Here is a 72089-nt window from a genome sequence, read left to right as displayed (position 1 = left end):
CTATGCCCAGATCCTGAGTTTAAGGTCCAGGACTGGCAACAAACAGACATACACAACAATCTAAAGCCGGTCACCCTCTTGTCCCCAACTGAATTAGACACAGTTCCCTGGGAAAGGGGCTGGGGAGCCACTGTCATCTTCACTCTGCCCATTCTGCCTGCATCACTGGATTCCGGCCATACTCCCATTCTTTCATGGTTCTTTCTGACCAATGGGATATAAGAATGGTGGTCACACCCCATTCCATGCTGCCTGATAGCACTGGGATTACTCTGTTGGTTGACAACACTACCAACAGTTGAGGAAGGTAGAGGTGGCTGAGTGGTCATCAAGACTCAAGCTGTAGGAGGAGAGGCCTTGCTCAGCCCTGCCACACACCTGCCCACGCCCCGGTCCCCTTCAGCATTCCGTGGCACTGCATTTCAAACCTAGCACTGCTTGCTTGGACCCATGGTACCTCTTGGAGTCCTCAGGTGATGGCACACCACAGGCAGGCTTGTGGCCCTGACCTGGTCAAGGCCCCCCTGTCTCTGCTCCAGGCCTGAGTATTTGCCATGCTACTGCCTTCGCTGCTCGAACCCACCAGGAGCTGCCTCCAACAGCTTCTCCCAGCAGCACATGTGAGTGGCCTCCTCCTGGGCCCATACCCTATGACCCCCACACCATGCCATTCCCCCCCCTTCCCGACTGGACCTCCGGCTCCCCTATGCCCTACAGTCTGACCAGAGCGCTGCAACAAATGTGCCCCAGGGGTGGGGGTGGGAGTGGGTGTTGACCAGGGGATCCCACGCCCATCCCTAGCTGCCAGTGTCCCAGGAAACAGGGAAATGCAGGGATGGGTGAGGAGGGGGCACCACAGAGACCCTGGCTTGGAGCAGTGGGAACCACACAGCCACGCATCTACACCCTTCCTCTTCCTGGTGGGAACCTGGTGGCTTTAGTCAGAGGTGGGGAGCAGCACCTCCACACCTGCCTTCTTGGGTCTTTTCCTTTTTTCTGAGGGCTGGGGGTGTTGGATGCAGAAAATAGGTCTCTCTTGCTGTGTGAGCCCTTGTCCTCTGTGCTCGGTCACCCTTTCACCTGAAGAGAGGGTCCCAGAAGAGCCCAGTAGGGAAGTGACAGTGCTGGGGGTCAGAGCAGAATGTGAATATCTGGGAGGAACACCCCCACAAACTCACATACACATACACCCAGCCTGTCCCTTCCCCCCAACTGTCAACAGTTCTCACAGAGTGATCACATTTCCCAGCTCTGCCAGCTTCTGCTGGTGCTCCCAGTCTATCTGGTCTCCTTGTCCTTCCCAAGAATCTGCCATGTGGCCCAGAAGCATGTAGGCTGGAAGTAGGGAGTAAGTCAATGTATGTAGCCTTTAGGACCCCATCCATTTCCCCAACACCACCCCCACCTGGGGTCAGACACCCCTCTGGGGTCACCATGACCCCCTGCTTGTTTCCTCTCCTGGCTCTGAGGAGCTGCTTGTCTCGGGACTCCTTCACCCAGCGTCCTGGACTAGGGTTTTGGTGAATGGGGAGTCAAGGGTCTGGCCCTGGAGAAAGGGATAGGCAGGGTGGTGCTGCATCATTAGAGTGGTGCTCCCCTTGGGTTGGAGCTCCTGATTCCTCCAAGGGAAGCCCCGTGCACTAGCTTGTACATTGTCCCAGATGAGGAACCAACAAACTCTGAAGAGGCACTACTCTGAGTCTGTTTGTGTGTGTATGTGTGTGTGTATGTGTGTGTGTTTGTGTGTGTGTCTGTGTGTGTCTGTGTGTGTCTGTGTCTGTGTGTGTGCATGAGAGAGAGAGGGAGAGAGAGATACCATCTTTCTCCTTGTATAACCTGACTGTGCTCAGGTGAGTGATCATTTGGAAAATTGCAGGTGCTGCATGGACGAGTCTTCTGTCACTGGTCTGGATTTGTGTGTGTGTGTGTAGAAGTGGGTTGTAATAAGGTGGCTGGGTCCTTTGGTAACTTGTGCCTGATACATTTGGGGGATGCATGGGCTTTGTGGCTGAGGTCTGGGGGCCTGGAAGTGTGAGACGCTTGAAGGAGACTCAGCAACATTAAATTATAAGACCAAGGGAACTGTGTGCCTTCGAGCTCTCTACTCCTTTGGGCCTGGTTGGTGGCAGCTGGAGCTTGGGAGGACCTGGGGATGGGGCCCACAGGGGTTGGCTTCCAAGGGGGACAGAGAGCATGGCCAGCACTTAGTAAGGAGGTGAGCCCTGCTGGTATGGAGTGCACCAGCATATGTCAGACTCCGGGTTTTCTCATCTTGACTTCTGATGGGTGAGGCCAAACCTATTTTAAATCTTTTGCTGTGATCTTCATATCTCAGCCTCCTGAGTAGCTAGGATTATATGCATGATCCTCTGGCACCGGGACTCTCGTTCTTTTTGGTGTATTAGGGTTGAACTCAAGGCCTTAGGCTTGCCAGTCAGGTCTTCTACCACGGTAGCCAAGCCTTTCTGTCTTGGGCATTTCCGAGATAGAGACTCACTCAATATGTGCTCAGGCTGGGCTGGATCATGGTCCTCCGATCTGTGACAGGCATGTGCCACGAGGCCTGGTCCTCCTTAGTTGGGATGGTAGACATATAGCGCCATGCTCAGTCATCCGTTTAGATGATTGTCCTAAACTTAGTTTACAGCAGCCGTAAAGCTCTGGGTTGGGCCTCCACCATTGTACCTCAGTCTCCTCCTGGGACAGTTGTGAGGAAACAAGGGATCAATATAGGGGGATCTCTGGAGCAGGGCCTGGCACAGAGGGAGCGGCTGTCAGATATGGTTCTTGGCAATTCTGGGAGCATATGACAGGAAGATAACTGGGAAAGGGCTCAGATGGGGCCTGTTATTAGTCGTGTGACATGTACAGGATTATGAAACAAAACATGGTTCTCTTTCATCCTTATCCTATTCCCATGAGGAAGGAGATCCTTCACTGTGTTCAGTTTTGTAGCTGGGGAAAATGAGGCACGGAGAAGATAGGTGACCAACTCATGTCCTCCAGTTGACAGAAAGCTCAGCCTGACTTCTCTGCCATGGTCCCTAGGAGAATGAGTGGTATTCAGTACACTTCTTGTGGTGGGAAGTCCACTTCTTGTCAGTCGTGGGGCTTGAACTCTGGGCCTGGGTGCTGTCTTTGATCTCCTCAGCTCAAGACTAGCACTCTACCACTTGAGCCACAGTGCCACTTCCAGTTTTCTGGTGGTTCTTTGGATATAAGAGTCTTATGGACGTTCCCGCCTGGGCTGGCTATGAACCATGTTCATCATATCTCAGCCTCTTAGTTAGGATTATAGTCCTGAACCACCGGCACCCGGCTTAATTGTAATTCTGGCTTTCTTTCTCTCTCTCTCTTTCTCTCAAAGGAACTGGTTGAATGGGTGCTGAAGAGGTGGCCCAGTGTCCCCATGTGGCTGGAACCTAAGGTGGCCCTCTCATTCTGGAGGTGGGCTGTGGGTCAGGAACTGTCTCACTCAGCCTGTTGAACCAGCCCCATGAGGTAAACCCCTCTGTGCCCTGGCTGGACCGTCCAGCCTTATTGTCCATCCAGCCTTATTGGACTTAGTATTGTTTTCTATGTCCTTTTCTAGCAACTGGCCAAAATTATGATGCATAGTTATGGAATGAAAATATAATACCATCTTAAGAAAGTCATTTAGAACTCTGGGAATGTGGCTTCATGGTACGGTGATTGCCTATCATGCATGAAAACCTGAGTTCAATTCCTCAGTACCACATAAACAGAAAAAGAAACACTGGAAGTGGTGCTGTGCCTCAAGTGGTAGAGTGCTAGCCATGAGAGAAAGAAAAAGCCCAGCAATAATTCCCTAGCCCTGAGTTTAAGCCCCAGGACTATAGTACTGGCAAAAAAAAAAAACCCAAAAACATAAAAAAATTTAGTTAGTAAATGCAAAATAAATAATCCATACTTGGAATATATATTGCTTCTTCCATACTAATACCTGACAATACTCCCTAATTCATGTACTTTACCTATATTAGGATACTGTGTTGAAAAAAAAGTTTTGTTCATTAAGTCACAGCAATTAATGCTAGGAATGTGCTTAGATGTCAGGTGAAGATTAATTCTGGAAATTCAAAGATTCCAGGCTTTTGAGTGGTCACTGCTAATCACAATGAGAAGGATAGTCTAAGTGAGATTTGGAAATCTTTTTGGTCAGTCATGGCACCAAAAAGGCAGAGGCAAATTATCAGTTGGGACAAGAGAAGGAATAATTCTAGATGGAAGGAACAAATGATAGTAACTAATGCATACCAGAAACCATTCTAGGGAACCATTTTTGGTTATTGAAGAACTAGTTATCAACCAGGCTTATTCTTCATTGCCTTTAGCATTCTAAATATCTTAGGCTAGTTCTTAATCTCTGTGTGATAAATGTATCTCCTCCTATGCTGTTTTTCCATACCTGATCTCTTTTGCTTTCTAAAAATCACAGTCTTTCCTGATACTAAATACACCTACACAGATGGCAAGGGGTTGCTAATGTAAGGGTCCCATAGCTCATGAGTCATTAATGTAACAAAATGGAATAGGAGGACTTATTTATTGCTACCTCAATTTTCTGAAAGCTGCCATGTCATCATTTGATTCAAATTTCCATTCTTTGTCTACATAGTGTCATTAAGTGCACTAAATGGAAATATGAGCTGGGTGCTGGTGGCTTAAGCCTGTAATCCTAGCTAATCAGGAGGTTGAGACCACAGGATTGTGGTTCAAAGCCAGCCTGCTCTGCAAAGTCCATGAGACTCTTATCTTCAATTAACAACCAGAACCTCAGAAGTGGTGACATAGCTAAAGTGGTAGAGCACTGAGCTTGAGCTGAATAGCTGAGGGACAGCACCCAGGATCAGAGTTCAAGCCCCAGGACCAACAAAAAGTGAAAATATGACTTTAAGTTTCCCCAAAAGGAAGGACAAGGTCAATAGTAATCTTCCAAAGCAGAAAAAAATAATACCAAAATAATACAGTGCACTTACTTTTGCTGAGTTATTTAAGTTATGGCTTCTTGGCTGGACATATTCTCTTCTTTTAAAAATTGTCAAATATTAGCTTTATAATAAACTTCATTTAGTATTTCTTGGTTCAAAACAGAAGTCTTGATACAGTTGATGTCACTTGGCTTTATTTTTTTGCCAGTCATGGTGCCTGAACTCTGGGCCTGGGCACTGTCCCTAAGCTCTTCAGCTCAAGGCTAGTGTTCTACCACGTGAGACACAGCACCACATCCAGCTTTTTCTGCTCTTGTGGTGCTGAGGAATCGAACCCAGGGCCTCATGCATTCAAGGCAAGCACTCTACTCCTGAGCCACCTTCTCAGCCCAAATCACTTGGTTTTCTTACTATCTCAGTTCAAAGCAAACCCAGGCAGGAGAGTCTGTCAACCTCTCATCTCTAATTAACCACCAAAAAGTCCAGAAGTGGAGGTTTGGCTCAAGCAGTAAAGTACTAGCTTTGGGGGCAGGTGGATAGGAAAGACATCTCTTCAGGGACATGGTCCAGCCTCTGAGATCAAGCCCCAGAATCAGCACAAACTGAACTAACAACCAAACAAACAAACAAAAAAAAAACAGGTATTTCTTTGGGACCCTCCTTAAAGGAGAACTGGTCTGAGAAGAGACTGCTTTTGCTGATTATACTCACTGAATCCTGCTTTTGTGGAATCCTTATTGCTATGGAGAACTCAGGACCAGACTAAAGGAATGGATAACTAAATCCTGCAACAAGAGAATCATCTCAGGAGTGAAATATCCATCCATAAAGCACTTTAAAATCTCCATGTCTTTTTTTCTTTGCAGTAGAACACTTTTAAAACAACGTTATTTCCTTTTGTTCTATGCTGGCCCTCAAATGGCACATTATTTCCTTTTGTAATATTCTCGACCAGAAGTTTACAAACAAGTTTTATATGAGTAAAATACACACTCGAAAAGTCAGGGACAGAGTTTACCTCAATCCTTGGATCCTTTTCTTGTACAGTAAAAAGGAAAGCACAAATTAACTTGAACTTTGTCATACCTTTACATTCAATTCCTCTCCTGGGATCAGTTTCCACCTTCAGTAATAGTTATTTCCCGTAACAATTTACGGTGCTGCTTGAGGTATAATGAATGTTTGCTGGCTTCATTGAAATAGCACAAGGACACCTTTGGTCATCATGTAGCAGTTTTTCAGAGACAACTTGGTAAAGAGAAAATATGAAATTTAAATTGCTTATAAATACATTATCCATGAGTACATTGAGTTCAAACATCATAAGTGCTCTGTAAATTAAGGTGAATTTTAAATGGGAAGAAGGTTCTCAGATAATTTTTTTGTGAGTGTATGTGCTGTGCATTATTTTCCAAGTGTACAAGAGTTAACAATAAGAGAAACAATAGCAATAATAGGAGAAAGAGAAGTTCTGTGTTTAAGGGTTCAATACAATATAGAAGACTCTACAAATAAGACAACATTGAAACAATGAAGCCAAGTTCAGTATGTAGATTTACAGAAGTGATATAGAGAAAGCATTTCTCCTAAGTGGAACATGAAGTATGAGGCCATTCCCTTTCTAAATCACACTTCAAATCATGCAAATTTGTAAAAAGTAGAATAGAAGAATGATTCTGGTTCCATGCAAGTCAGATATAAGCGAATGGACTTAATGGAAAAAAGTCCATCTTGAAAGAGAAGGGATTATACTAGCAATGAACCGGAGGCAAAGATCATATTTCTTTTTATTTCCTATATATATATTTACATATAAAAATATATAATATATAAATAAATATAGGTTTATAAATATATAAATAAATATATATAAAATGTATATAAAATATATATAAATAAATATATATTTATATATTATTTCCTATATATATAGGAATGTATATATTGTTGGTTGTGGCACTTGAACCCTGGGCGCTGTCCCTCTGCTATTCAGGTCAAAGCTAGTGCTCTACCACTTGAACCCCAGTGCCACTTCCAATTTTCTTGTAGTTAATTAGAGAAAAGTGTCTCCAGGACTTTCCTACCCGGGCTGGCTTTGAACCTCAATCCTCAGATCTCACCACCACCCAGCTTAAGATCACATTTCTAACAGTGTACATTCAGCATATGTAATGTGTATGTTCATCTATCTTTATATGAATTTTTTAGTTAAAAATCTGGGCTACAGGTTAGACTTCACACTCACAAAAAATGTTTGTAGTTTAAAAGTTGATACTCCTGGAAAAATAAAACTTAAGAATGTAAAGGAGTCTGGGAAGAGCAGTCTTTGAGACACTATCTATAATTAACCAGCCAAAGCTGCATTGGAAGAGCAGTTCAAGTGATGGAATACCACTCATGAGCAAATTGTTGAATAAGAGCTTGAGGCTTTTGCATACATACACACAAGCATACGCCTACACACAGAGGCACTTATATGTGCACACATGAATACACAAATGAAACAACTCTCAGAATATGTAGAAAAGTTAGAAAGCAATAGAAAATATGTCCTGAGTAAAACTAGAATCAAGTGATAAATTTTAACACTAAAAAGTCCTCAAGTGAACTTTCTTCAAAGAAGTTTGAGACTATTACATAGGTAGGGGCCAGAGATAATAAGAAAGTCAAGTAATCATTATTAAAGGGATCGGATCCATGGAGGAATGAATCAGAGACCCCTGCATGTGCATCTGAAAATGTTCATATCCTGTGTCAAATGTTAGAACATCTTTCAAAATTGTACATAAACAGTCTGAGCATTCAATGGATAAGATCATCAGAGAAGTTCAGAATTGCTAGTGTGTTTCTAGATTAAATAAACCAACAAACAATGGCAGGGCAATTTGATACAAGCCTGGAATTCTAGCACTCAGACTAAGACAGGAGATTAGAGAGTGGAATTACATAGTGATACCTTCCCTGGACCAGATAGTATAATTTTGTCTCAATAAAACAAACCAAATTACAAGAAAGGAATACGGAGTTCGAAGTTTGGGCTAATTTTGTCATTATGTTTTGAGAAGTCAAGTTTCCTATTGAAATGCAACTGATATATAATCCTCAGTTGTATTTAAATGATCTCCTAATTACAGAACATTCTTAGATGTAAAATAGCTCATGATTCCCATCCAAAATTTGAAAAAGTAAGTAAGCGTCATTCTGTTGGATGCCAAAGAAATGATGAAGGTTTACAAAACTTAAGCCTGGAGAAATAGCACAGTTTGTCTAATGTAGGACTTTGTGGACCTTGCAAAATTAGAATTCAGATTCAAAATAAATAGTTTGGTTTTTTTTGTAATTCTATATTTTATAGGATACTACAAAATTCTTTTTAAGTAGAGGTCTTAACTGACAAATTCACAAATGATTCTGGCATTCTATTTCCCTGGAATATTCTTTCAAGAGAGTTATAATTAGAACTTAGTTAATAGATAATTCCAACAGTTCATGTATAAAATGATAATGTGAATAATCTAGACAGAGTTGCCAACAAATGGATGATATTAATTTATAAATTTAGAAAAAGCATTTTTTGAGGATTTGGTATGACATGGTATGAAGAGAATAATTGTGTGACATCTTCCTTCTTCTACCTATATGTTACACAGGAAGCTATTTCCTTATGTGCCTCTGTATACAATGAGAAAAATGCTAGGTTTGGGTTCATTTTTATTTTATTTTTGTGGGAGGGGGTCCGGTCATGAGGCCTGAACTCTGGGCCTGGGTACTGTCCCTCAGCTCTCCAGCTCAAGGCTAGCGCTCTACCACTTGAGCCATAGTGCCACTTCTGGCTTTTTTTCTTTTTGCTAATGTGGTGCTGAGGAATTGAACCTAGGCCCTCATGCATGCAAGGCAAGCTCTCTACCACTGAGCCACCTTCTCAGCCCAATTTTTGTTTTTGTTTTATTGGTTTGACCTAGGGCTTGAAATCTGGGCCTAGACTCTGTCTCTGAGCTCAAGGCTCCTGCCCTACCACTTCAACCTCAGTGCCACTTGTGTCTAGCTTTTTCTGAGAAGTTTATTGGAGATAAGATTCTAAGGGACCTTCCTGCCTGGATGGGCTTTGAACCATAATCTTCTGATCTTAGTATCCTGAATATCTATGATAGTTAAAAAGTATAAATATAAATAATATTTGCAAGTGTTCTGATCTCAAGAATACCACTGGGGGAAAATTGATGCAACTGAGTTTATTGTGGTGTTCTTTGCAGAATAAGGGCATCACAATACCAGAGGTGTAGCATTTTTTCACAGTAGAGATAAGCTATTCATGATGTGAATTAAGGGAATTTTAAGGTGCAACTAACAAGTTGGAAACTGTTGGGCTAGGATGACTTTATGGCATAAAGCTTGGGATTGCTTACTCTTGAAGAATTATTACAGATGCTTCATAGTTTTATCCTCTACCAGAATGTGGCTATTTTTCTGTTGACTTCTCAATCTGTAACACCCCATTGGAAACTGCATCTATTGCAGAATTATATAACGTGAAAACAAGTACTGTTTTGAATCTCTCAGGTATGGAATGTTTAGAATTTGAAAATGAGTAGTTATTAGTCATAGGAATTTTGAAGAACACATGTATTCTGTCCTAACAACTTATTTAATTTTAAAAGTTATGGGTTTCCATAGAATTAAACTGTTTTCGATTTTATGTGTGTGAAAGCGCTAAATTTATTTTTTCCAAAATATGCAAGTATATTGTGAAAATATTGTCTAGTTGGATAATATTCAAGTTGACGACCTTCTGATAAAGGGTAATTAAATCAAATTAGATGCCAAATAGAATTGATTTTTAAAATTTTACTACATAAAGAATATTAACTATACCAATACAGTGAAATTTTATTTTATGCAGCTTATTTTTTAAATTTAATTTTATTGTCAAAATGATGTACAGTCGGGTTTCAGTAATTGTAAGGTAGTGAATACATAACTTTTCAAACTTGTTACTCCCTCCCTCACTTTTCTCACAGTTTTCCTTCAGCTCAGTACCCCTCATAAGTTGTAATATATATTCCCAACATATTGTCTTGTGAGTATTGCTAATGCATTGGTTTGCCCTTTGTCATTTGTGTCACCATTGTGATGTTCCTTTTCCCTTCCCTAATAAAGGTAAATGTATACAAAATACACAGGGTACCAAAATCAAATACAGCAAGGGATAAACCAAAGGGGAAAAACCAAAGAAAATAGAAATCACATAATACATAAAAAACAACAACCGCAAATAAAAATCTCTGATTCCATATTTTGGAGTTCATTTTGCTCAGCATCAGCTTATGTGGTCATATATACGCATAACGAAGCCACTGGAAAATAATAGTTGCATGGACACTATATCATGAAAACAACATGTTAACAGTTTTTGATGGTAAAGGTGGAATTAGGATTGATGAATTCGCGATTCTGATAAAGGAATTTCAAAAGTTTTAAAATTATGACATGTAATATTTTAATTGTTCAAACTTTTTAACAACATAGCCTATTAAGAAAATTTAAAATTTCCTGGGAAAATAGGGTTTCATGCAAAGAAATCCATGGAGACTTAGTGGAGAGGGAGCAATGTGAGTGAAGATGGCTCATTTTCACACTAAACAAACAAACCTCAGAAACCTTGCTGTAAATCCTGTAGCTTCCCTTGAAAATTGTCCTTACCCAGGAAATATACTCTCACTTTGTGAAACAAGGTTATAGTGCAATTTAATTCAAATTTCTTTAAAAAAAAAGACATCAAAATTTGTGAATTGACCTTTAATTACCAAACAGTAATTCTCTGAAAAAGATAATTTGGGTCAAAATATTTAGAGAGAAAGTGTCCTCCACAATGAAAAAAGGTATTGGGTTTACACTTTTCTGTTTGTAATACTTTCCACAATGTCTTTGCACGTGAAGCACTGAAACACAGAAAAAAAAATCTGATTGGATACTTCAAACCAGTGATTTCACATTTCTAAGTGGCTCACAAATATAATATCCTTATTAACATGAGATAGCTTATTACATAAGCCAAAAAGTTTTGGGTTCAGAAAAAAATTGAGCACATGAAAAAGGTAAGAAATCAGTGTTCTTAGAAGCCCTAGCTAAGCAAATTGGCTTTAGCAGTGGAGGGAGCCCAAAACTTTTTGATATAGATTGTAATATTTTTGCTACCTAAAGTGATTTTACAGAGCCTATTTGGCTCACTACAATGCAGAACTGATTGAATGAAGACATGAAAATAAATCCCACATCCAAACGAGGCAACTTCAAAGAGTTTTAAAGGAGAAACCATGAAGATGTAGCAGTGGGGGAGGCCTTATAGTCCTTCAGCTTCACTAGACTTGAAGCCAAGAAGCTGTGATTAATTGGAAATCAGGCAAGAGCTAAGATGAGGACATAGAAGTAGGACATAGAAGCATTGTCCTTTGTAACAGACACTGTCATCCAAGGTATGGATGATTTAACTTTATTCTCTTCCATACATCTTGTTGAGCAAATGCAAGACTAAGAGAAAAATAATCTATTGAAATAATTTTGCAAAGAATAACTTCACTGTTCCTGATATGGTATCTAAGGAGAGTCTTAAGAGAGAAGATAAAAGTGGAGTAATCTGTGGTTTCCTCTAAGCATCTTGTTAGCAAAATATATCTTTGAGGTTAGAAGTGATTGAACCAAAAAGTGGTGGAGTACTTATGTTTGTGCGCACTTTAAACACAAGAAGACTTTCTTTTTTTTGGGGGGTGGGGGGGTTCCGGTCGTGGGACCTGAACTCTGGGCTTGGGTGCTGTCCCTCAGCTCTTCAGCTCAAGGCTAGCGCTCTACCACTTGAGCCACAGCGCCACTTCCGGCTTTTTTTCTTTTTGCTTATGTGGTGCTGAGGAATCAAACTCAGGGTCTCAGGCATACAAGGCAAGCGCTCCACCACTGAGACACCTTCCTAGCCCGACACAAGAAGACTTTCAAGGTAAAAGAAAAAAGAAAAACGGATATCCAAATATTTATGATCACAGTTTCTTGGACTGATTTTTTTGGAGACAAAGTTTTACATTAGAGTTTGTCCTGATTAACATCAATGTTGGGTTTTTATGGCAAACAAATGCAGGGGTGAAGTTTAATGGACTCCATTGAACAAGTAAACAGCATGATAAAAAATGGCAAATAATATTTAGTGAATTACTTTCACCAATTACTTTTCCAGAACAAAGAAGGAAATATATAACTCAAAATCAACTGACTTAAAAGTATGAAGAAAGAGTAGTGAAGAGCGATGAAAGAAAACTTAGAGGATTGTTTTCTCTCCAGCGGAGTAATGGGTTCGTGATATTTTTCTCTTCCATTCTATCTTCACAAGCTATCAAGTGTGGCTCAGGACTGGAGTATCCAGTTCACTCAGAGAGAACTCACAGAAGGAAGATAACATTTGAAGCAGATATAGTTGGTTTATAACCTGAGACAATCTATTTAAATCTGTTCAAATTTCTCCCTTACCTCAAATGCCCTCTTTGAATAGTTTTGTTTGTTTTTCCCAAGACTGCCCTTCATTAACTGCTTAAAAATTTGAGAGGTCATATTCATACTTTCTAGAGATTGCTGTTTGGTTGTAATTTTTGTGTGTTTTTTTTCACTGAATTTCAAAAAGTTGTGCAAGTGTGTTACAATTAAATATGTCCATCTAATTGTCCAATGCTCATGGATCAGATTCACTCCTTCCATCATTGTCAACCAACTCCTTCTCCAAGATTTATTTCAGATTAACCACTTTCTTTATCACATGTGCACATTGATATTCTAGCTGTACTTGCCCCTTGTTCTATTTTTCATTCATTCTATGTATTTACTATTATTCCTCTCTGGTTTCAACTTCCTGATAGTCAACCTGTTAAACTGTCTGTTAAAAGTTTGAAAGGTTTATATACATTCCATGGAGTTTCAATCCTGCATATACTTGAACTTATGTCAGCTTATATTTCCATAATTCATTCATCTGCAATAATAATTTGAAAGACTGGAGGCGTGAAGCACCTAGACATGATTTAATTCTCATCCATTTGGAAGATTAATCTTTAGTCAACAAGAAAGTTTAAAAATGGTTTAGAATGTATTCCAAACTACCAATTTTTATAAATGGCTTTGTACAATGGTGTGTAATCATTTTATTTTACATGGGATAATATTTTCTTTTTTTTCTTTTTTTTGTATTTTTTTTTGGTCCAGTCGTGGGGCCTGAACTCTGGGCCTGGGCGCTGTCCCTCAGCTCTTCAGCTCAAGGCTAGCACTCTACCACTTGAGCCACAGCGCCACTTCCGGCTTTTTTTTTTTTTTGCTTATGTGGTTCTGAGGAATCGAACCCAGGGCCTCATGCATGCAAGGCAAGCACTCTACCACTGGGCCACCTTCCCAGCCCCCAATGGGATAATATTTTCTACTACATTTAAGTTTTGAAAAAAGAAAATTAAAATGTACTATTATAGAGGAATATGATAAAAATAGAAGACAGATTTTATGTTTGTCATATCTCTGATGAGTACCCATATTCAAGACTTACTATGTTAGACAGATAGGGAAAACATAAAATAACATATTATAAGGCAACTATTTGTGACTTTTTAAAATGTACCTTATTAAATGATGAAATTTACTTTATTAGCTAACGTTTGGGTTTGAAATATGGGAGGCTGATATATTTAACAAATTTTGGAAGGCATCTAATGAACAACACAATTGGTGAGTGGCACTATTTCTACAGTTTAATGAATGGTTGAACCTGATTGGCATTAGTGCTGGGTAAACAAATCAACTCTATTGTAACTCTATTGCCACTAAGTATCATCTATTTGTCAAATGTTACTTTGGCAAATGTGAATTTTTTTTGGAAGGTCGTGGGGCTTGAACTCTAGGCTTGGGCACTGTCCCTGCGCTTTTGAGCTCAAGGCGAGCACTCTACCACTTGAGCCACAATGCCACTTCTGATATTCGAGTGGTTTATTGGAGATAAGAGTCTAACGGACTTTCCTGCCCGGGCTGGGTTTGAACCGTGATCCTCAGAACTCAGCCTCCTGAGTATTTAGGATTATATGCGTGAGCCACTAGCACCTGGTTTGCGAATTTGATTTTTCAAAGAGTATTTGAAAAAGAATACACTTGGGGCTAGGAAGATGGTTCAGTGGTAGAACGCTTGCCTTGCATGCCTGAGGCCCTGGGTTCGATTCCTCAGCACCACATAAGCAAAATGAAAAAAACAAGCCGGAAGTGGTGCTGTGGCTCAAGTGGTAGAGCTCTAGCCTTGAGCTGAAGAGCTGAGGGACAGAGCCCAGGCCCAGAGTTCAGGCCCCACAACCGGACCCCCCCCCCCCAAAAAAAAAGAAATGTATAAAAAAAGAAAAAAAAAGAAAAAGAAAAGAAAACACTTTCAAGAGATTAAATATTTTGAGAATGACAACAGTTTTATACCACAGAACCAAGTTTTACTGAAGTACCAGTGTTTTTTTAATTGTGAAAATACTGTTCAGAGGGGTTAAAATTACATGGGCAAGGTAATGAGTACATTTCTTATCAAGCTTTGTTGCCTCCTCCTTTGTTTCCCCTTCCCATCCCTTGGCATCCTCCTCCTGCCCCCTTACCCGATCCTCCTCCCCCCCAGCACCAAAGTTGTAAAGTTTGTTTTTGACATGACAACTTGTACAACTCACAGTGTTATTAAGCACTAAGGATCTTCTCAATTAATGTTTTTTTCTGAATTACATTTGACTTCTAATTCAAGTTTTCCTGGCCTTGATAGACCAATTGTGGATCTATCCTTCCAGGAGCTATTTTTCTGGCCCACTTATGCTGGACTGAAATCTTTCATTAATCATTAGGAGAGGGGTATTAAAAATAATCTTGTAGAGACACAGCAGAGACACAGGGGGCCGCTTTCAGAACATCAGGTACAGGTTTGCAGAACAGCAGATCGCCAGGAACAGAGAAACCTACCAGCCGGGAGTCTCCACGAGGATCCCACCCCCACCCCTCACTCTCCACCCGAGCAGAGAGGCTCCATCCCGCCAAAGCCGCTCTGCATCGGCATCAGCAGAGTGACAAAAGGACCTGTCGGCAGACCACCCAGCCCGCCTGATCGCGATCACAACGATCCAGCACTCTCCACCCGAGCATAGAGGTTCCATCCCGCCAAAGCTGCTCGGCACCAGCAGCGCACCAAAGGGTCCTGTCTGCAGACCACCAGCCCGCCCGATCACGATCGCAACGACCTGGCGGGGTCACTGGGGCCCCAGAGGTACGGAGAAGAAGCTGCCTGAGCGTGGACACTCTTGACCCGACAGCTTCGACAGAGGCAGAGACAGAAAAGAATCACACAGAGCCACCACCGCCCAACCCAGCCCGGATTGCAACAACAACTGACGACCTACACCACACAGAAACAAAGAGCTCCAGGGTGAGTACCCCACAGGGGAAGTGTATCCCTCAAGGGAGACCAGAGCTGGAGGGAATCCCCAGACCCTGACCTAGACTCCCTACCCCTGCACCCGGACCACAGGAACAACTAAAACTGGGAACTGTTTGAGAGCTCCACCAGCCCGTGGAGCACACTCAGCTGGCCATTCTAGAGCAAGAGCGCCCCTGGAAGGGAGCTTAAATGCCCAAGCCAGGAACAGCGCCCCTGGGTCAAGACTACCAACAGTAGAAGAAATTTGAACTGTGTCCCCCAGGCTGTATAACCTAGGTGGTATACACATCAGCACAGGCCCAGCGAGTGTGCTCCAGGCCTAACGAGTGCACTCCAGGCTGCATAACCTAGGTGGTATACACATCAGCACAGGCCTAACAAGCGTGCTCCAGGCTGGGGCCGGAACCAGGCCCGAGGATCTGGCGCCTGAACAACACAACCAACTCCTCCCAATTGAAGTAAAAAGCTGAGCATACGCCTCAACAGAGGGGAGAAAACCAGGAAACAACACTCCCCCAGGAAGCACGCCTGTGACAACAAAAGACCTGGAGGCCCAGGACAAGAGAAGCCCAAACCCCACCAAAACTCCACCCATATAACCTAGACTGGGAATTGGGCAACACAGGCTGCCAGCACCTGATAGTAAGCAGGAGCTCAGACTGTTAAGGTGGCTCAGCAATAGAGTGATAGTCTTGGATGTATGAGGCCCTGGATCTGATTCCTCAGGATCACAAAAGCAAAAAGGGTCAGAAGTGGTGCTGTGGCTCAAACGGTAGGGTGCCAGCCTTGAGCTGAAAAGCTAAGGGACAGCACCCAAACCTAGAGTTCAAGCCCACAACCAGCCCAAAACAAACAAAAACACATCAGGAGCCCATAGCAGACTCCAGCATTTGGGAGAGTGCATCCAGAACATCTGTTCTTCACAAGAGCACCCGTAGGAGCAAACACAAGCAGTCTAGGCTGCTCAACCATTCGAAAGGTGGGAACTGCCAGCAATCTACCGCAGAGAGCTGAGAATCCTAAGTAAGTCAGAATAGCAGCTGGAAATAGGCTCCCAACAGAACCCAGATCAGGCACAGACTCTCTCTACCAATACAGAACCAGCAACCAAGCAAAGACAGACACACCAAAACAAAATTGAAGAGCAGTCTCCTGAACCTCCATGCGAAAATCACAGAGAAAAATCACAAGGTTTACTACCACCCAGGACAGCAAGCTCACCTCAAAAGCCAGCAGCCACACAGGGGAGAGCCCCAGTGGGAGCAAAACAGGAATGGAAGACAAAGGCTACTTCCAAGGGTTGCTGGAGGCAATGACTCAAGAAATAAAGCGAGAAATTGATCAGAAATTGAAAGAGCACAAGGATGAACTATCCAAAGAGATACAGGGTATCAAACAAGAGATGCATGCAAAAGTAGAAGCTGCACAAACCTCAGTAAGAAGTGAGATAAACGCCAAATTAGAGGTAATGCATACCTCATTGAGAGGTGAGATCAGTACTCTGAGAACCAACATTGAATCCATAAAGGGATCCATTTCCTCCATGCAAACCACAATAGAAGCCACTGTCAACAGAGTGAATGAAATGGAAGGTAGAGTGTCAGATACAGGAGACAGAATACACCAACTGGACCAAAAAGTGACAGATATGGAAAAATCACTCAAATTAAAAGAAAGGGATATTCAAGAGCAAGCAGATAATGCTAAAAAATTGAACCTTCGCATAATTGGAGTGGACGAAGGTGAGGAATTCCAGAGCAAGGGAATGCAACACCTATTTAACAATATAATCAATGAAAATTTTCCCCACCTCAAAAACGACCATCTTAACTACATCACAAAAGCTTATCGAACACCCAACAAGCAAGACCCCAGGAGAAACACTTCTAGACACATTATAGTAAAAATGATAGATCTGAATAATAAGGAAACAATCCTGCATGCAGCAAAAATGAAGAAGGAGCTATACTACAATGGGAAAAAAATAAGAATTACTGCAGATCTCTCCACACAAACAATGAATGCAAGAAAAGCCTGGGAAAGCACCATACGAGCCCTGAGAGCCAATAACTGCCAACCCAGACTGATCTACCCGGCAAAGCTAGCATTCACATTTGACGGAGAACTGAAAACTTTTAATAGCAAAGAAAAACTAAATGAATACATAAACATTAAGCCAGCATTACAAAGAATTCTAAGAGGGGGCACACAATCTGAAGAAAGCAGCCAGGAACTGGGGCCTGCCCCAAACAGGCGTTACTCAAAGTCTAACTGAGCAAGCACAGGAGGAAAGGAAAAAAGAAAAACTTAGGAAAACGGAATGGCAGGGACAACAATGCATCTCTCTATACTTTCTCTTAATATAAATGGGCTGAATTCGCCAATTAAAAGAAAACGAAATGAGGACTGGATCAGAAAACAAGACCCATCCATCTGTTGCCTTCAGGAGACCCACCTCTCAGCCAAACATACAAACAAACTCAGAGTGAAGGGGTGGAAAAGGATCTACCAATCAAACGCCCCCAGTAAGAAAGCAGGTGTAGCTATCCTGATATCTGACAAAATAAACTTTTCATTAAAATCAGTACAGAAAGACAAGGACGGACACTACATATTAATAAAGGGAACAATCCAAGAGGAGGATATAACCATCATCAACTTATATGCCCCAAATATTGGTGCACCCAGATATGTAAAACAAATGCTCTCAAACTTACAGAATAAAATAGATCCCAATACGATAATACTACGAGACTTTAACACACCACTCTCACCAAAGGACAGGTCTACCAACCAGAGGATTGGCAAAGAAGCTACCGAATTAAGAGAGGCCATACTTCAAGCGGAATTAACTGACATCTACCGAGTATTTCACCCTAAAACAACACAGTACACATTCTTCTCAGCAGCTCACGGAACTTTCTCCAAAATAGACCATATCATAGTTCATGCAAGGAACTTAAGCAAATACAAAGGGATCGACATAATCCCCTGTATCCTATCTGACCACAGTGGAATCAAGCTAGCTCTCAATAACAAAGCATACCGCAGAAATTTCTCCAATACATGGAAATTGAACAGCACACTCCTTAACAATGCCTGGATAACAGACGAGATCACAGAAGAAATAAAGCATTTCCTACAACTCAATGAAAATGAAAACACCTCACAAAGAAACATGTGGGACACAGCAAAAGCAGTCCTGAGGGGCAAATTTATTGCCCTCAGTGCCCACATCAAGAAAATGGAGACAGACCAAGTAAATAATCTCATGTTGCAATTAAAACAGCTAGAAAAACAGGAAAAAATGGGACCTAAAGCTACTAGAAGAAGCCAGATAACCAAATTAAAAGCAGAGATTAACCAATTAGAAAATCAGAAAACCATAACCAAAATAAACCAAACAAAAAGCTGGTTCTTTGAAAAAATAAACAAAATTGATGGCCCATTGGCTAGATTAATTTAAAAAAGAAGAGAGGAAACCCATATTAATAGGATTAGGGATGGCACGGGAAACATCACAACACGTACCCAAGATATCCAAACAATTCTAACAGACTACTTTCAAAAGCTATACTCTCTAAAGGAAGAAAATCGGGCAGAAATGGATGCATTTTTAGAGAAATACAAGTTGCCCAAACTGAGCAAAGAAGAAGTTAACCAATTAAATAAGCCAATATCCTATAATGAGATACAGGAAGCTATCAAAAGTCTTCCAACAAAAAAAAGCCCAGGACCAGATGGATTCACAGCAGAATTCTATAAGACCTTTAAACAAGAACTAATACCCATACTCCTCAAGCTCTTCAGAGAAACAGAGAAGGAAGGAGCTATCCCAAACTCATTCTACGAAGCCAATATCACACTCATCCCCAAACCAGGCAAAGACCCAACCAAAAAGGAGAATTACAGGCCAATCTCCTTGATGAACACAGATGCAAAGATCCTTAACAAGATTCTAGCTAACAGAATCCAGAAACACATAAAAAAAAATAATTCACTATGACCAGGTAGGCTTCATCCCAGAGACACAGGGATGGTTTAACATACGTAAGTCAATAAATGTAATCCAACATATCAACAGAGCCAAGGTCAAGAATCACATGATTATCGCTACAGATGCAGAAAAGGCCTTTGACAAAATTCAACATTAATTCATGCTAAAAGCTCTGGAGAAAATAGGAATAGAAGCAACATTTCTAAAAATAATAAAGCCATTTATGACAGACCAATAGCCAATATTATACTTAATTGGGAAAAGCTACAACCAATTCTCCTAAAATCAGGAACAAGGCAAGGATGCCCACTGTCTCCACTCCTCTTCAATATAGTCCTAGAACCCTTACCCAGGGCAATAAGGCAAGAAAAAGACATTAAAGGGATCCGCATAGGGAAAGAAGAAGTTAAACTATCCCTTTTTGCAGACGACATGATACTATACCTCCACGATCCCAAAAACTCCATCCCCAAACTCTTAGAAATCATAAATCACTTCGGCAAAATAGCAGGATACAAAATAAACCCACAAAAATCAGTTGCCTTCCTATACACTGATAATGTACAGGAAGAGAGGGAAATAAAGGGAGCAACCCCATTCACAATAACCTCCCAAAAAATATAATATTTAGGAATTAACCTAACCAAAGATGTAAAAGAACTATTTAATGAGAACTATAAAAAGTTAAAGAAAGAAATTTCAGAAGACACTAGGAAATGGAAAGACCTCCCATGCTCCTTAATATAGTAAAGATGGCAATACTTCCAAAACTAATATACAAATTCAACGCAATTCCTATTAAAATCCCAATGACGTACATCACTGAAATACAGAAAACAGTCCAAAAATTCATATGGAACAACAAAAGACCTAGAATAGCCAAAACAATTCTAGGGCATAAAGACAATATGGGAGGGCTATCCATGCCGAACTTCAAACTCTACTACAGAGCTATAATAACAAAGACAGCATGGTACTGGCACAAAAACAGACCTGAAGACCAATGGAACAGAATAGAAGATCCAGAAATAAATCCACAGGCCTACAGCCAGCTGATATTCGACAAAGGAGCCAAAGACATACAATGGGAGAAACACAGCCTCTTCAACCGCTGGTGCTGGGAAAACTGGGCAGCCACATGCAGAAAACTTAAAGTGGACCCCAACCTATCACCATGCACCAACATCAACTCAAAATGGATTAAAGACCTTAACATTAAACCTGAATCTCTGAAACTACTGCAGGACAGAGTAGGAGAGACACTTGAACTAATAGGCACACCAAGGAACTTCCTGAACAGAGTCCCAGGGTCACAACAAATTGGAGAGAGACTCGACAAATGGTACTACCTTAAAATAAAAAGCTTCTGCACAGATAAAGCTATCGCAACCAAGCTAGAAAGACAACCAACTAATTGGGAAAAAATATTTACCAGCAATATATCAGACAAGGGGTTAACATCCTGTATATACAGGGAACTCAAGAAACTAATCCCTCCCAAACCCAACAAACCAATTACTAAATGGGCAAGGGAACTAAAGAGGGACTTCTCAAATGAAGAAATAAAAATGGCAAAGAAACACATGAGGAAATGTTCATCATCCCTGGTGGTGAAGGAAATGCAAATAAAGACAACCCTGAGATACCACCTTACCCCAGTCAGAATGTCCCACATCCACAAATCAGCCAACGACAAATGCTGGAGGGGATGTGGAGAACGAGGAACGCTATTACACTGCTGGTGGGAATGTACACTCATACAACCACTTTGGAAAGCAGTCTGGAGTGTCCTTAGAAAGCTAAAGATTGACCTCCCTTACGACCCAGTCATACCACTTCTAGGCATCTACCCTGAACAACAGGAACCAATATACAAGGACACGTGCACCTCCATGTTTATTGCAGCACTGTTCACAATAGCTAGGATATGGAAACAACCTAGATGCCCCACCACAGATGAATGGATCCAAAAATTGTGGTATCTATACACAATGGAATATTATGCAGCCATTAGAAATGACAAAATAATGGCATTTGCAGGGAAATGGATGGAGCTAGAAGGAATCAATGTGAGCGAGGTAAGCCACGAACGAAGAGACAAACAGTACATGGTCTCCCTGATAAGTGGATGATGAATCCAAAATGTTAGGTGATATGACAAAACTAACAGGACTTAAGAAACAAAGAACTCCCACTCATCTGGTTGAACCACTACTAAATATCCCCATGCTGCTGATCACATATATGGTATATAACATATGAGCACCGTTATATATTACAGACTGTGATAGACAATTTGCTCCAGGAAAGTTAGAATGAACTTGTGACTTTAAATGTGCATCATTATTCCACAATACTGTGAATTTCCGGAAATTAAGTAATCACTTAATCACAATCAAAAAAAAAAAAAAAGAACCTTGGGGAAGGGAGGGAGGGAGGGGATGGTAGGGGGAAAACAATGGAGGGGGTAACAATGTTCAAGAGGAAGTGGAAGTGTACTCATTACCTCACTCATGTAACTGTAACCCTCTGTATAGTATCTTTACAATAAAAAATTAAAAAAAATAATCTTGTGACACTTTGTGATTTTGTTCACTCATATGGGCTAGTCATCTGTAAATTGAAAGTTTGAATTGCAGTACTTTCTCTTAGATTTTGTGATCTCATCCATCATTTTAAGTTGACTTACATTTCACTATTGCTTACTGCTAATTCCTGTTTCTCAAGGAATTGGGGCCCTGAAATATTATAGGAAATGAGAAATTGACATGACTCTTCAATTACTTTCTGTTGGCATGTTGCCTGGGCCTAGTTGAGAAGTCTTGACCCTGTTATCTGATGATGCAGGTAACTGGGACATAGGATCTTAGGACCCATACATCTTGCAGAAGAATAATATCTTTTATACATCATATCAGAAAAATTTGGGTATAATCAATATGAATGCTTCAGAAATGTGGAGAAAAATATTTTGGAACCAGTGAGTTAAAACAATAAACAGAGCAGCAGATTAAAATCCCTTATAGATTAGAGGAAAACATTTTTTTTTAACCATGTGAATTCAGAACAACAAGAACACTTAGAAGGTATAGCAAGTTTATAGTGAAGACATTACATTGATACTTTTTATATTCTAGTATGTATTCTAAACCTAATTATTTATATTCCAATTCTCTTTATTGGAATAAATAATTATCAATTTATTTGTCAAATTATCAATTAATTCTACTGAGTTTCACTGTGTGAAATAAGAAATCAGCACATATAAATATAAAATATATAACTATATGTAATATAATAAAAAGGGCACATGTTTTGCATTGTTCTGTTGTGGTTAGGATATCAAAGACAACTATGTTTTAAAGTATTATTGCATTATCTGTACCTCAGTGTTAGGTAGAGTTAGACCTAAAGCTTTACCATTTGTAGATTTACAGCCTGGAGGCAAGAGGAAACACTGTGATTAAAACATTACCAATTTAAGGCCTAATAATGAGGAGAAACATGGACTTCTCCTGGAGCTATGGAAATATTTGGTGATAGAAAGGCAGTAGTGTAAGTTCCTGCCTGGTTGGAAGGTAGACAGGCCATACATCAGGAAATCATGCATATGAAGAATTTTTTTTAATTTAATTTTATTTTATTTGTGAACATACTGTACAGAAGAGTTACAATTACATGGGCATGATAATGCGTACATTTCTTACCAAGCATTGCAGCCTCCTCCTTTGTTTACCCTTCACATACCTTCCCAGCCTCCCCCCTCCCCCCCAATCCCAATCCCAATCCTTCTCCTTCCCTCCCTTCCCTCCCCCCCCCCCGCATCGACGTTGTAAAGCTCGTTTTGGACGTGACAACTTGTACTTCTCATTGTTGCAACAGGTCCACCTGTATCCTTAAACAACTGGATTTTCCCCATCTCCTCCACAAGTTATACTGACATCAAATATAGTGAAAGCAGGGGTTATACTGTGGGGGAGGGACATACAAAGCAATCAAGAGATAATCTTATAAATGCATTAGAAACACATGCATAAAAGAAAAAAAACATTAAAATATATATCTAAGGGTTCATTTTCCTGACATCACATTATCTGACCTTTTCCACTTGACTCATACATCTACTAGATATTACAAACAAGGGAAACCATGGGAGCTATGTTTCTTTGGGCCTGGCTTACTTCACTTAATATAATTTTTTCCAAGTTTTTCCATTTCCTAAAAATTGGGGCAATGTCATTCTTTCTGATGGAGGCATAGAATTCCATTGTGTATATATACCACATTTTCTTGATCCATTCATCTACTGAGGGGCATCTGGGTTGGTTCCATATCTTAGCTATGGTAAATAATGTTGCAATAAACATAGTTGTGCTGGTAGCTTTAGTGTGGTCTTGTTTGTAAACATTTGGGTAAATGCCCAAAAGTGGGATTGCTGGGTCATAGGGGAGTTCTATGTGAAGTCTTTTGAGCAACCTCCATACTGCTTTCCAAAGTGGTTGAACAAGTTTACATTCCCACCAACAATGAAGTAAGGTTCCTTTCTGTCCCCATCCCCTCCAGCATCTGTTGCTGTTAGAGTTCTTGATTTTTGCCGTTCTCACTGGAGTGAGGTGATATCTCAATGTTGTTTTGATTTGCATTTCTTTTATGGCTAGGGATGTTGAACATTTCTTCATGTGTCTATTGGCCATCCTTCTTTCTTCTTCAGAGAAGTTTCTCTTTAAGTCTTTCGCCCACTTATTTATTGGGCAGTTGTTTCTTTGAGGATTTCTTATTGGGGGGTTTAATTTTTTGAGTTCCAAGTATATTTTAGATATGAGACCCTTGTCCGTTGGATGGCTAGTAAAGATGTTCTCCCAATCGGTGGGCTTTCTATTGATCTTGCTAGCTATGTCATTTGCCCTGCAGAAGCTCTGCAACTTTATGCAATCCCATTTGTCCAACCTTTCTTTGATTTGTTGTGTTTCCGGGTCTCTATTCAGAAAATTTCGGCCTGAGCCAAGGAGACCTAGGGTTTCTCCTATTCCATCCTGTAATGTTTTCAGAGTGTCTGCTTTGAGTTCAAGGTCTTTGATCCATTTGGAGTTGATTCTGGTGCAGGGTGATATATAAGGATCTAGCTTAAGTTTTCTACATGTAGTTACCCAATTTTGCCAGCACCATTTACTGAAGAGGTTGTCTTTCTTCCATTCTATTGTTTTAGCTCCCTTATCGAAGATTAGATGGCTATAGGTCTGTAGGTTCATTTCTGTGTTTTCAATTCTATTCCATTGGTCCTGAGGTCTGTTCTTATGCCAATACCAAGCTGTTTTGATTACTATGGCTTTATAGTAGAGTTTGAAGTTTGGTATTGATATTCCTCCAGCAGTGTTCTTTCCGTTGAGGAGCGTTTTTGCTATTCGGGGTCTTTTATTGTTCCATATGAATTTTTGGATTGCCTCTTCTATTTCCTTGAAGATTGAGGTTGGAATTTTGATAGGTATTGCGTTGAATATGTAGATAGCCTTGGGAAGTATTGCCATTTTCACGATGTTAATCTTTCCAAACCAGGAGCATGGGAGGTTTTGCCATTTTTTAAGTTCTGTGTTGATTTCCTTTTTCAAGATTTTAAAGTTTTCATCATAGAGGTCCTTCACTTCTTTAGTTAAGTTAATTCCTAGGTATTTTATTTTTTGTGGTGCTATTACAAATGGAGTTGCTTTCCTAATTTCAGCCACACTTTTCTCATTGTTGGCATACAGAAAAGCCATTGATTTTTGGGGGTTAATTTTATAACCTGCTATTTTGCCAAAGTTTTGAATCAGCTTGAGTAATTTGGGAGTGGAGTCTATGGGATTCTTTAAATACAAGATCATGTCATCTGCAAAGAGGGAGAGTTTTATTTCTTCTTTCCCTCTTTGGATCCCCTTTATGTCTGCATCTTTTCTTATTGCTGTAGCTAGGCATTCTAATACTAGATTGAAGAGAAGTGGAGAGAGTGGGCATCCTTGTCTTGTTCCTGAGTTAAGAGGAAATGGCTTTAGTTTTTCACCATTGAGTATAATGCTGGCTGTAGGTTTGTCATATACAGCCTTTATTGTATTGAGCAATGTTCCATGTATTCTTAGTTTTTCCAAAACCTTCATCATAAAGGGGTGTTGGATCTTGTCAAATGCTTTATATGAAGAAATTTTCACGTTGGCGTTAGCTACTTTTGAAATGGTAGGTATAATAAACACTTACATTTTGATAAAATACCTTCTAGTCTGACCAGTTCTGTCCGAACTGTTCATCTCTCTATGATCCCTTATAACTAAGATTAGTTTTGTTCTAGTAAGACAAACTATGCTGTCAGGGTAGGATATTTTGGTTGGTCTGTTCCTACGTGGAAGAAGGATAAAAGGTAGACATTTGTGCCAGTAAGACCTCATTTGGGAAAATTTCAGCTGCAGAAGTTTAGAAGTAGCTCTTAAGCAAGGCTTACTTTGAATCTATTAACTCCACAAAGCTAACTCATTTACGTAAATAAGTACTCGAAAAAGTCATCACCTTAGGACCTAGCTGTAAGTGCTTCAAAGTATGATCAAATCTAAAATGAAAAAAGACTTAAAATTGTCATTGACAAAAAATGCAAATGTGAGCAATCGACCAAACAATATAATTTTTTTCCCACTATACACATTATTTTAGGGAAATAAGATCAATAGTATTGTTAGGAACAATAAGGTTTCCTTGCTACAAATAGGCACCCAAGGATATAAGCCTATATAAAGATTGCATCATTAACTACTTAAATTTAGAGGATACTACATGCTTCAGCAGCACGTATACCCAAATTACAACAATACAGAGATTAACATGACACTTGCACAAGGATAATATGAAAATTTGTGAAGTATTCCATATTTTTCATTCTTCAGTTGCAGAAATGAAAAACAGTTATTAAAAAGTTGATTACAAAATTACAAGTGTAACAATATTTGCAAGTGTTAGAATTAAACATTAGTTTGACATCAGTGTATTAAATCTTCACCTTAGAAAGGCCTCTACATAGAATAACCTTTACAAAACTTTTGAAATTAGTTAACATTGTCATTTTATCCAAAAAAATATACTACTATAAGAACCTAGAAAAAGGGGCTGGGGAGGTGGCTCAGTGGTAGAGCGCTTGCCTTGCATGCTTGAGGCCCTGGGTTCGATTCCTCAGCACCACATAAGCAAAAAGAAAAAAGTCGGAAGTGGTGCTATGGCTCAAGTGGTAGAGCGCTAGCCTTGAGCTGAAGAGCTGAGTGACAGCGTCCAGGCCCAGAGTTCAGGCCCACGACTGGACCAAAAAAAAAAAAAAAAAAAAAGAACCTAAAAAAAAATAATCTTAAATTTTCTATATGGAATACAATCTGAAAGGACACATTTATTAATGAATATATATATATTATAAAACAATGTTGAATGCAAAGTATATCTAGGAAACAATGAAATAGATTATGGATATTATGCAAACACAGAATATAGAATATTTTAAAATATACTTTTTTCAGACAAGAAGCAGAAATATCTTTAGTTTCTGTACTACTCATTTCAACAGATAAGATAAAATTATTTCTGATTAAAAAATCACAAACTCTGCAGAAATCATTGTAGATGTACACAAACAACTCAAATACATTTGACATCAAAGTCAGGCAATTCACTTGGAAAAATTCCACGGAATTTTTACAGTAAGATATTGCTGTTATTTGAATTCTGAAAATATTTTATATGGACACAAAGAGTGGACTGGCATTTTGATGTTTAAGAAACGTAACTGATATCTTAGCTATGCTAAATAATGCTGCAATAAACATAGTTGTTTTGGTAGCTTTTGTATGGTCTTGTTTGATGCCCTTAAGTAGATGAATGGATTAAGAAAATAGAATTCTATGGAATGGAATTTTATTCCTCCCTCAGAAAGAATGTCATTGCCCCACTTGTTACAAAATGGAAAGACTTGGAAAAAATTATATTGAAGTAAGCCAGGCCCAAAGAAACATACATCCCATGGTTTCCCTTATTTGTAACTAGTATATGTCTCAGACAAGCAGAAATGGTCAGATAAGTTGATGTTAGGTGAAATGAACACCAAGATAAGGATTCAAATGTTTTTTTCTTTCTTGTGATTGTTTCTAACATATTTATAAGATGATTTCTTTGTTGCTTTGTATGTCCCTCCCCCACCGTATAACCCCTGCTTTCACTGTATTTGATGTTGGTATGATTTGTGGAGGGGAAGGGAAAAAACAAATTGTTTAAATAGGGACACAGGTTGACCCATTGCAACAATGAGATGTACAAGACGTCATGTAGAAAAACAAACTTTTCGACTTTGGCCGGGAAGGAGGAGTAATGAGGGGGGAGGGGAGTGGGGGGAGATGAGAAGGTATGGGAAGGGGAAATAAAGGAGGAGGCAACAATGCTTGATAAGAAATGTATTCATTACCTTGCCCATGTAATTTTAACCCCTCTGTATGGTGTTTTCACAATAAAATAATAAAACTCAAAAAAAAAAAAAAAAAAGAAAAGAAAAAGAAAAAAAAGAGAAAAGAAAAGAAACTTAACCAAACCATTACAACTAAATAGAACAATTTGTACAGCCTTCCACAACTTCAAAGAGGTAGTGATACATACTTATCCTTTTGGTAATATCAAAGGCAGTTTCTTCCAAGTTGTTCTTCAGACCTGGTTTGATATAATGGTTCAACAGAAGGAGATCCAGTGTATCTTTGCTATCTATATTCCCAGCAGCAAGATGCAAGGGAGTCAAGAGGCATTTAGTTTGGGCATTGGTAACTGCATCATGATGAAGTAAGAAAGACGCCACACTGGTATTATTTCACGAGTAAGCACTGTGCAGGGGTGTCCAGCCATTAACAATTTTTGCATGAATATCTGCTGCTTGAGCCACCAACTCATGGACAATATCTAAGTGTCCACTGTATGCTTCCCAATGAAGAGGGGTATATTCATTGTCATCCCTAGTATTCACATGAGTGGCCTTTATGGAAAGTAGTCACCACACTCTAGTAAGCCGATTATTTTCAGCAGCCCAAAGAAGAAATTTGCTTGTATCCTACTCCATTTTTTTTCTTGCAATTGATACGATTCCTCACTTTTTCATTTTGTTCCTCATCTTCATCAGAATTGCCTAACTAGAGACTTTCAGTGCCAGTGAGAATATTTCCCCAATAGTTTATAATGGTTGAAGTTGTGAGAAAAATACAGTGAATTTTCTGCATCTGTTTATTTTCATGATGATTTATTTTCTCTTTTTCCATTTTTATTATTCCAAGTCATTCTAACTGGAAAGTAGGTAATTGATGGAGAGCAGAGGAAAGATGTTCGTCTGTATTCAAAGGTACAGACTGAAAATGAAGATCAGTGTTGTTTTTATGTGCAGCTTCTTCTAGGAATGAAAAAATAGAAAGTGGCTCAGTGGTGGAGTGCTTGCCTTGCATGTATGAGTAACGGCAGGTCATGTCCACTTTGCAGCCTTGTCATTCAGACCCACTGTGCAAAGAAAAAGACATAATACCCCAGCCCTCTGAAGCTCACCACTTTTTGTGGTATCCTACTTTTTTTTCCTCCTGCAAACCCTCAGGGCCTAGGATCCCAGGATCGGCTATGGGTCCAGAGACTGCACCACAGCCTAGGGTGATGAAAGCTGAGTCAGAGTTGCCACAACCTGAGTTCAAGACGTGTGGTTGGCAAAAGAAAGAATAAATAAAAAATTCATTAATTATTTAACTAAATTAAAAAGAAATAAAGCTCTCTGGTTTGGAATTTCTGCCAGTTTCCTTCCTTAGCCTGGGATTTGAACTCAGGGTCTTGGTAAATCTGTAGCAATGTGAGGGAAGGTGCAGAGTTGCCACTATTTGAGTTCAAACCCTTTGCCAAGCCAAAAATAAAAAAAAAGTCACTGAGCTCGGCAGGGGGACTAGTTGTGGAGATGGGAGGGAAGGGATGGTAGGGAAAAAACAAAAGAGGAGGCAACAATGCTAAATAGGAAATGAACTCATTACCTTGCTCATGTAACTGTGATCCCTCTGTACAACATTTTTGCAATAAAAATGTACAAAAATGAAACAATGTAGTGCTCAGAGAAGCACTTTGGGGATAAGGTAAGGATGTCAAAAGCTGTACAAAATTCTACACTGCTTTTTTTAAATGTTCTGTATAGAACTGAATGAACATAACTGCTTTCATTTAAAAAATTAAGCCACTGTCTTGGAACTGGGGCCAGTATTTCTGTAATTGCTTTGATTTGATCTCACCTTCCAGGTAACTCTTTTGCACCATGGGTGAAGGTGAATCTTACTGTCTTTGAGGAAAACAAATTCAGGCTAGAGTTCTGAGGGCCCAAATGAACACCCTGCAATGGAAAAAATATTTCTATACATGTGTAATATATGATATATACTTACATATGTATGTTTATTACATATTATTATTTTTATTATTGATTTTGTATTTTATTTTTTATTTTATTCCTTTATTTATTGTTTATTGTATTTAGTATTATTATACACATAATATGTAGTACATGTTTTACATCTATTATAAAATGATTCACAATAATTTAGGACATTGACTCATTTTCATTTATACTTTATTAAGTGTTGAAACATGATACATAATTAAATGGAAGCATTTGTCACAGTCTTCACATGTTTAGAGTCTCTCCCACAGATGAGCTTTGTCTTCTTTATTTTTGGACACCTTCCTATAGGGATTTCTTTAGATGATTTATGATCAGAGGCCTTTTCTTGAGGATAGGCAAGTTGAGGGATAAAATTGTAAGGGTGGGGCAAGAAATGTGACTTAGTGGTAAGGAGCTCGCTCAGCATGCATGAATGCCATGGTTTGAATCCTCGGTGCCACATACACAGAAAAACTCAGAAGCTGTGGAGTGGTTCAAGTGGTAGAGCTCTATTCTTGAGAAAAAGAAGCTCAGAGAGAGTGCCCAGGCCCTAAGATCAAGCCCCAGGACTTTCAAAAATAATAGGTTAGATGCTAGTGGCTCACACCTGGAAAACTAGCTTCTCAGGAGACTGAGCACTGAAGACCACAATTCAAAGAAAGGCTAAGCAAGGAAAGCTTGTTAGACTCATCTTCAATGAATCACCAAAAGACACTGTGGCTCAAGTGGTACTGTTTGCTTTGAACTGAAGGGCTCAGGGACAGTGCCCAGGCTTGAGTTCAAGACACACAACTGGAAAAAAGTGAGGGTTAATTAAAGTACTTTTCCTATTTGCTAATTAAGAGAACATTCTCTGGAAAATGAACGCTGATGTATACCAGAATTGGAGTCAGAGCTCAAGGTTTAAGTTTAGTAGATCCATATGCCCAGTCTCTGAGACTCTAGCATTATAACCTTGTGTCCTACAGGGTTCTAAAAGGTCCAATGTTGAAAGGGTTAATATGCTTCCCAAGCCCTTTGTGACTTGTACTTACAATGTCATTACAGTTCTGAACCTAGCAGAGAATTAGTAGCTAACGCCCGTCACCCTAGCTTAGGTCTCAAGATCACGGTGAAGCCAGCCAGAGTAGGAAAGTATATGACACTCTGACTTCCACTTCTGAAAGGTCAGATATTCAAGAGCTTCCTGGGTTTCCCTTGGTGATGAGAGGTTACTTGCACTCTAATTGTTCTTAGAGTTCTCAAGCTATAGAAGCAGGAAAGAAACATTATTGACCCATCCTGGGTTCAAATGAAGTTCTCAGGATCCAAGCCCTAGCCCTGTTAGCAGGAAGAACTCCATTGTAACACTGTATTTGAAGGACAGAAAATAGTTGCAAAATCCAGGCTAGGTGAAGAGACCAAGGCCTGCAGGATTAGGAAGCAGAATGTACACACTCAACAGGGAAGTGAGCTGCAAAACCATTCATTCCAGACACAACCAGCAATGGGGGTGGGTGGGGCGGGGAGAACTTCAAACATTTGTTAGAGTTACACCAGGGTCAGGCTTTTCTCAGCCTCTTCACACAAGGATTGATTAACCTTCCTCCCTCAGGTGAAGGGAGCCTCAAGCTATCTTTAGGTTACCAATAGAGAGCCAGTTTAGTGTGTGAGTGTGTGTGTGTGGGGGGGGGGGGGAGGAACAGAGTTGAAAACCCTGATCTCCGGTTGTAAGGAGTGGGTTTTTCACTCTTCATCTGTCAGATTTGAAGGCCCTTCTTCTACCTCGGTGAGTCCATTCTCCTTCCCTTATTCTGCACATCATTATTGCTAATCCCCAGTCCAAGGAGAGGCAGGGCCATTTCTCTTCTCTCTCCAAGCACTTTATTTAGAACCTGGGTCTTCCCTCTTGGCTCTGGGGCCCTCAGCTGCCTGAAAAGTGGGAGAGAGACAGTCTTCCTGCTCTGTGGTTATGTGAATGCGATGCTGGTATCCTGGCACACTGCAGAAGGCCTCATGACTGCTAATTGTTCCCTTTTTCCCTCTTGATATCCACGACCAGATTCATCTATCATCTTTGTATCTATCTATCTATCTATCTATCTATCTATCTATCTATCTATCTATCTATCTATCTATCTATCTATCTATCTATCTATCTATCTATCTATCTATCTATCTATCTATCTATCTATCTATCTATCTATCTATCTATCTATCTATCCATCTATCTATCTATCTACCCACCCACCTACCTACCTACCTATTTATCTCTTTGGCAGTTCTTGGTTGAACTCAAGGCCTGGGCACTGTCTCTAGCACTCTACTACTTGAGCCACGGCACCAATTCTGGCTTTTTCTGTGTATGTGCTACTGAGGAATTGAACCCAGGGCTTCTTGCATGCTAGGCAATCACTCTCTCTCTAATTCACATTCCCAGCACCCTCATATTTTCTTAATGGTAGTTTTTACATAAGTAGGCTGCCATTTTTAGTCCCCAAGTTAATTTTTCTGAATACTGGTTACTTCTAAGAAACCTGATTTTGTCTTCCCCTGCTCGATTTGTGATTGTTCCTGTGTTGGCCTCATAATAAAATGTAAATAAACCCTGCTGAGAGCCTAAGTATGTATCATATAAGGACACAGGCCTGGAACCCTGGAAGAGAAAAGTGATGGGCCTGAAATGAAGATTATGTTGCAGTATGTGAAACAGGCATCTCTGAAAAATAAATCAGTAAATAAAAGCAGAAGCATTGCATATGGTCTGTTTGTAATCAGGGAGGTAATACACACATAAGTAGGTAAGGCACTGATACATAACTTGGCCTTCTCTCTTTGAATTTTTTTTGTGGTCATCCCAGGGCTTAAACTCAGGACCCTATGCAATTCTGAGTTGTGTTACTCAAGGCTGAGGCTCTACCACCACCACAGCTCCACTTCCAGCCATCTGGTCGATAAAAATTGGACATAATTGCCTCCCAGGCTGTACTGCCTGCTCTGGCCAGTATCTCCTGCTTGGCTTTTTCTCTCAAAGCTGGAGCTCTACTCTCTGGGCCACTGCTTCACTTCTGGTTTTCTGGTGGTTTATTGGAGAAAAGAGGCTCACAGACCTCCTGCTCAGGCTGACTTTCGACGGCTATCTCCTGAGGAGGATTCAAGCAACTTTCCTCAGGATTCGCCGAGGAACCGCTCCACACAAACCTTTAGTCTAAATCTCGAGAGGTATTAGAGAAAAACAGAAACTAGAATATGCTTCTAGTGTGTTCTAGATACTTAAGGTTGGAAACACTCATAATTATTAGTTCATTTTACAGGCAAAAGGAGCACTGCAGACTGCATGAGGATCATTCCAGCTTTCGATCCACTCATCCTGAGACAGTAAATTTCCTGCAGCTCAATGCTAAGTGACCGAACTGGCATGTCCTGTGGACATTTGCTCCCAAATCCTGGAACACTCATTTCTCACTTTTGGCTGCAAACCTGTGACAAGAGGAGAAGATGAGGAGAGAAAATCATTCTCAGAGAAAGCAGCTATAAAGAACATTGGGTAGTTTACTTATAAATTCAAACCAATGGAATGACCCTGTTAAGAAGTCAGCTTGTCCAGAGTAAAAAATGAAGAAGGAAAGAGAGGGAAGTGACAGTGGCTGCTGACTGTAATCTCAGCTCTGAGCAGGCTGAGATGTAGAGAACCTTAGTTTGAATCCAGCCAGTATTGGAAAGTCCATGACACTGTTATTTCTAAGTCATTTAAGGATACAGGTTGACCCGTTGCAACAATGAGAAGTACAAGTTGTCATGTCGAAAATGAACTTTACAAGTTTGGTGCATGGGTGGGGGGGAGAATTGGGAGGAGGGAGGCTGGGAAGGGATGTGAAGGGTAAACAAAGGAGGAGGCTGCAATGCTTGATAAGAAATGTACTCATTATCTTGCCCATGTAATTGTAACCCCTCTGTACAGTATGGTCACAAAAAATAAAAATTAAAATAAAAGAAAAAAGAGATCACAGAAAAGCCCAGATGTGGGGCTGGACTGAAGGTTAATGCAATACCATTGAGCAAAAGCAGCTCAGGGACAATGCTTAGGCTCATAATCCAACCCCAGGACCTGCCTCCGCAAAAAGGGCCTATACCTCCATGTCTTTGCATATGTATGGATGTATTACTTTAGGTGTAGCTCCAGAGTAGTTACAATGAACAGCACCAAACTAGGAAATTTGTTTTTAATACAATGATTTCATAGCATAGAGAGTGCTTTCAAAACAGTGCATGTTCAGGGACTCCCCTCACTGTTCCCAGTGTTGCCTGAGGGTTTCTCCCCACCCCATGCTGTGGGAAGAATTCTCACTCATTGTCTGAACAGGCAAACAAAAGGCCTCACTCCTGTACAGCTGTGTAACAAACAACTCCATCTGGGCCAATTAGTGAGGATGAGTGTGGGTAGGCTCTGAAGGCCAGGAGATAAAGGCCTCTTTGTACCCCAACCTATCTCTCTCACCAGTTCTCTGTTTTGATAGGATGCCTTCATTTGTGTAACCTCCCTTGGCAGGCCAAGTTCCCTGCACTTATCCTGCCTTTGTGAAACTATATTCCGGTGTTCAGATACAGTGCCCAATATAACTCAGGAGTCCTTCTGCCAGAAAACAAGGACATTGAACCTAATGAAATGTTTATTTGCAGTCGATGATGGGCCTATGATGCCTCTCCTAGGTTTCTGGAACCTTGGGAAATCCAAGCACATATCGTATATCACAAAGCTTCCTGTCATCTAGGGCTGGTGAAGCTCAACATGTTTTGAAACATTTGACCTCTCCTAGTTGGGCCCTGGGTGGCTAGGTTTTGGGGTTGAACACAGGGCCTGGGTGCTGAACATGAGCTCAGTGCAGAAGCCCAGTGCTCTACCATTTGGTGTCACAGCTTCACTTCTGGTGTGTGTGTGTGTGTGTGTGTGTGTGTGTGTGTGTGTGTGTGTGTGTGTGTGTGTGTGTGTGTTTGTGTGTGTGTGTGTATGTGTTTGTGTCTGTGTGTGTGTGTGTGTGTGTGTGTGTGTCCCTGTGTTTGCATGCATACACCAGTCCTGGAGCTTGAACTCAGCACTGTACCTTGTTTTTCTTGAACAAGAATAGCTCTCTCCCACTTGAACCACAGAGCTACTTCAGGCTTTTTATAGTGAAGTGGTCCTGAGAAATCAAGCCCAGGGTTTCATACATGCAAAGCACTCTACCCCTAAGGCACATTCCCAGCCCTCTACTTCAGGTTTGTTAGTTTCTGCTTTTTTGTTGTTGTTGGTTGTAGATGATGTATCGGCCTGCGTGCTGTCCCTGAGCTCTTCAGCTCAAGTCCGGTGCTCTACCACTTGAGCCACGGAGCCGTTTCAGGTTTTCTGGTGGTCCATTGGAGCTAAGTGTCTCAAGGACTTTCCTGCCCAGGCTAGCTTTGAACCATGATCCTCAGATCTCATCCTCCTCAGTAGCTAAGATGACAGGCATGACCAAAACTACCAATCTTCCACTTCAGGTTTCTTAGTGGTCAATTGGACATAATAGTCTCAGAGGACCTTTTGTGTCTGAGATAGTTTGGAACCCAGATCCTCAGATCTCAGCTTCCTGAGAAGGGAGCTATCGACCCCTAGGTCATGGCACTCTGTAGCAAGGGGGTCCGTGGTTCCACATGGTGGAGTGGTAGCTATGCGCCCAAGAGGTAAGGGTCAGAGCCTAGGCACTGAGTTCAAGGTTCATGACTGAGCCAAAACAGAACAAAACCATTGTCTGCTGTAGACAACTCACTAGTCTTCAGTTATACATAATTTTTTCCCTGCCATGGAGACATATCTGATCTCAAAATTCTTGTCTACATAATCATCTCAGTGTGTAGCTCTTACAAGGACCCAATGAAAGATTGCATTTTGAGAAGGACACAGCACATGGCACTCTTCGCATGACTCAGCACACAGCATCCTGTGAAAGACTCAGAACACAGCACCCAATGCAGGACTCAGCACACTGCACCCTGTGAAAGACTCTGCACATAGCTCCCTGTGCAAGACTCATCACAGAACACCCTTTGAAGGACTCAGCACATAGCTCTATTCCACAAGCTGTCATTAGAATTAGGGAAATTTTAGAAATATACTGTGACATCATGAACATTGTGACATCACATGGCTAGATGTAATGACTGTTGTGTCACATTTTCACATCACAAATCTGTTCTGACTTCATCACATTTGTGCCAACAAATGCCTTTGGAATCCTCACAATCCCATTCTAAACTTATATACTCATTGTGAGTTAATGACAATTGAGGTCTGGAATGCCATTGTCACATCAGCAATCTACTGCAACATCACAAAGGTATTTTGAACTCATCACTATTATGACATCACCAACTAATTGTCACATAATACTCTTATGACATAATTTGACATCATATTGCAATTGTGATATTACTGTACCATCATGCTTTCACAAATCTATTATGCCCTAATCACATCTTAGAAAATTCATGGCCTTTGGGATATCAAGCTATTTCTATGAACGTGTATCATTGTGAACTTGTAGCAATTGAAATTTGAAATAAGATGTGATATTACAAATAACCTATTTTTATATCATTAACATTTTGAAAACTGAAACCTGTTAGGAATGTTAGCACTTTTGACAAAAAAACATGGCCTCTGTGTTATCACAGTTCATTTGTGTATGTCATCATGATTTCATTCTCATATCCTCACTATAAACTAATGGCAATTAAGATCTGACATGCCATTTTGACATTACAAACACTTTGTGACATCATCATCAATGTGACATCAGACTGTCGTTATGACACGATCAGCTCATGGTGACATCACCAAGCTACAGTGACACCATAGCATTATGACATCACATTGCCATTTTGCTGTAATAGACACACTGTGAATGTATATTCTGTGATTTGATAATATTTAAAATGTGGCATATCAGTTGATATCAGAAACACATTGTGACCTCATAACCATTGTAGCATTATAAACCCTGTGTGATATCATAACCAGTGTGATGTCACATTGTTATTATGACATCTTTAGCTTATTGTGACATCACAAAATGACAATGACATTATGGCATTTGCCTTTATGTCATTGTGACATCATAGTTACATTATGAATGCCTAATCTGTGATTTCATTGTATTTGAAATTTGGCATATGGTTGATATCAGAAACTCATTGTGATGTCATAACCATTGTCACATTAAAATCCCTTTGTGACATCAATTTGGCAAAGTGCCATCACAATGGCTATGTGATGCTACTATGGCACCGTCATATCACAATGGTCATGAACTCACAATGGGTTTCTGATATCAACCAACATGCCACATTAGAAATAGAATCAAATAACATAATAGGCAAACACAACGTGTATATGACATCAGAATGACAATGCGATGTTACGATGCTATAATGTCATTGTAGTTTCACATGTCAAAATGGGCTGATGGTGTCATAATGGCAACATGATGTCACAATTATGATAATGTCAGAAAAGATTTGTTATGTTTCAATGGTATGTATGATGTCAGTTGTCATTAGTTCCCCATGAGGATATGGATACAAAAAAAGTGCTGTGATGTCACAGAGGTCACGTGTGTTTTCAAATGTGGTAAGAGGTCATAATAGGTTTGTGATGGTACAATGTGATTCATAATGTCACAATGGAAATTAGATGTCACAATGGAAATGAGATGATTTATTGTGTTTTTGATGTCACAGTGGTGATGAGGTCACAATGGTTTTGTGATATCAGTGTATTTGTAATATCAGAATGATATATCCAATTTCAATTACTCATAATTCAATGTGAGAATACCAGGTGATAGAAGAAGCTTCATAGTATGAGGTCATAGCATTTGAAAACCCAATAGGACAGTGATTTCACAATGACAATGTGATGTCTCAACATCATGTTATAATAATGTTTTGAGGTCACAATTGGTGACGCCATAATGATGAGGGGTCACAATAGATTTGAAATGTCCCAAGGGGTTGGTGATGTCACAATGGCATGTAGGATCTCAATTGTCATTAATGCACCATGAGTATATGAGTTTGGGAAGGGATTCTGATGTGACCAAAGTATATGTAGTCACAAAGGTGAAGAACTAACAGGTCTGAGATGTCCAAAGTGACACAATGGTTATGATGTCCAGTGGTGTGATATCATGATGTTACACTGGATTTTAGATATCTCATGTCATATCTGAAATATGAGGTCGAACACAGATTTTCAACTCACAAAGGTCCTAAGATATCACAATGGCATGTCACAAAAATTATGAGGACAGGAGAGGTATTTGATGTCACAGTGGGTTAATGATATAACAAAGGCAATACGCTGTGACAAAGAGATTTGATGTCACAAAGGTTATGAGTTCACAATGGTTTCCTGATATCAACTCACATGGCACATTTGAAATTGAATGAAATCAAAGAATAAGCATTCAGAATGGGTCTATGACATCAAAATGACAATATGATGTAAAGGCAGCAATGTTAGATAGGATATGTACTCATTACCTTGCTCATGTAACTGCAATCCCTCTGTACACTATACTTACAATAAATAATACACAGAAGAAAAAAAAAGAAAAAATGGTATGGTGCATTGGGGTTTAGTGATGTCACAATGAGATGATAATGTCATGATGACAATGTGATTTCACAGTCATAATTATTGCTCAAAGTATTTGTGATGATACAATGCTATGTGTGATCACAATTTTCATTAGTTTACTATGAGGATATGGGTACACAAAGGGTCTGTGATGCCACAGAGGTCATGTGTTTAATAAAGGTGCTAAGAGTTCACAATAGCTTTGTGATGTCACAATGTGATTGTGAAGGCACAGCAGCAATGTGATGTCACAATGGGTTTGTGTTGTCACAGTGGTGATGAGGCCAAATGAGTTTGTGATGTCACTATGAGTTTGTAATATCACAATGACATGTGTAATTTCAATTTCTACTAGTTCACAATGAGGATAAAATTTCGAAGAAAGAAATTTAAGCTCAAAAGACCTTGAGTTTTTTTTTTTATCATAACTCGTGTTATATGTGAAAGATTAAAAATTAGAATTACATTTTACAATTGCTAACTGCTGATTTGTTTTTGTAAACTTGCTCGCCCTAGCACTAAACCCCCTCCCTTCTGGAAATAAGGAATTGAGTAAAAAGTCTCGGAGCCCAGATGCCGGGCCCTGCGACAAGGTTTGTGGTCATAGATAAAGAACAAACAGGTATGTTTTTCCAGTTCCTGTTTGAAAATTCCCTAAGTGGCTAGATGGGACCCAAGATAGGGACCCAAGATAAGGACCCAAGATAGGGACCCAAGATAAGGACCACCTGGCAAGTCCAGCAAACTAGGCCAAATGTTAATCAATCACAAGCCTGTAACTCTGTAAACTCCCTAACCCTTATCTCCCAGAGTGACTACCTCCTTTTGATCACCTGCACCAATTGTTTTATTACAAAGAGTGTTATAAACTTCCCCGTGTAGTAAAAAATGATTCCTGGAGTGTATAGTGACCTCTAAACGGGCCAATCCCCAGACGCCTTGTGTTATGTGTCAATCTTAGGGTTTCTGCCTTTAAAAATGCCTGTAACCACTGCTCGGGGCTCTCTGACTGACCGGGGCAGAGAGTCCATTTGCGCAAACACCGAATAAATTCCTCTTGCTTATTGCATCTGCTGGTTTGGAGTCTTGGTTTCTGGGGCGCACTCTCGTAGACGAAAGTACCCTGCGGGGGCTGGGGTCTTTCATATGCTGCCATTAGGATATTTTAGGCCTTCAGTAAGCTTATAATGTTTTCAAACTCATAATAATTCAGGTATGACATATGATATTCGAAATTGACTCTGACATCATGAACATTGTGACATCACATTGATAGATATCAAGACCACCATGGTATCACATTGTGAACTCACAAATCTGTTAGGACTTCATCACATTTGTGCAAATACATGACTTTGGAGACAATACAGTCCCTTTGTGAACTCATAACTTCATTGTGAATTTATGACATTCAAGATCCGGCATGGCATGATGACATTTCCAACCAATTGTGACAACACAAACCTATTATAGTAGAAACACATTGTGTTCTAATAGCCATTGTGGTAGTACAATCCCTTTGTGATCCCACATTTCCATTGTGATATCACTAACCCACTGTGAAATTCCAATCCTCTCATACCGAATCCAGGAAAGAAATGTGATACCTGAATTGTGTGACATCTAGATCATGGTGACATCACACTGAGAGATGCTATGAGTATTTTGTCACATTCTGACAACACACACCTGTTAGGACTGCATCACTTTTGAGACAACGCATGCCTTTGGAGACATCACAGACCCTTTGTGAGCTCATATATTCATTGAGAGTTAATGACAATTGAGATCACATGTGTCATTTTGATATCACCAACCTATTGTGACCTCACACACCTCTTGTAAATTCATCACCAGTGTGGCCTCAGCAATTGTGTATCAAAATATTATTAAGTCATCATATTGCAACATCCATTACCATTGTGATACCACTGTTCCATTGTTTTTTCAAAAATCTAATATGTCTTCATAGCATTTTAGAAAATTCATGGCCTTTTATATTTCAGTCTTCTTCTGTTAACTCATATACTCATTGTGAAATAGTAGCAACTGAAATTGGACATGTAATTATGAGATGTGACTTCACAAAACTATTTGATTTTATCACCAATGTGACATCACAAACCCATTGTGAGCTTTCATTGCCATTTGACATCACTATCACATTGTGACATCCCAAACCTATTAGGACCTCTTAGCACCTTTGAAAAAAACACATGGCCTTTGTGACATCACAATCGCTTTGTGTAACTATACCCTCATTATGAACTGACAATTGATATCAGACATGCCATTGTAACATAACGAACCCTTTGTGACATCACCAATGTGATATAACATTCTCATTATGACAGCATCAACTACTTTTGACATCACAAAACTACAGTGACAAGATAGCATTATGAGAACACATTTTCATTGTGATGTTATAGACAGATTGTGAATGTCTGTTTTTAATCTTTTGTGTGTGTGTGTGGGGGTCGTGGAGCTTGAAATCTGAGCTTGGGTGCTCTCCCTGCTCTTCAGCTCTAGGCAAGCACTCTATCGCTTGAGCCACAGCTCCACTTCTGGTTTTCTAGTGTTTTTTATTGGATAGAAGTCTCATGGACTTCCCTGCCTGAGCTTGCTTTGAACTGTTATCCTCAGATCACAGCCTCCTGAGTAGCTAGGATTACAGGTGTGAGCCACCGGCGCCCAACTTTTTCATTGTATTTCAAATTTGACATGTGTGTTGATATCAGAAACATAATGTGACCTAATAACCATTGTAGCATCATAAATCGGCAGTGACATCAAATTGTTATTATGACACCATCAGCTCATTGTGACATCATCAAATGATAATGGCATCATAGCATTATAAATCAGAGTGACATTGTTACATCATAGACCTAACAGTGTGAAGGCCTATTCTAGGAATTCATTCTATTTCTGAAACCCATTTTGACCATATAACTATTCTGATATCACAATCCTTTGTGACATCACATTGCCATTGTGATATCATTAACCTGCTGTGACATCACAAACCAGTCCTGTCCTTATAAGTTTTGTGACATGTTGCCATTGTCATATATTAGGCCCTTTGTGAGCTTATAATCTGTTTTCAATCTATTTCTGGTATGACATGTGATATCAGAAATCCCCTGTGACATCACACTGCCAGAGGTCATGACCATTGTGTCACATTGTGATATCACAAAACTGTTAGAATGGCATCACATTTGTGACAACACATGCTTTTGGGGACAATACAGTTCCTTTTTGAACTCATATATTCATTGCCAATTAATGACAATTGAGATCTTCCATGCCAGTCTGACATCATGAACCCATTGTGACATCACAAACTTATTGTAACTTCATCCCAAGAATGGCATCAACAACTAATTGTGGTCATAAAGCATTATTTTGACATGACATTTTGGTATTGCCATTGTGATATCACTGTCCCATTGTGTTGACATTGTGGTATTGCCATTGTGATATCACTGTCCCATTGTGTTTTTACAAACCTATTATGGCCACATCACATCTTAGAAAATTCATGGCCTTTGAGACTTCAAGCTCTTTCTGTGAACTCGTGTACTTATGACCTCTGAGGCAAGGAGAAAAACCATCGAGTCACATTTAATATAATAAACCAATTTACACTAGAAAGGGGACTGTGATTACCTTATCCTGGACTGGATAACCAGGTCCAAGAGCAGCCTTGACCACCAAACCTCAGACCTCCAATGGGCATCCTTTCTTAATTGGTCTGCAAACCAACATCCAAAAAATTATCATCTCCAAAGCTCCAAACTTCAATGGGCAAGGCTTTTTACTTTTCCATTCCTCCCTCCTTCGCCACAGACCTGTCCTTCCTTCCTGGTCTTTCCCTTTTTCCCTTCCACCACTTCCTTCTTCTCTTCAGGCCACTCCACTCTCCACAGGCCTGCCCTACTCTGCCCCAGTGACCAATTGCCAAACTTCTGCTTTCCTTCAACTTCCTCTCTTCTCAGGTTTTTGCCTTCCTGCTGTCCTACCACTTTCTTCCATCCGAGTAGCTACCATTTTTATCTCCCCTTCTAGTGCTCTGAAAATGCAACCTGTATATAGATTGTAACCCTCCTCACTCCAACGGGACTCCTGCCTAACAGTTTTCAACCATCACTTCCCAAACTGCCCAATGCTCAATCACTTCTTGACAGCTCACCATGTGAGGTTTGACATCTCCACCCTTGGCAGCATTCTCCACACTCTCCAGTGGACCAGGCCAAGAATTTAAAATGATTATCAGCTCCCACAGATAATTCTGGCCCCACTGGTTATTACAGTATCCTGATAGTGAATTAGAAGAAATTGAAATTGTATATGTCACTGATATATTACAAACTTGATGAGACATATCCCATTGTGACCTCATCACTGCAGTGACATTACAAACTTATTGTGATATCACATTACCATTTTGCCAAAATGATCACATTGTGATATCCCAAACTTATTATGATCTTAAAAGCTTTGAAAAAAGCATGGCCTTTGTGACACCACTGGCCTTTGTGTACCCATATCATTTTGAGCTGACAATTGAGATCAGACATGCCATTTTAACATCTCAAAACCTTTGTGACATCATCACCAGTGTAACATCACATTGTCATTATGACAACATCAGCCCATCGTGACATCATAAAACAACAATGAAATCATGGCATTATGACATCACAATGTCACTGTGATGTCACAGATACATTGGAATGCCTATTCTGTGATTTCATTCTATATCAAATATGGCAGGTGAGTTGATATCAGACATACATTGTGACCACATAACCATTAGGACATCACAATACCTTGATGACAACATATTGGCATTATGATATCACTAACCGACTATGACATCACAAAACTGTCATATCCTCATAAATTTTTTGAGTTCATAAATTGTTTCCTTTGTTTTTTGTTTAGTTTTGTTTTGTTTTTTGGTACGGTCGTGGGGCCTGAACTCTGGGCCTAGGCGCTGTCTCTCAGCTCTTCAGCTCAAAGCTAGCACTCTACCACTTGAGCCACAGCACCACTTCCGGCTTTTTTTTCTGCTTATGTGGTGCTGAGGAATCGAACCCAGGGCCCCATGCATGCAAGGCAAGCTCTCTACCACTGAGCCAACTTCCCAGCCTTCATAAATTGTTTAACTCATAATACATAAGGTATGACATTTGATATCAGAAATCCACTGTGACATCATGACCACTGTGACATCACACTGCCAGATGTCATGACCACTGAGTCACATTGTGACATCATAAACATGTTACGACTCATTAGACTTGTGCCAATATATTCCTTTGGAGAAATCATTAACCCTTGTGAACTTATATATTCATTGTCAATTAGAGATCTGGCATGAGACTGTGACATCACCATCCCATTGTGAAATCACAAACCTATGTGACGTCCTCACCTGTATGGCATCACCAACTACTTGTGACTTCAAAAAAAAATACTATCTCATGTAATGGTAACATCACATTTTCAATGGGATTTTCACCATTGCCTTTTCAGCAATCTATTATTTCCTTGTATTTTACAAAATTCATGGCCTTTCTGACTTCTAGCTCCTTATGTGAACTCGTATATTCATTGTGATCTAGTAGAATGAAATTGGACATGTAATGGTGATATTACAAATTCACTGTGACATCACTATCCATGTCATATCCATGTGATATCACCACAGTGATATCACAAACCCATTGTGACATCACATTACCACAGTGATATCATGATCACCTCGTGACATCCTAAACCTTTTGTGACCTCTTAGCACCTTTGAAAAAGCACATGGTGTTTGTGACATCACACGCCCTTTGGGTAACCATGTCTTCATTGTGAACAAAGGACAACTGACATCAGGCATGCCATTGTACCATTACAAATGCTTTGTGACATCATCTCGAGTGAGATCACATTGTTATGATACCAACAGCCCATTGTGACATCTCAAAATGACAATGACATCATAGCATTATGACATCACATTTTCATTGTGAGGTCATAGAGACAATGTGATTGCCTATTCTGTGATTTCATTCTATCTCAAATGTGGCATATAGGTTGATTTCAGAAACCTATTGTGACCACATCACCATTGTGACGTTACAATCCCTTTGTGAACTCATATTGACATTGTGATATTATTAATGCAATGTAACATCACAAACCTGTCTTCTCTTTATAAATTTTTAAAAAGCAACTACCTTGACCTGGGCTGGATGCCCAGAGCTAAATTCAGTCTCAACAATGAACCCTCAGACCTCCAAAGAGCAGTTCAGCCATTTCTTAACTGGTCTGCAAACAACCAACCCCAAAAATAATGATCTCCACAGCTCCACACTTCTAAGGACAAGGCTTTTTCCTTTCTCTTCATTCTCCTTCTCTACAGATCTGTCCTACCTTTCAGGTCTTTTCATTTTTTCCTTCCACTATTCCATTCTTCTCTTCAGCTACTCTGCTCTTGACAGGCCTGCCCTGCCTTGTCCAGGTGGCCAGTTGCCGTCCTTCACCACCTGCTCTCCCTCAATTTCCTCTCCTTCCAGTTCTTTACCCTCCTACAGTCTAATCACTTCATTCTTTCCAGGACTTTTCCCTTTTTCTCTCCCCTTTGTTGCTCTGAACATGCAGCCTATATATATAGGCTGTGCTCTTCCCCCACTGGAATATATTTCCTGCATAATCATTTTCAATCAGAACTTCCCAAATGTCCATGCCCAATCACTTCTTGGCAGCTTACCATGTGCGGCTTGACATCCTATCTCCTTCAGCAGCATGTCCTTCCCCCTGCAGTTGTATGCACTTCCCTCTCTGGTGGTCCAGACCAGGAGGCTATGATGACTATCTGTTCCTTGTGGATTATAGGGGCATTGCTGGTTATTACAGTGTCCTCATGGTGAACTAGGAGCAATTGAAATTGGACAAATAATTGTGATATTACAAACTCATGACATAACTAACCCATTATGACCTCATTACCACTGTGACATCACAAAGCCATTGTGAAATCACATTGCTGTTTGACACTAGGATCACATCGTGACATCCCAAATCTATTATGACCTCTTATAACCATTGAAAAAATACATAGCTTTGTGACATCACAGTCCCTTTGTGTACCCAAATCCCCACTGTGAAATATTAACAATTGAGAATCATACATGACTAACATCAAAAACAGTTTGTGAAATTATCACAATTGTGACATCACATTGAAGTTGTGACATCATCTGCTCATTGTGAAATCACAAAACTAAAATGATATGATAGAATTAGAACTTCACATTGTCATTGTGACATCATAGACACAGTATGAATGCCTTTTCTGATTTCATTCTATTTCAAATGTGGCCTGTAGGTTGATATCATAAACAAATCGTGAACTCATAACCATTGTGACAGCACAATCCCATTGTACATCACGTTGCCATTGTGATATCACTAACCCACCGTGACATCACAAACCTATCCTGTCATCATAACTTTTGTGACATGTACCTTAGGCCTTTTTTGTCCTCATAATCTGTTGTTGACCTCGTTATATTTCACATATGATATTTGATATGACAAATTCCCAGTGACATCATGACCGTGGTGACATCACACTGCCAGATGTCATAACCATTTTGCCAAATTTTGACATCACAAAACTTTTAGGATTTCAATATATTTGTGACAACACATACTTTTGGAGAAGCCGCAGTACCTTTGTGAACTCATATACTCATTGTAAGTTAAAGACGATTGAGAACCATCATGTCATTGTGACATGCCCAACATATTGTGACATCACCAATCTTGTGACTTCATCACCAATGTGGCATCATCAACTAATTGTGACACCAAAAGAATATTTTCACATGATGTAGTGAGTTGATATTGTCATGGTGATATCACTGTCCCATTGTCTATTCACAAACCTAATATGACCTCATAACTTTTTAAAAAATTCATGTCCATTAAGAATTCAAACTCCTTCTGTGAACTTTATGCACATAGTGAAATACTAGCAATTGAAATTGGACATGTGTTTGAGATATTACAAAATCATCATGACATCAAAAACCCACGATGACCTCATCACAACTGTGTATCATAAAGGATCATGACCCATAAGTAACTTTGAAAACACACATGGCATTTGTGACATCACAGACCATATGTGTACCCCTATCCTCATTGTGAACACATGACAATTGAATTCATATATGCCATTGTAACATCACAAATCCTTTGTGACCCCATCACCACATATTCATTATGACATCATTATTTCCTTGCAACATCACCAATTTACAATGACCTCATAGCATTATGACATTATATTGTCATTGTGATGTTATAGACACATTGTAAATGCCTATTCTCTTATTTCATTCTATTTCAAATGTGGCATGTGGGTTGATATCAGAAAATCATTGTGATCTCATAAATATATAGCATCATAATCACTTTGTGACATCACAGTGCCATGGTGATATCACTAATACACCATGGCATCACAAACCTGCCCTGAACTCATAAGTCTTGAGATGTGCTGCAATTGTGATGTCTTAGGCCCTTTATAAGCTTGTAATCTGCTTTAAACCTTATAATATTTCAGTTATGATATGTGACATCAGAAATCCACTGTGACATCATGATCATTATGACATCATACTGACAGACATCATGAACATTGTGTCACTCTGTGACATCACAAGCCTCTTAGGACTTCATCACATTTGTGACAACACCTGCCTTTGGAGATACCACAGTCTGTTTGTGAATTCTTATTCTCTGTGATTTCATGACAAATGGGATCCTTTATACCATTTGGATATCACCAATAAAGTATGACATCATAGACCTATGATTACCCCTTATCTGTATGGCATCAGCAACTAACTGTGACATCAAAACTTTTTGTGAAGTCACAATATGACACGATGATCATGACATCTGTGTGTGATATCACAATGGTCATGATTCACAGTGGATTTCTGGTATCTCATGTCATAAATGAAATATGAGGTTGAAAACAAATTATGAGGGCAAAAAGGATTAAGATATCACAGTGTCAGCATGTCACAAAAGTTATGAGGACAGGAGAGTTTTGTGATGTCACTTTGTGATAGTGATAGCACAATGGCACTGTGATATCACAAAGTGTTTATGATGTCAAAATGGTTATGTAGGCACAAAAGTGCGTTTCTCATATCAACTGTCATACCACATTTGAAATACAATGAAATCACAGAATAGGCATTCACAATGTGTCTATGATGTTACAAAGAGAATTGTTGTCGTAGTGTAATATGTCATTCAGTTTGGTGATGTCACAATGAGCTGATGTTTCCATAATGAAAAAGTGATGTCACACTGTTGAGGATGTCACAAACACTTTTTGATGTTATAGTGGCATGTCTGATCTCAATTGTCATTACTTAACAAAAAGGATATGGATACACAAAGGGACTGTGATGTTGAAAAGGGCATGTGATTTCAAAGGAGCTAAGAGGTCATAATAGATTTGAGATGTCACAATGGAATCATGATGTAACAATGACAATGTTGTCACAATGGCTTTGTGATGTTGTGGTGGTGATGATGTCAAAATGGGTTTGTGATGTCACAATGAGTTTGTAATATCACAATCGAATTTCCAATTTCAATTGCTACCAGTTCACAAGGAAGATACTGTAATAATCAGCAGGGTCCCAATAATATATAGGGTCCGATAATCAGCGTGGCCCCATCTCCTGGCAAGCTGGAGAGGACAAAGTATGCCACCAAAGAAGGTGGTGCATTCTGTGGGAGAGGCTGGTGTATTAATCTCCACGTGTTGAGCTGTTAAGAAGTGATTGGGCTGTGGGCAGTTTGGGATGTCACAGTTGAAAACTGTTAGGCAGTTGGAGTAGAGAAGGGCTACAGACTTTATATAGGCTGCTTGTTCAGAAGGGGAGAGAAAAAGGGAAAAGTCCTGGAAGGAAAAAAGTGGTATGATAGCAGAAGGGGAAAGACCTGGGAGGAGAGGATGTTGAGGGAGAGCAGGAGGTGAAGGATGTCAACTGATGACCCAGGTAAAGCAATTCAGGCCTGTGGAGATTGGAGAGGCCTTAAGAGAAGAAGGAACTGGTAGAAGAGAAAAAGGGAAAGACCTCGAAGGAAGTATAGGACTGTGAAGGAGAGACAAAGTGAAGGGGAAAAAAGGCTTGCCCTTTGATGTTTGGAGCTTTTGATATCATAATTTTGGGGTTTGATGGTTTGGAGAACATTTATTATATTAACTGTGTCTCGATGAATTCTCTTGAACTATAGAGGTCCTAATTTTTGGAGACTCCATTGACATAATTCATTTGGATTGCATCAGGCCTTGGCCCCAGAGAAAAATCCCCATAGGAGAGAGTGTCAGCACTCAGGGTTGAGAGTCCACCTCGAGTGTTTGTCTCCAGAGGACCAACATGGACAAAAGTCATTTAGGTACCTCTAAGGATACGTCTGGGCAAGCTTGCCAACCTGTTTTGAAGACCCCCTCTAGAGGTCAAGTGTCGCTTCCTTGGGAAGCCATCGGGGAACTCTTTGAGAGGCCGTGTAGGGCTTCCATGGGAAGCCATCTGGAACCTCCTTGAGAGGTCGTGTAGGGCTTCCTTGGGAAGCCATCTGGAACCTCATCAAAAGTACATCTGCGACGTCCTTAAGAAGACATCTGAGACTTACACTGGAGGTCATCTGGAGCCTTCTCCAGGGGCCATCTTGGACTTTCTCCAGAGGTCATCTGGGGCTTCTTTGGGAGGCCACCTGAGAAGAGGTCAAAAGTAGTCATTTGGGCTTTCTTAAGAGGCAATCTAGGACCACCTCCTGAGGTCATCTGGAGCTTCTTTGGGTGGTCATCTCAGGTTACCTTGATGAGAAATATATGACCATCTTCGGACATCATCTGGGACTTCTTGAGAAGCCATATAAGACCTCTGGATGTAATCGGTGGCTTTCTCAATAGGGTTATCTGGAACCTCCTCTGGAGTTCATATGTGGCCTCTGTGAGTGGCCATCTGGAAGCTACTCAAGAAGTAATCTCAGCCACATTGAAAGGACATCTAACACTTCTTTGGGAAGCCATTTGAAACCGCCATGAGAGGTCTTTTAGGGCCTCATAGGAAGGACATATGTGACATCCTCCAAAGATCATCTGTGGCCTCCTCAAGAGACAATCTGGGACATTCTCTCTGTCATCTGGGACCTCCTATAGAGGTCAACATTGAGAGGTGTGGGGAATGTGGGTTGTCTGTGCCTATTGGTCTGTGTGTGTATGCTGATAGTTCTGTGTCTTGTATGCACCTCTGTTTACTCCTTTTCTCAGGATGGGAGAACAAGGCCTAAAGGTGTCATCTCCAAAAAATATTCTCCTCCAGGTTTACAGAATCCCTCAGAGGAAGATGCACTGATGTACTCTCTCTCCTATTCTTTGCCATCAGCACCTCTAATGTTAAGTCCTCCCATACCAAAAGTGGTTACTTGTACCAGTCTGAGGTGGTACAATGTGGTATGTTACCCTTATTGCCTTTGAGACAGGAACATGGAGGAGATGGTGGGCAAGCCCCATTTCTAATATATGTTCCCTTTACAACTAGTAACCTGTATAACTGGAAACAGTAAAATTCATCCTTTTCAGAAAAAAAGGGTCTCATTACTTCATTAGAGACAGTAATTTTCACACACAAGCACATCTGGGATGAGTGCCAACAAATTTTACAGGTGCTTTGCACCTGGTAGAAAAGGGAGTGAACCCTGCTTGGTGACTTGAAGGTGGTCCTTGAACCAGAGAGTAGCCCCACTATTGAACCAGCAAGTCTTTCCACAGACTTACCCAAGCTGAGACTAACAGCAATTGAGGTATGGAGGTGCTTACCTATCATTGCCGGGTTCTGTTAGCAGGGATACCGCTAAAAAGCGAAATCATCAATCGAAGGTGAGTGAGATGGTACAGTTCCCCAGTGAGTACCCTAATGCTTTTCTGAAACTTCTCCAAGAATCCTATAGGACTTATAGGCCTATAGATCTTAAAGCCCTGGAGGGTGAAAGAGCCCTAAATAGGGCCTTTGTTACCCAGACAGCCCCAGATATTAGAAGAAACTTCAAAAGTCAGAAGGTTTTGAGGGAAAAGTTTATTCTAATTTGGAAGTAGTTGCCCAGAGGGTTTTGGTAGGAGCACCAAAATAAGGATCGAGAAACCCTTGGCAAAGACAGTACAATTCATTTGCCAGTGGCAATAGGGAACCTCTAGGCCTACATCAGTGTGCTTATTGCAAACAAAATGGACATTGGGGAAAGGAATGTCCAAGGAGGCGAAAGATAGAAAATGACAAGTTAAAAAATCACATTAACTACCTGGAAAATGTGTTCATATCTCTGGAGAAACATGCAAAGGAGCTTGGAGATCCAACTATGTTCAATTTAAAAAGCAGCCCTCTGAACTTAAGAAATCTGGCAAAGAAAAAATTCAAACCCTTCTATCTCAAAACATAGTCTTATAAAAGACTGAGTCTCCAATATGTGCCAGTCAAAACCCACCAAGAGATTAAAAGCACATAGAAGAGCACATTGGAGAAAACAGAGAGAATTATTTGATGTGAAGAAAAGATTTGAAAATATAAATTAGGAACTTGTGAGAGTCAAAAATGAGAAGAAAATCCTCAAAAGGAACCTAGAAAACACTCAAAATCAATTGAAATTCAAGTACATTAGCCTGGGTGAGCATGAGGCAAATTAGGGGACCACAGCTCAGAGGCAAACAGAAGCACAGGACAGCAATGCTGCCATCCTTGCTAACCACAAGTGAGGCCAAGAAGAGATTCTGATGCTGCATTAAGAAATCATCGCCATGAAAAAGGAACTGGACCTGATATACGAATGTATTAGGCTGAAGTACACGTCGATTATAAGCTTTGAAGAGTGTCACCAGAAATTCAAAACAACAGAGAAAGAAGGAAAGGTTAGTTAGCAGAGAAGATGAGGAAGTGCTGTGTCATAGAAAATGCGGCCAAGAAAAATGAACAGGAAAATATCAGGCTCAAGAAAGAGATTGTTTCTCTTCAGAAAGAGTTAAAGGACCACATGCTCTGACAGAGAATGCTGGGGAAAGGGAAAGAGCATTAGGAACAAAAACAGAAGAGCTAAACAAACAGTTGGAAGATCTGTCACAAAAATACACTAAAGTGGAAAACTAGAAAGAGAAACTACTAGAATAAAAAGCCAAAAAGACTGCTGAGATCTTCACCATAAATGTAATGCTGAAGCTTCGTGTCCCAATGGAACAGGTGGAGGTGGGAAAAATACCTCTCAATAGCACTTTTGTGAACTTAAGGGAGGAGCTGAAGAGCAAGCAAAGGTGTGAGAAGGAGCGGCAGTTGGCCAGTCAAAGGAACTCTCCTGTGACCCTGCCAAAACACTTGCAGGTTAAGGAGCACATTGAGAAGGAGGGTGGGATCATGAAAGCAAGTCTGAGAGAAAAGGAAGAGAATAAAATGGAAGAAGTCTCCAAGGTTCAGAGTACTATACAGGAAGTAAAGAAACTAGAGACCCTAAGATACACGGAAACATCTGAGCTGATCAGGTAGCTTAGGAGACCACTCTAAAACAAGTTGGTTCTCTAGAGCTACTAGTCGTTAAGATGAAAGGAAGTAGCAAAAACAGTGGTAATAAGTGTGGAAATGTTGATACTGAACTTGTGAAAATAGCATACAGGCTCAAGCTTTCTGTCAGTTTACATATAGATATTTGCACCTAGGTAAGTTGAGGGAGGCCACTGCCTAAAACTTCTGAAAACCAGTGGGGCCTCAGCCTGACAATTCTTTGTAATGTGTGTAGGTAATTTCCAATAGGTAAATGCTGAAAAGTTGGAACTTATGGAAAGAATGGACATATGAGGAACCTCAGATCGTGAATTTGGGAAAATGGACTCCACAGAGGTAAAGCCTGGAAAGTATGAGTATTGGTATCTGTTAGTAATAGTGGACACTTTTTCAGGCTGAGCTGAGGTGTGTAATAATTCCTTGATTTGGCTTACCATTAGCTTTGGGGTCCAAAGATGGCCCTGCATCCATGGTCCAAGTTCTCAATTATTAACTAACACCCTAGGAATAAATTGGAAGTTACAATCCATTTATAGACCTTAGAGTTCAAGGCACTAGAAAGAATGAATATGACCTTAAAGGAAACTAACTAAATTAAATACAGATACTGGCCATTGCTAGGTAAGCCTCCTCCACTTTGCTCTCCTTCGAGCAAGACGTAGCTTCTATGTTAAAGGATTTAATCCCTTTGAAATACTTTAGTGTAGACCACCCCCTTTGGTTCCTAAACTTGGGAAGGTTATATTAACAGAAATGTCTAACTACAGTTTGCAGGCATTACAACATATTCTTTTATATACCTATCCTTTGGTAATCAAGGCCCCCTGGACACCTAAGAAAAACTCCACCTAAAGGGGAGGGGCCAAGATGGTGATGGAACAGCAGGGAAACACCTCAGCTCTCTCCAACCAAATAGAGTTTGGATTTCAATGCTCTGTTTCTCCAAGTGACCCACAAAAAAGGCAATTACTCCGAGAGATACAGGAAGTGAAAAAAGAAAAGGGAAAAAACTACATAGACAGTAAAGTGGGAAGACCCTTCCCCCACCCCATGTTGGTGATGGGGCTCCACCCTAAGCAGCTTAAGTGGTGGGGTTTCATGCCAGGCTGCTTAAGTGGCCAAGCTCTGTGGACCACACACTCACAAGCATCCCAAGGCTCTCAGAAGACTCCCAAGAGGTGGTGCCAACCTAGAGAATACAAGCAGAAACCTCAGAAGGCAGAGCCAGCAGGAAAACACCCCTCACCCTCCCTGACATGGTGCCTCTGCCTGGCTGGTACAAGCAGTCGAATCCAGTGAGGAGCAGCAGCAGCTGTCAGTAGTGGCGAATGACCCTAGACTGGCAGTGTGGCACCTCTGCCCTGCTGGTGTAAACAGCCTTGCCTAACCTGGAGAAGCAGTGGCAGCTGGCAGTGGTGGCAAACCACCCAGACTCCGGGCACAATGCCTCTTGGCACTAGCCCACAGGAACAGCCCAGACCAGCCCGGGGCAGCAGCGGTGAATGGGACAGCGACAGCTGCAGTGAACAACTCCAGATCGGTGATGGTTTGTGCCTCTCCATACTGGCCTGTATCAGGAGCCCAGCCTAGCCTGAGGCAGCAGCAGTGGTTAACACCTGACTCGTGGTGGGGTGCCTGGCTTGCATAAGTGGCCCAGCTGATCCTGGGGCAGTGGCAGCAGCTGGGGCAGTGGCAACAGCTGTGGCAGCAGCAACGGCATCGACAGCAGCAGTGAACAACTACGGACCTGTAGTGGGGTGCAGGGCTTCTCCATACTGGTTTTCATAAGCAGCCTAGCCCAGCCCATGGTGGCAAAGGGGGTGAACAACCCCAGACTTGAGGCAGGGTGTGGTGCTGAACAACCCCAGAAAAGCCTCATGAACTTTCCTGTCTGGACTGGCTTTGAACCTGAATACACAGATCTGGGCCTCCTGAGTGGTTAGAATTATAGGCATTCACATCAGCAAGGTCTTATTCTTGCCAACCCCCTAATTTTTTCTAAAATAGATCATTTCTTAGTTAATACAAGGAATTTAAGCAAATACAAGAGAATCAACATAATACCCTGTATTCTATCTGACCATAGTGGAATCAAACTAATTCTCAATAATAAAGCATAAAGTAGAAAATATTTAAACACATGGAAATTAAACAGAACGCAGTTGAACAATACATGGGTCACAGAAGAAATTAAAGAAGAAATTAATAACTTCCTACAATTCAATGAAAATGAAGAAACATCACAACAAAATTTAGGGGACACAGCGAAAGCAGTCTCACTGCACACATCAAGAAAACAAAGGCCAGACTGGGAAAATGGCTCAATGGTAGAACACTTGCCTTGCATGCATGAGACCCTGGGTTCGATTCCTGAGCACCACATAAGCAAAAAGAAAAAAAGCCAGAAGTAGCGCTGTGGTTCAAATGGTAGAGTGGTAGCCTTGAGCTGAAGAGCTGAGGGACAGCGCCCAGGCCCAGAGTTCAGGCCCCATGACCGGACCCTCCCTCCAAAAAAAAAAAAGAAAAAAGAAAACAAAGACCAAGTAAACAATATTATGATGCAACTAAAACTGCTAGAGAAACAAGAAAAATTTGAACCTAAAGTTGCTAGACAGAAAGAGATAATCAACACCAGAGCTGAAATTAATGAGGTAGAGACTAAGAAAATTATAAATAAAATTAATAAAATAAAAAGTTGTTTTTTTTTAAAAAAAAGTCAATAAAACTGAAGGACCACTGGCAAGAGTAACTAACAAAATAAGAGAGGAGACCCAAATCAATAATATCAGAGATATCACAGGAAAATTACAAGAGACATCCAAGACATCCAAACAGTCATAAAGAAGTAATTCCAGACTCTACTCACAAAGGAAGAAAACCTAGAAGAGAGGGATGAATTTCTACAGAGAAACACATTTCTATTCCCCCCTTTCTTTTCAGTCACGCTTCTCTACCATGTATGGTGGGGGCAGCAGTTCAGTAAACGAACATCTTTTCCTGCCTGAATAGCATGTGGTGTTCTCTTCATTGGCTACCTGATGAAACCTATCTATTTAATATACCTTACATATGGTGTCATGATTCGGATGAGGTTTTTGAGTTGGAAATATTAGAATTTCCTAACCACCACTTTTCTGTGAACCAAATTACCTTGAGACTTTTAACCAATACCATTTCTGGCCTTCACATACACATCCACATCACTTCTCCAGTCTGGTGAGTGAAACTACTCTCTATGGCTCTCTGTTGCTCAATCTCTTTGCAGATATGGCACCATGACAGAGAGCTCCTATGGCCTTTAGCCGAAAGGCTAGTCACCTATGAAGCTGAAGATGGTAGGTTTGGGCGGCTTGGCCATTTCTCTCAAGAGGGCTCTGGAGGAAGTTTGGATGCCGCTTCTGCCTGGTCAGCTCTCCTTTATTCACCAGACTGACTCTCCTACACATTTACTGGGGTGCTGTGAGTCATGCCCGAGCCGTGAAACCCCTTTGATATGCTCCCTGTGCTCTCTGGATAGCCAGAGCACCTAATGTTTTAATGCTATTCTCATATTTAGACAATTTTTGCCTCTGCAATGGTGCATGGTCAGAAGTCTGTTTACTTTCAGGCTCTCTATGCTCTCTGTTATTCATGTCCAACTTTCTATATCTCTCCCTTGTTTTCTACAACTTTTTGTATTGTGTCCTGAAGAATGCCACATTGTCTGGGTCCCAGGGACCCCCACTAGTTTCCCTCTCAAAGGCTTGCCAAACTAGGCTTGATTTTGTTTAGGCTTTCTTTGCATTTTTTCAGAAATTCACCATCTTGAGTTTGCCACATGGTGGGTTAAGGGTTTGGCCCCATCCAACCCTTACCGTTCCACCAATCTTACTACTTCTCCACCCATCGATTCTAATGTGCCTTGCTAACAAGTTGCTCTTTTCACAGACCCTGGAAACTGAGGCCCACCCATCTGATGTGCTTTGTTAGCAAAGATGTCTAAACAATGTTGTCAAAAAATTTAGGTTTTGCATTTTGCCTTTTTTGTTTTGTGTTGTGTTCTAGTACTGACAACATGATTCTAAAATATTGGGTATATCTGTCCTAAGATTCTCTCATCTAATGAATTTGTTCATTGCAGAATATTTGGTCAATTCTTGATAAGGACTAGGTAAGCTCTACTTATTCTATTTGATCTCCTTGTTGCTTTAGTTGGAAATAACAAAGGGCTTTTGTGGCAAAGATTGCAGTTCAAAGCCAGCCCGGGCTGAAAAATCCCTCAGCCTCCATTTCCCAACTAACCTGAAACAGCCAGGCAGGAAGCATTTGCTCAAGCCTCTTATCTCTAACCAGCAAACACTGCAAGTGGTACTATAACTCAAAGTGGTAGAGTGCTAGCGCAGAAGTGCTCAGGGACAGTGCACAGGCCTTGAGTTCAAACCTCCTGAATACCAACTGGGACAAACCATCCCAGCAACAAGCACCTAGACTCAGCCAGTCTGGGGAACAATGAAAAATGGAAAGGAGTAAGAGGAGATGATATCACATCATCCACTTTGTGCCTGCCCTTTCAAAATTAACCAGAGCCAGGAGATCAATAGAAGTAAGAAGACTGCCCATCTAATGTCAATACCTGTCTAACTTTCAACTGGAAAGGAATTTATATTCTTGCCTTTGTTACTTGACTTATTCTCTACCTAGTCACCAGATGTCAGAAATAGCTAGCGACATTTGTACCAACATTTTCAGCCCCAAGTCCTTCCTCTTACTATTTATTTGCTCTATAGTATTTTTTTCAGTCCCTCAATGCCTGAGTCTTCTCCAGACTTCTTCCAAAAGACTTGCCTCCTCTAGACTTCATCTAAGCACTCAATGCCCAAATGACAGCTGTTTCCTGCTGCCTTCTCCTAGAGGGGACCATATCTCAGGCTTTTACCCCTACTGTTGACACCCGTGAAAACAGGAAGTAGCCAGAGAGAATATTCACCCTTTTTCATAATTATTAAAAGGTTGGAATATAAGTTCTGAACAGGGACACCTCCCTCCCTCTTGGCTAAGTTTCAGCCCAGTATCTGTTACATAGATAACTGGCAGACCTGGAAGCAGTCACCTTCCCCTCCTGCTAGGTCACATCCTGGGCCATCTCTGGTCACATGCCTCCCATCAGACCTTAGGAGGGTCCCAGACCCTGAGATCACATCTAGATCCAGTGTGGCCACACCCTTCCCCCACCTGGCCACACCTCCTCCTGTCCCTGGCCTAGATAAGTCCTGGCACAGAGGTGGGTCCCCCCTTCCTTTTCAGCCATGCTTCCCAACCATGCATGGTGGAGGCAGCAGTTCGGTAAATAAATTCTTTTCCTGCCTGAAAAAAAATTGTCCAAACAGAATCAAGAAGAAATAAATCAATTAAACACGTCAATAACATACAATGAGATAGTAGAAGTAATCAGAAGTCTTCAAACAGGAAAAGCCCTGGACCTGATGGATTCACTACAGAATTCTATATGGCCATTTTTTTTTAATTTTTATTTATTTTTTTATTGTGAAAATACTGTACAGAGGGGTTACAAATAGATGGGAAGATAATGGGTACATTTCTTATCAAGCATTGTAGCCTCCTCCTTTGTTTCCCCTTCCCATCCCTTCCAAGCCTCCCCCCGCCCGTCACCCAATCCTCCACCCCACCAAAGTTGTAAAGTTCGTTTTTGACATGACAACTTGTACTTCTCATTGTTGCAACGGGTCAATCTGTATGGCCTTTAAAGAGGAACTAATACCCATACTTTCTAAGCTTTTCAGAGAAATAGAAACAGAGGGAGTAATCCCAAACTCATTCTATGAAGCCAGTATCACCTTGATACCCAAACCAGGCAAAGACCCCCCAAAAAAATAACTATACACCAATCTCTTTTATTAAGACAGATGCAAAGCTCCTCAATAAAATTGTAGCCAACAGAATCCGGAAACATAACAAAAAAATCATACATTATAACCAAGTAAGCTACATCCCAGAGATGCAGGGATGGTTTAAATATGTAAATCAATAAATGTAATCCATCATATCAACAGATCCAAGGTCAAGAACCACATGATTATCAACATTGATGCAGAAAAGGTTTTTGATGAAATTCAGCACTCATTCATGTTAAAAGATATGGAATAAATAGGAATATATGGAACATTTGATAAGACAATAAAAGCCTTACATGGCATATCAAAGGCCAATATTATACTTAATGGGGAAAAACTACAACCAATTACCCTAAAAAAGGAACAAGGCAAGGATGTCCACTCTCTCCACTCCTCTTCAATATAGTTATGGAATTCTTAGCCAGATCAATAAGGCAAGAAGAAGACATTAAAGGAGAGGAAGAAGATAAACTATCTATTTTTTCAGATGGCATTATTTTATAAATTAACGATACCTAAAGCTCAGCCCCAAACTCTTAGAGCTTATAAACCAATTTGGCAAAGTAGCAGGATACAAAATTAACCCACAAAAGTCAGTCGCCTTTCTGCAAACCAACAATGTACAAGCAGAAATGGAAATCAAGGAAACAACCCCATTCAAAATAAAAAAAAAGTGCTGGGCGCTGGTGGCTCACGCCTGTAATCCTAGCTACTCAGGAGGCTGAGATTTGAGGATCGCGATTCAAAGCCAGCCCGGGCAGGAGAGACCGTGAGACTCCTATCTCCAATAAACCACCAGGAAACCGGAAGTGGTGCTGTAGCTCAAGAGGTAGAGCACTCGCCTGGAGCTGAAGAGCTGAGGGACAGCGCCCGGGCCCAGAGTTCAAGCCCCATGACCGACAAAAAATAAAATAAAATAAAATAAAAAATAAAAAAGTATCTAGGAATTAAACTAACCAAAGATGTAAAGGGTCTATTTCATGGAAAGTATAAAAGCCTTAAAAATGAATCATAGAGTGTGAAGACTCAGGGTCTATGTTGAGGGGGCAGAATGATACAGGCTCCAGCCTCAGGATTATCTGAGGACTGTGTTTGGGATTAGGAAAGCTCTTGGCACGCCGTGCTAGAGAGGGAAAATGTTCTCTTTCCCTATCTCAAAACACATGTCACAGACTCCTGGGAGCTGAGGAAGTAGCTCTTCTGCTTGCTTAAACATAGATGAACAGCTGGTCAAGCATTTTCCTGAGATTGGAGAAGTGGATTGAGCTTGCCCTAAAATAGTTTAGATAATAATATACCAAGACATTTTCTCATAGGTCAAGTAAAAATGTATCTGTTGAAATTTTTGTGTGAATGTCTTCTGACCAAATCTCAGCAAAGATCATGCTTGCTTGTCTTTAAATACCCACTAACAATAAAGCACAGCAGGCAGTGGCAATTGCTGTTTGTACTCTGCATCCCCTGTGTCCTGGTGATTTTGTGATCCTTACCCAGGGACCCCAATGCAATAGACGTTGACAATAGAGGATACCAAGCAATCGAAAGATTTCCCATATTCCTGCATAGGCAGAATTAATATGGTGAAAATGGCCATACTGCCAAAATTAATAAACATATTCAATGCTATTTCCTTTAAATTTCCAGTGACCTACTTTTCTGAAATAGAGAATAGTCCAAAAATTCATATGGAACAACAAAAGACCTAGCATAGCCAAAACAATTTTAGGCAAAAGAAAGAATGCAGGAGGGATCATGATACAGGACGTCAAGCTATACTACAGAGCCATAATAACAAAGACAGCTTGGTACTGGCACAAAAAGAGACCCAAAAATAAATGAGGTAGGTTAGAGGACCCAGAAATATAGCCGCATATTGACAGTCAGTTGATATTTGACAAAGGAGCCAAAGTCATACAGTGGAAGAAGCACAACCTCTTCAACTACTGGTGTTGGGAAAATTGGCCACATGCAGAAAACTGAAAGTGGATCCTAGCCTATCACAATGCACTAACATCAACTCAAAATGGATTAAAGACCTTAACATCAAGCCTGAAACTCTGAAACAACTGCAGGACTGAGAATGATAGACACTTGAGCTTATAGGCATAGGCAGGAACTTCCAGAACAGATGCCCAGGGTCACAACAAATTTGAGAATGACTTGATGGGACTACCTTAAAATAAAAAGTTTCTGCACAGATAAAAAATAGCAACCAAACTAGAAAGAAAGCCAAATAATTGAGAAAAAATATTTAGCAACAATATATTAGACAAGGGTCTAATAGCCATTATATATGGTGAACTCAAAAACTAACTCTTCACAAATCTAACAAACCAATCTTGAAATGGTCAAGGGAGCTAAAGAGAGACTTCTCAGAAGAAGAGACGAAAAACAGCAAAGAAACACGTGAGGAAATGTTCATAATCCCTGGCTGTAAAGGAAATGCAAATAAAAACAACTCTGAGATACCACCTTACTCCATTCAGAATGGCCCACATCCTAAATTCAGCCAATGACAAATGCTGGAAGGGAGGCAAAGAAAGAGAAACATTACTGCATTGCTGGCGGTAATGTATATTAATACAACCACTTTGGAAAGCAGTCTGGAGGTATCTCAGAAAGCTAAATATCAACCTGTCCTATGAACTGGCCATACGACTCCTAGGCATCTACTCTGAACAACAGGAACCAGTATACAAAGACATATCCCTCAATGATTATTGCAGCACTGCTCACAATAGCCAAGATTTTGAAACAACCCAGATGAGCCACTACTGATAAGTGGATCCAAAAATTGTGGTGCCTATATAAAATGTAATACTATGCAGCCTTTAGAAAGGACAAAATGATGGCATTTGCAGGGAAATGAATGGAACTAGACCAAATTATTTGAGTGAGGTAAGCGAAGAACAACAAGACAAACGGAACAGTGTCTACCTGATATGTGGATGCTAAAGCAAAAATGCAAGAAAGTATGACAAAGTAAACAGGACTCGAGAAACAACGGACAGCCATTCATTTTGTTGTATCACCATTAATGACTCCATGTTCTTGACCATGTAGATGGTAGAAATATGCACGCAATGGAGGGAAGCCAGGAGGAGGAACACAATAATTGGAAAATGGAACAACATACAACACAGTGGCCCATCAGCTGCACTGGACATAGAAGAAAAATAACTAAACAACCCAAACGCAGTGATGGGAAGGGAGGAATGAGTGGGAAACAGGGAAAGAGGGAATAGCCTACACTAAGCAAAAGGAAATAAATGTAAACATCATCTGAGGTGGGAAAAATAATTTGGATTGTCAAAGCTCATAGAATTAACAAACTTTAGACCATGATAACAATAATTTGCCTTGTCAAGGTTAAAAAGTGTTTGTGACTTTAACTAAGTATTACAATTCCACAATACTGTGAAATATGTGAAATATATGTAATCACTTATCTCAATTTTTACGAAATGTGTGAGGAAGGAAGGGTTATGAGGGATGAGTGACAATGTTGTCAGACACCTTGTATTCATGTACTGTTTTGTAGGATGGGAACTTCTCTGTACAACTACTTAAAGATAATAATAATAATAATAATAATAATAATAATAATAATAATAATAATAATAAGTGTTTAAAAATAAACATTAGGATGACGATAAAAAGTTCAAATATAAAATAAGAAATTAAATCCAGTTGGAAGGAAAATTTTTTTGGAGAGAATAATATAGTTTATTCTATAGCAAGTCTCACTTCAGCATTAAATTCAAAAGTTAGACCTCAAGTAAATAAAATAAACTAAGAAATTGAGTTGAAAAAAGAAAAAAAAGAAACTCCACCCATTCTTCCTTGCCTGTACAGCTGGTGTGGGTAAAAACGCATCATGCTCCTGAATTGGAACTGAAGTGGCAAGGACCTTACTTGGTCGTGCTAACTTCACTGTTGCCTATTATATTAGCACAAAAACAGCATTAGATCCTTCAGTCTCTAGTGAAATAGGCAGTGGACCCATATATAGAGAAGGCTACAAGATGGACTGTGCAGACACTCAGAGGATCCCTTAAGGATAAGACTTACTAAGTGTTAATTAGTAATAACTAGTATGTTTCTATAATTTACTTGTTTACAATTAAATTTACATTTTAAGACTGTTCATTGTGTGGAGAGATGTGAAATTTTAGGATTTGGTAAGAAGGAATCAAGGATTTGATTGGACATGAAAACCAGTGGGGGATGTATAAAGCAGCAAAGCCATAATAATCAGCATGAACCACTAATCAATGTGGCCCCATGTCCTGGCCCACAGGAGTGCATGTGTCATGCCACCAAAGGGGAAAGGGCATGCTGCTGGAGGGGGTAGGATGTCATCCTCAAATGTGAAAAAGTTATTGAGGAATGCACAGTTCATGAAGTGATGGTTGAAAACTGTTAGGCAGGAGACCCACTGGAGTGATGGAGAGGTTCAACCTATACATAGGCTGCATGGTCAGAACAATGGAATTGGAGAAAATCAAGTGAAGACCTGGACGGAAGGAAGTGGTGAGATAGCAGGAGGGGAAAGACTTGGGAGAAGAGGAATTTGAGGGAGTGCAGGAGGGGAAGGATGTCAGAGAAGTGTACGCCTGTGGATACTGGAGAGGCCTAAAGAGAAGGAAGTGATCGAAGGGAAAAAGGGAAATGAAGGAAATGTCTATACAGAAGGAGGGAGTAAGAGCAAAGGAAAAAGTTTTACCTATTGAAGTATGGAGTTTCGGAGATGATAATTTGGGGGGTTTGTGGTTTGCACACTAATTAACTATGCGCATGGCTGCCCATTGGAGGTCTATTTGGTGGTTGGGCTGGCTTGTCACTGAGTGTACAGCCCAGGACAAGGTAAATTCAGGCCCATTTCTAGCGTAAATAAAGTTATCCTCAATGTGCCTCATTAGATTGTCTTGTGTTTTATGCTACGTATGTATACGAGTTTATAAGTGCATAGTGTCAAAGGCCACAAATTTTGTAAAATGTTATGAGGTCATAATAGGTTTGCAAAACCCAATGGGACAGTGATATCACAATGGCAATATTATGTCACAATATCAAGTCATAGTAATATTTTGATGTCATAATTAGTTGGTGATGCCATCATGGTGATGAGGTCACAATAGGTTTATGATGTCACAATGGATTGATGATATCACAATGGCATGCTAGACTTCAATTTTCCTTAACTACAAATGAGAATATAAATTCAGAATGGGATTGTGAGATCTACAAATCATGCATTGGCCTAAACGTTATGAACTCCCAACAATATGTAATGTCACATTGTGATACAATGTTCATGATATCTGACAGAGTGATGACATAATTTTCATGATATCAGAGTGCATTTCTAATATCACCTGTCATACCTGAAATAAGTAAAAAACAGATTATGAGATCAAAAAGGGCCTATGTATCACAAGGGCATCATGTCAAAGTTATGAGGAGAGGACCAGTTAATGATGTCACACTGGTGATTCTGCTTCAAAAGGTTTGTAATATTACAATGGAATAACTGATCTCAATTGTTAGACCACAATGAATATGTGGGTAAACAACCAAACTTTTTTGTCACAAAGGCCATATGTTGTTTCAAAGGTGCTAAGAGGTCATAACCGATTAAAATGTCAGAATGTGATGGTGATGTCACAATGGCAATGTGATGATGCACTAGGTTTGTGATATCATGGTGGACATGAGGTCACCCATGAAATAGTGATGCCATTGTGAGTTTGTAATGTGTCTGATTTCAATTGCTACTAGTTTACAATGAGGGTAAGAATTCAAGGAAGGAGCTAGAAAGAAGTCCTAAAACCCATGAATTTTCTAACATGTGATGTCATAATGGGTTTGTGAAAACAGAATGGTAGAGTAATATCAAAATGTCAATATGATGTCACAATATCATATCATAATAAAGTGTTAAGGGAGTTCTGAGGAAGATGGTGGAGGAAAAGCCTGAGGCTAAACAAGCTCTCTCATAGAAAGCAGTTTTAGTGTTCCAGTGAACAGTCCTAGAGTAGAGAATCACACCAAATGTGCCATCACAGTACAGAGAGTGTGGCCAGAGAGGGAAAATCCGGGCAAGGAGACAGATCTGAGCACTTGCTACTAGCCATGGCTGCAGTGGCTGCAGCAGCAGCAGCGGCGGCCATAGCCACCATCCCTACAACAGAGAGACCCCAGGACAAAGGTGCCAGACACAGCGGACAAGTGGATTCTACTCCACACCAGCAAGAACTGAGAAGGAGCAGATACCTTCATCCTTCAGATTGCAGACCAGAGAGTGACCAGGAACCAAGATTCTGACATGAATAGAACCCTGAAATCTTCACTCCTTCTCAGGGAGCAGAGGTGGGGATGCCAGCCCTCTCCCCTACCACCACTGAAGATCTCCATCTTTGATACTGACAAAGGCCAGGCTGAGCAGCTAGCTCCAACTCAGACCTTGGAAGAAAACAAAAGTGTCATTTTGCAAGTCACAGGAACTAGAAGTGACTTGCCAGGCTCAGTTCCACCCAGGGGAAAGTCACCCCGCCCAGGCAGAAAGAGCTCTGCCCTCAGAGAAATGACTTTCTTCACCGTGTAAACAGAGCCAGAGTCTATCCTTCCCTACAGAAGCCTACACAAACAACTGAAATTCAGTAAACATAAATCCTAACAATGGCTCAAGGCTGGACTCTGTGTCTCAGGAGCTAGCCCCTCAGGGAAAAGCTACTGTTTGCTGAAAGGCCTCAACCCTACCCAGAACCTAGCCTCATCACAGCATCTCCAAACTAGAGGAAATTGCCATTTCCCTCTTTTGGGATACTCAAAGCAGATCTCGCTCCCATTGAACTAGCCTGGGAGGAGGATCACAAAATCCTGCCTAACACAGAACATTTTCTGCCTGCCCAAACAAACTGACTTAAGAAACCAATCAAGCCATAGGAAAACCAAACACCACAAACAGACCAGAGACTCGACCAAGAGACTGGTTATGGACACAGGGGAGTTACAGGTTCTTCCTATTCCCCGTCCCCCCCCCCCAAAAAAAAAAAACTCAAAAAACCAAAGAACTCTTTTAAGAATTTTTTTTAAAATTTTAATTTTTAAAGTGTTTTCTGTTAATATTTTTTCTCATAATTTTTATTTTTGGTGTATGTGCGTGTGTGTGTTTAATATCTTTTGACCTTTGGTCCTTTTTATTGTTTTCATATTTTCTCTTTCTTTTTTGCATGACTTAATTGCTGTTCTGCTCATCCCTAGATATATACCTGTTGTCAATTATTACACCTTATCCCCCATTTTGTACATAATTAATCCAGAAATTTATTACTCAATTCACAACCTCTTAGGCTTAAATTCATTATGAGCAGTCTTATGTCTTTATATCTACATAATTTTCTAGTAACCAATTTAAAACATTTTTATTTCTTAGTTTTTCATGTCTCCTTTCTCTCCTCCCCTCTTTTCATTTTATTCTTTTCTTCTCTCAATATCACTTCTTTAAACTTACATAAATTGTGTTTCACTTCTTAAATTTAAATTTTTGTTTTTCTATTTTTTCTATAAAAATCTCTCCTATCATTCTGCTCAATCCATTTCCCTCTCAGAGATTAGGACTTGGTTAAATTTACTCTCCTTTACTCTATCCACATCCCTCTAGTCCTATGTTTCCCCACATTTCTACCTAAAGCTAATAATTTCTGGTTTGCCAAATCCTTCTTTGCTGTTTGTAACCCATTAATCCATGGTTGTTTGCTGTTGAATAGATTGTATCTGTTGAACTATATTGTATTTGAAGCCATTTTGATTGTGCGACTACAGGACTCTGGTTTATGCTTGCCTTAAAATAGTATTCTAGCACAAAATTAGTGTTACTTTCATACCAAATTGGCAGAATAACCTGGAAGAACACAAGAAAAATGGCAAGTCCAGGTGTCTGAACTCCCACTCATGATAATCAGGTGACAGAATATTTAATGAATAATCCAGAGGAGAGTTATCAAAAGCTCTAGAAACACTGCTGGTAAACATGGTGAATGAAATGAAAACTTGCAAAGGACTCAGTGTGAGTATGAGAGAGAGCGAGAGGAGGCAAACAAAAATTAATACAGGAATCTTGAGAGCATTAGGAAGATACTTAAAGATTAAAACAGGAATTGCATAAGCAGGTTGAGAACAGTCAAAGAAAAATACAGGGATAACAAGAGAAGGCTGAAAACAGTCATAGAGAATTACAGGAAATGTGTGAATGTGAGGAAACTTATCAAAGTGTAATACAGGAATTGAGAGAGCAGGATGAGAATAGACGAAGATCAATACAGGTATTCATGGAATCCATAAACAGACAGCTGAAAAAATTCAGAGAGATCACAAAAGGAATGATGAATGAAGCCCAACAGAAGGAATAGGAGTCCAAGTAAACCATAACCAATCAACTAAGTGATTTGAGAATAAACACTCAACATCAATATATAAACGCTATTGAAACAATATCTAAACAATATCTAAAATATCTAATATTGAAACAATATCTAAAACAAATCTCCAACAAAGAATTTGAAGCCATCAAAGCCGACCAATTAGAAGGAAAAGAAATTAAAAAAAAAAAACAAAGTAGAAAGACTTGACAGTAAGTTAGACCATGCAGAAGATCGAATCTCGGAGATTGAAGACAGCATGGATATTATAGAGAAAGTACATACAATTATCCAAGACAAATCCTAGAAATATGATCTATTCAATATTTGGAAGACACCATCTGAAGGCCAATGTAAGGATACTGGGTGTAGAGGAGCACCTAGAGACAGAAGTTAATGGTCTAGAAAATTTATTTAACAGAATCCTAGCAGAGAACTTGCCAAACATGCAAAAATATAGGCCTATTCAGATACAAGAAGCTATTAGAACCCCATATAGACCAGACCAGAACAGAACATCCCACCATCACATTGTAATCTGCACAGGATCAATCCAGACCAAGGAAAGGATCCTTAAAATTGTCAAGGAGAACAGATCAATCGCCTCTAAAAGGAAAACAATCAGAATAACCTCAGATTTCTCAATAGAGATGAATAAAACAAGAGCCTGGCATGATGTATGCCATGTCCTAAAGATAAATAAGTATCAGCCAAGAATACTGTTCCCAGATAAACCCTCCTTCAAATAAAACAGTCAAATAAAAACAGTCCATTGCAAAGAAAAATTGAAACAATATATCTCCATCAAACCAGCTGTACAAAAGATACTTAAAGATGTCCTACACATAAAAAATGAACAAGACCACAGTAACGGGCGAGAAACTGCATTCAAGGGAATAAAATTAGAACTCAACACCAAAAGCCAAAAATGAAGTCCTGTAACATATGGAGATTGAACAACACACTGTTGAATCACAAATAGGTCATGGAAGAGATTAGGAAGGAAATACAAATGTTTATGATATTCAACACAAATGAACACACAAATTACCAGCTCCTCTGGGACACAGCAAAGACAGTACAGAGAGGCACGTTTATAGCTATGAGTTCCTATATCAATAAAGTAGAGAGATCTGAAACCAACAATTTAATAAGACATCTGAACCTACTTAAAAAAGAGCAGCAGGATAAACCCCAATCCAAGAAATGGAAAGAGATAATTAAAATTAAATCAGAATTAAATGAATTAGAATCCAAAAACACCATATAAAGAATCAACAAAACAAAGAATTGAAAAATTTAACAAAATTGATAGACCCTTAGCAATTCTTACCAAAGAAGACAAGACACCCAAATAAGCTCAAAGATGAGAATGGAAACATCACCACAGAAACAACTAATATTCAGAACAGTATAAGGGATTACTTCTCAAACCATTATGCTAATAATTTTTTTTACTAGCTAATATCGACTTACAGAAACTCAACCAAGATGAGATAAATCAAGTAACATGACCATATCAAGCATAGAAATAGAAAGAACAATAAGAAACCTCCCATCTAAGAAAAGCCCAGGACCAGACGGATTTACAAAGGAATTCCACAAGGCCTTCAAAGCAGAGCTCACACCAATACTCCAACACTCTTCAATGAAATTGACAGAGAAAGTTCACTACAGAATTCTTTCTATGAAGCCATCATAATCCACATCCCAATGTTAGGCAGGGACTCATCAAAGAAAGAGAACTATAAACCCATTTCTTTGATGAACATTGATGTAAAACACCTCAACAAAATTTTGGCCAATCCATTTCTTTGATGAACATTGATGTAAAACACCTCAACAAAATTTTGGCCAATCGACTTCAACATTTCATCCAAAAAATCAAACACAATGATAAATCACTATTTATTTCAGTCATGCAAAGCTGGTTCAATATATGCAAATCAATTAATGTAACTCATCACATCAACAAGAGCAAGAACAAGAACCACATGGTTATCTCAATAGATGCAGAAAAAGCATTTGACAAGATCCAACACCCCTTTATAATGAAGGCTCTGGAAATACTATGAATCCAGGGAACATTCCTCAGTACAATAAAGGCTGTATATGACAAACCTACAGCCAGCATTATACTTAATGGTGAAAAACTAAAGCCATTTTCTCTTAAATCAGGAAGGAGACAAGGATGTCCACTCTGTCCGCTTCTCTTCAATCTAGTATTAGAATGACTATCTACAGCAATAAGAAAAGATGCAAATAAAAAAGAGATGCAAATAGGGAAAGATGAAGTAAAATTCTCCGTCTTTGAGATGACATGATCTTGTATTTAAAGAATCACAAGGACCCACTCAGAAATTACTCATGCTGATTCAAAACTTTGGTAAAGTAGCAGGATATAAAATTAACTCTCAGAAATCAATGACTTTTCTGTATGCCAACAATGAGTAAAGCATGGCTGAAATTAAGAAAGAAACTCCATTCATAATACCCTACAAAAAATAAAATACCTAGGAATTAACTTAATCAAAGAAGTGAAGGACCTTTATGATGAAAACTTTAAAAACCTTAAAAAGGGCTGGGCTCTGGTGGCTCACGCCTGTAATCCTAGCTACTCAGGAGGCTGAGATCTGAGGATCGCGGTTCAAAGCCAACCGGGGCAGGAGAGACCATGAGACTCCTATCTCCAATAAACCACCAGAAAACCGGAAGTGGCGCTGTAGCTCAAGTGGTAGAGCGCTCGCCTTGAGCTGAAGATCTGAGGGACAGCGCCCAGGCCCGGAGTTCAAGCCCCACGACCAAAAACAACAACAAAAAAACCTGAAAAAGGAAATCAAAATAGAACTTAGAAAATGACAAAAACTCCCATTGCTCCTGAATTAGAAAAATCAAACTCATGAAAATGGTAATACTTCCCAAGGCTATCTACAAATTCAATGTGATACCTATCAATATTCCAAACTCATTCTTCAAGGAAATAGAAGAGACAATCCAAAAATACATATGGAATAATAAAAGACCCTGAATAGCAAAAACAATCCTCAACAGAAACAACAGTGCTGAAGGAATATCAATACCAAATTTCAAACTGTACTACAAAACCATAGTAATCAAAACAGCTTGGTACTTGCACAAAAACAGACCTCAGGATCAATGGAATAGAATTGAAAACCCAGAAAATGAACACACAGACCTATAGCCACCTAAACTTTGAGAAGGGAGCTAAAAAATAGAATGCAAGAAAGACAGCCTCTTCAGTAAATGGTGTTGGCAAAGTTGGTTAATCACTTGTAGAAAACTAAAGCTAGATCCTTATATATCACCCTGTACCAGAATCAACTACAAATGGATCAAAGACCTCGGAGTGAAAGCAGACACCCTAAAAACATTACAGGACAAAATAGAATTTACTGTAGGTATCCTTGGAACAGGACTAAATTTTCTTAGTAGAGATCCATAAACACAACAAATCAAAGAAAGGTTGGACAAATGAGATTGCATGAAATTGCAGAGCTTCTGCATGGCAAAGGACAAAGCTCCCAAAATCAATAGAAAGCCCATGGATTAGGAGAAGATCTTCACTAGCCATAAAAGGGACAAGGATCTCATATCTAAAATATACTTGAAATTCAAAAAATTAAATCCCCCAACAACAAATCCTCAAAGAAACCACTGCCCAATAAATAAGTGGGCTAAAGACTTACAGAGAATGTTCTCCGAAGAGGAAAGTAGGATCACCAATCGACACATGAAGAAATGCTCATCCTCCCTAGCCATAAAAGAAATGCAAATCTAAACAACACTGAACTACAACATCACTCCAATTAGAATGACTATAATCAAGAACTCTAATAACTACAGATGCTGGACGGGATGTTGGTGAGATTGTAAACTTGTTCAACCACTTTGCAAAGTAGTATAGAGGTTCCTCAAAAGACTCTACATAGAGCTCCTTAATGACCCATCAATCCCACTTTTGGGCATTTATCCAAGTGATCACAAACAAGAACATACTAAAGCTACTAGCACAACTGTGTTCATTGCAGCATTATTTACCATAGTTAAGATATGGAACCCACCCAGATGCCCCTCAGTAGATGAAGGGGTCAAGAAAATTGGTATATATACACAATGAAAGTCTATGCCTCCATCAGAAAGAATGACATTGCCCCATTTGTTAGGAAATAGAAATACTTGGAAAAAATTAAATTAAGTGAAGTAAGCCAGGCCCAAAGTAATATAGGTCCCATGGTTTCCTTTATTTGCAATAACTAATTTATGTCTGAGACAAGCAGAAACGGTCATATGTGATGTTAGGCAAAATGAACCCCATGGTAAGGACTCAAATTGTTTTTCTTTCTTGCTATTGTTTCTAGCATATTTATAAGATGATTTCTCTGTTGCTTTGCATGTTCCTACTCCACGGTATAACCCGTATTTTCAGTATATTTGATGTTGGTATAATTTGGGGAGGGGAATAGATAAACAAATTGGGATACAGGGTGACCCATTGCAACAATGACATGTATAAAACGTTATGTCGAAAACCAAACTTGATAACTTTGGCGTGGCATGGGGGCATGCAGAGGGGGAGATGGGAAGGGATGAGAAGGGGAAACAAAGAAGATAACAATGATTGATAAGAAATGTACTCATTACCTTATTTGTGTAATTGTAAATCCTCTATATATTTTTACCATAAAATATCATGAAATAATAAAGTAAAAATCCATGTCAATTTTTTTGTCGGTCATGGGCCTTGAACTCCAAGCCTTGGCACTGTCCCTCAGCTCAAGGACACCACTATACCACTTGAGCCACAGTGCCATTTCTAGTTTTCAAGCGTTATATTGGAGATAAGTGTATCACAGACTTTTCTGTCCAGGCTGGCTTTGAACCACTATCCTCAGATCTCAGACTTTTGGGTAGCTAGGATTACAGGCATGAGTCAACAAAGCCCAGATCCAAGACAACTTTAAAAAAGCAAGCTTATTGAAACTTCTGGCTTTTTCCAAGAAACAATCTTACATTTTCAGCATTAGTTTATAACTATGAGTTACTTTTAGATGTTACTGTGAGTTTTTCAATAGAATCAAATATAAGTTTTATTATTATTAAGTAGCTCACAAAAATCCACTGTAATTGATTTTCCCCAAAGTCAATTATTACATACTATATTGCTCACTATTATTGTTAGAGTCTATATTACATATAGTGTGAAGTGAACCATTTCATATAAATTAGTAGATGCTATTTTAGCATTATAAATTCACATCTGTGATTTTAAATGAAGGAAAGAATATTTTCAAGTTAAAATGAAATATGAATGTGTAGTGTGTCCCAACTGAACCAAAAATTCTGAGTTCATACAAAATTATTTTCTTTCCACTAAAGTCTTTGAAGTAACACTATTAGAAATAGTGAGGCAAGAGGAGGAAGAATTAAAATCATGTCAAACAATGTGTCTGTTATTCTGCTAACCCCTCCTCTTTGATGACCTGCCAATTCCCACTTTGTCACAAGGCTTCAAATGTCTCTCAGAATTCTATTTGGAAAAGTTCTCAATCACTGATTCTTTTTGTACTTTCTGTTATATGACACAAAATATAGACACAAAACAATTGAAATGAACTGCACAC

General features: G+C 39.9%; 1 pseudogene; it reads left to right on the top strand.

Moving 5' to 3' along the window:
• Window positions 1–26209: 26209 nt before the first annotated feature.
• LOC138823869 (U6 spliceosomal RNA) lies at window positions 26210–26309 on the top strand (annotated as a pseudogene).
• Window positions 26310–72089: the final 45780 nt, after the last annotated feature.

Source organism: Dipodomys merriami, unplaced genomic scaffold, assembly GCF_024711535.1.
Source record: "Dipodomys merriami isolate MVZ:Mamm:240054 unplaced genomic scaffold, mDipMer1.0.p SCAF_124, whole genome shotgun sequence".
NCBI lineage: Eukaryota > Metazoa > Chordata > Mammalia > Rodentia > Heteromyidae > Dipodomys > Dipodomys merriami.
Note: the sequence above shows the minus strand (reverse complement) of the source record. Positions and strands in the feature narration are given on the sequence as shown.